Below are 72,089 nucleotides of genomic sequence, written 5' to 3'. Positions count from 1 at the left end.
TACATGTTTTACATAATGATTCAGTGATGATGTGTGTTTAATCATAATGTAAATCGATGAATTTGGTGTTCATATAATCGGCTCATATGTGTAGCATGTGTGGATCAATATAGGGTTTGATGATGTTATGATTTGTATGATGATCTAGAATTGAATGTGTGTAAATCGGCTACCATGAAAGTGTATTCGGATGTTGCTAGCCTAGGGTGCATTTTAGTAATCACAGCTTTAAATCTTTTAAATTATTATTCATGGTTGATATGATGATTTAGTTAGGGTTCATGTGAATTCGGTGATAGATGGTTGATTTGATCGATTAAATCAAACTTGGAAACTGTTAGTGTGCCTTGATCGAATGGATGTATGTTTGGTAACTCTTTGGAGAATTAATTGTGTGCATGTAACTGATTCCCTAAATCATGGCCATCTATAACTAATCACACAAGCTTCCTATCGCACAAGACAGTCGCACAAGCCTGGTGCAACTGTTTAGAGCACACAGTACAACTATGATATGCATGATCGCACAAGACTTGTGGATCGCACAAGACAGTGCCGATCGCACAAGCCTTGGGCCACACACACCCCACTTGGACTTCTATACAGATGGGCCTCAAAGCTCGAACGTCAATCGCACAAGATATCGGTAGTCGCACAAGGTTATTGGATCGCACAAGTTAATTTCTACTAACTGCTTGGGCCGGGTATATATGTTGGATTACTTATGATTGTGGGCCGGGTGTTAATTGGACCGCACAACATGCTGTGGATCGCACAAGATTGTGCTGATCGCACAACATGTTGGGCTGGGTAGTGCTTGGGTTTCAACTGCCCACTCGCATAAGATGATTACTGGGCTTACATTGTTACCTCAGCCCAATACATCCTGATCGCACAAGTTTGGTTATGTTAGGACTGTTAACTTGCATTGCGTGATTGCCATGAACAATACATGTTTATAACTTGGTAGACTATGTGTAAACATACGTGCATTATTTGAAACCAAAACCTGACTTGTATGGTAACCATGCTAGGACGTGGTTGACCACTTATAACTCAAGTACCCTATTTGTGTATCTGCCGAGCAAACCAAGGTGAGTTCACACTCTTACCAAGGCATGGGATTCCCGGGGTAGGGAATGGGATTGGTTAATTTCTTGTACTTACATGGTTATGGGAATTACGTACTACTGACCTCATTAGGGGAAGGTCACTTATGGATACCGCTAGACTAGTGATACTGATACTACTCTTCGCACACATGCCTGTAATGGCCGCGATACTGATACTGATCTTCGCACACATGCCTGGAATGGCCGCAATACTGATACTAAACTTCGCACACATGCCTGTAAGGGCCAGGATACAAACATAACTAGTCTACAATACATGGGAAACTCCCACTAATCTTCGCAAACATGCCTGGAGGGCCGCGATGTAATTACAAACGATACATGGGTTACTAAACAAACAAACAGTTTATGAATGGAACATTATCACTAAACAACCCACTGTGAACTCGCTCAACTAGTTGTTGACTCTATGTTACATGCCTTGCAGGACCATAGGTACTCATGGAGCTTGCACGGGAGGCGCGGTCGTTGTGGGCACAGATTGTGGATATTTTGATAAACACTTTTATGACATTTCAACTTAATACTTATGTTGGGTTTTTACATTATTGCTTCCGCTACACATGTGACTATGTTTGGTTTTGAAAACACCTTTCGTATTGATGAATGACTTTTTACCATTTACTTATATGTTCAATATGATTGGTGGCTTAATCCTGGTCATGTCACGCCCCCATGCGGTGATACTCCGCGTGTGGATTTTAGGGGTGTGACAGATTGGTATCAGAGCCATTGGTTATAGCGAACTTGGTTTTAATAAGGGGAAAATGTTTTTGTTAAAACCAGACTATAACCTGTACAGTGCTCCACGATCCACAACGACGCCTCGCTCCACGTGCAAGACTCAACATTCAAGGTAATATGGTATTTGTTTTATTGCCTACTTGCTAGATTACATAGAACTTTGCTCATGCTATGCCTAGATACACATAACCACTATTGCTTGAGAACACTTGTGTGCTTACTCTCTTCTGTCATCGCACTTCTCGCGAACCTCTCTCACTTATGTTCCCTTTGATATGAAGATCGTGAGTGGACGCGTTAACATGACTCAAGCCCAGTTGACGGCTCTGATTAACGAACAAGTTGCTGCGGCACTTGCAGCCGCTCAGGCAGGAGGTCAACACGCTCAGCCACCTGTCTGCATTTTCAAGAACTTTATGGACTATCGTCAAGCACGTTCAGTGGCACTGAAGGAGCAGTTGGACTCCTCCATTGGTTCGAAAAGCTCGAGTCGGTATTTGAGATGTGTGAATGCCCTGAGGCTCGTAGGGTGAAGTACGCCACTGGTACACTAGAAGGCATTGCGCTGACATGGTGGAATGCGCAAGTTCAGATTTTAGGGCTGGCAGCTGCTAACGCCACCCCTTGGAATGATTTCAAAGAACAGATCAAACGGGAATACTGCACATGTGACGACATCCACAAGCTAGAAGTGGAGTTCTTTCATCTGAAAATGATGGGATCGGAAATTGAAGCCTATACCAAAAGGTCAAACGAACTGGCCGTCCTGTGTCCAACTATGGTGGACCCACCTATCAGGCGTATTGAGTTGTATCTCAAGGGATTGGTACCTGAAATTCAAAGCCATGTGACATCGGCCAACCTTGGTAATATCCAGGACATTCAACGTCTTGCTCATCGCCTCACAGATCAGGCAGTGGAACAGAACAGGCTGCCTAAACGTATCAGTGCTACCGATGCTACTACTTCCGCTACTCCCAGTGATAACAAGCGGAAATGGGATGGGGAGTCCAGCAAAGGTTCAGCTACAGCTCAGTCTCAGGTTCAGCAGCGAAAGACTAATAACTACCAGAGCCCTGGTCAGCAACCTTCGGGTAATCAACGACAGGGTGGATATCGAGGAAACCTCCCAAGGTGCAATACTTGCAACAAGCACCATAACGCCCAGTGCAACAAGGGTCGTTGTCAGCGGTGCCTCAAAATTGGTCATGAGGCTAAAGATTGCAGGAGCTCACGGCCTGTGAATCAGAATCAGCAACAACAACCACCTGCTCCACGAAACCAGCAGCAACAACAGCAGCGGGGCAACAGGGGATGCTACCAATGTGGTGCTGAAGGCCACTTCAAGCGAGACTGCCACCAGCTAAACCAGAACCAGAACAACAACAATAATTAGGGCAATGGGAACAACAACGATGGAAACAATGATAACAACGGCGCTAGGGGTCGAGCATTTGTGTTGGGTCAGGGTGATGCAAGGAATGATCCTAACGTAGTGATGGGTAAGTTCCTTCTCGACGACTTTTATGTTACTGTATTATTTGATTCGGGTGCGGATACCAGTTATGTGTCTCAAAAAGTTAGTCAATTGTTAAAGCGCACACCAACACCCTTAAACACCAAGCATGTTGTAGAGTTAGCTAATGGTAAGAGTCTAGAGGCCACACACATAGTTCAGGGTTGTAATCTTATCCTCGCTGGTCAGACTTTCTCTATCGACCTCATTCCTATAACTCTGGGTAGTTTCGACATCGTCATTGGTATGGATTGGTTATCCCAACAGCAAGCAGAGATCCTATGCAAAGAGAAGATTGTTTGTATCCCTCGTTCCGGTCGGGAACCTCTCGTGATTCAAGGCGACAAGAGTGGTGCCGTGGTGGGCATCATCTCTTTCCTAAAGGCCCAGAAATGTTTGCGAAAGGGCCACACCGCTATTTTAGCGCTTGTTACTGATGCAGCAACGAAGGAGACGAGATTGGAGGACATTCCAGTAGTACGCGACTTCCCTCGGGTGTTTCCTGAAGATTTACCTGGGCTACCGCCTCATCGCCAGGTCAAATTTCAGATCGAGTTAGCTCCAGGAGCAGCACCAATAGCACGTGCACCGTATCACTTAGCTCCATCAAAATTAGAAGAACTGTCCAAACAACTACAAGAGCTCTTGGATAAGGGCTTTATTCGTCCTAGCTCTTCGCCTTGGGGAGCTCCAGTACTATTTGTGAAAAAGAAGGACGATACCTTCAGGATGTGCATCGACTACCGTGAACTCAACAAGGTGACCGTGAAGAATCGCTATCCTCTTCCACGCATCGACGACCTATTCGACCAATTGCAAGGGTCGAGCTATTATTCGAAGATAGATCTGAGGTCATGCTACCATCAGCTGAGAGTCTGGGATGAGCACGTCTCCAAAACAGCATTCAGAACTCGCTATGGCCACTACGAGTTTCTTGTCATGCCATTCGGGCTAACGAACGCACCGGCAGTCTTCATTGACGACATCCTGATCTACTCCAAGAATCAGGAGGAACACGAGCAGCATTTGCGACATATTTTGAAGCTCCTTCGAACAGAACAGTTGTACGCCAAGTTTTCAAAATGCGACTTCTGGCTTCGCGAAGTCCACTTTCTAGGCCACGTGGTAAACAAGGACGAGATTCATGTGGATCCATCCAAGGTAGACTCGATCAGGAACTGGCCTGCACCACGTACACCAACGGAAATACGCCAATTCTTGGGTTTGGCAGGTTACTACAGAAGGTTCATTAAAGACTTCTCAAAAATTGCGCAGCCGCTTACACTACTGACACAGAAGGGTGTCACCTACCGTTGGGGTAGTACACAGGAAACTGCTTTTCAGCACCTAAAAGACAGGCTCTGCAGCGCACCTATTCTTTCATTGCCAGAGGGCACGGACGATTTCATGGTTTATTGTGATGCATCCATTCAAGGTCTTGGATGTGTGTTAATGCAACGTGACAAGGTCTTTGCTTATGCGTCACGTCAACTTAAGGTTCATGAACGGAACTATACTACGCATGATTTAGAGCTGGGAGCTATTGTTTTTGCACTTAAGATATGGCGACACTACCTGTACGGTACCAAGTGCACTATCTACACCGATCACAGGAGTCTCGAGCATATCTTCAAGTAGAAGGAATTGAACATGCGTCAACGTCGATGGGTTGAGCTACTTAATGATTACGAATGTGCCATCAAGTACCATCCAAGCAAAGCCAATGTTGTGGCTGACGCCCTCAGTCGAAAGGATACTACGCCTAGGCGCGTACGAGCACTACAACTCACTATTCAGTCTAGTCTTCCTTTCCAGATACGAGATGCTCAGGTGGAAGCATTGAAACTAGAAAACATCGGGGCTGAAGCCTTACGCGGTTCAAGGCAACGATTAGAACAAAAGGAAGACGGCGCCTACTACGTAACAGGACGCATCTGGGTCCTACTTTATGGCAACTTACGCGAGCTTGTACTGGACGAAGCACATAAGTCTCGCTACTCGGTACATCCAGGTTCGGATAAAATGTACCACGATCTCAGAACTACGTATTGGTGGCCTAGCATGAAAGCTCACATAGCAACATACATTAGCAAGTGCTTGACTTGTGCGAGAGTCAAGTCGGAATACCAGAAACCATCAGGCCTACTCCAGCAACCAAAGATACCACAATGGAAATGGGAGGAAATTTCCATGGACTTTGTTACTAGCCTGCCTAGATCTCAGCGTGGAAATGATACTATTTGGGTGATCGTGGGTCGGCTCACAAAGTCTGCACACTTCCTGGCTATTAAGGAAACAGATAAGTTCTCCACTCTAGCAGACGTATATCTTAAGGAAGTTGTCTCAAGGCACGGAGTGCTGACCTCTATTATCTCTGATCGAGATGCACGATTTACTTCAGAACTGTGGCAAGCAATGCACAAATCTTTTGGCTCTCGATTAGACATGAGCACAACTTACCACCCTCAGACAGATGGGCAGTCTGAGCGCACTATTCAAAGTCTAGAAGACATGCTTCGGGCGTGTGTTATTGATTTCGGCAGCAGCTGGGAAAAGCATCTCCCGTTAGTGGAGTTCTCGTACAATAACAGTTACCATACCAGCATCCAAGCCGCTCCATTCGAGGCATTGTACGGATGTAAATGCCGGTCACCTCTCTGTTGGGCAGAGGTGGGGGATAGTTAGATCACAGGTCCAGAACTTGTAGTTGATGCTACTGAACGGATTGCGCAGATACGGCAACGCATGGCGGCGACTCGTGACCGTCAGAAAAGCTACGCTGATAAGCACAGGAAACCACTCAAGTTCCAAGTTAGGGATCGAGTGCTACTTAAAGTCTCACCCTGGAAGGGTGTGGTTCGTTTTGGCAAACGGGGTAAACTCAATCCGCGGTATGTCGGACCGTTCGAAATCATAGAAAGAATAGGCAAAGTGTCCTACAAACTAAACCTACCAGCAGAACTCGGTGCAGTTCACAACGTCTTTCACGTGTCGAATCAGAAGAAGTGTCTGTCAGATGAGACCCTCATAGTTCCTTTGAAGGAGCTCACTATCGACGAACAGTTGCGATTCGTCGAGGAACCTGTTGAAATCACGGACCGGGATGCTAAGGTCCTCAAGCACACCAGGATACCTCTTGTTCGAGTTCGTTGGAACTACCGTCGTGGCCCAGAGTTCACCTGGGAACGCGAAGACCAAATGAAGCAAAAGTATCCCCAATTGTTCGCAAACAGTACAACCACTACTGAGGCTGAAGCTACCACAGAATTTCGGGATGAAATTCCAGATCAACGGGGGGAGGATGTGACACCCCAGGAAAACCATGCAACTTAACTAGCTGCCTTAGTGAGTACGTACCAAATTTCGGGACGAAATTTCTTTCAACTTGGGGATAATGTGACAACTCATGTTTCAAACCTCTCATTGTACTTTAATTATGTGAATATGTGAACTTGTTGATTAACTGAATGATATGTGATGTTATGTATTAATGTGTGACGAATGTATGTATTTTAAACAAACCGATCACACAACACTTGGCCAATCGCACAAGCCTTTGGGCTTCGGCTCTTTACCACTCTCGGCCCACACTCTCTCGTATTCGAACCAAGGGCAACCCAAGTGAAGGGTTCGACCCACTCCTTTTATACGCATACAAACACACATCATTGGGGTTTTGCTCTCTCATTAGTTGCACACACACAAACCCCAGCTCTCTTTCTCTCTCTAAGCCGACGGAAACACACCTCTCTCTCTCTCTCTCGAAGCTTTTGTGTTCGGGTCAATCCTTGCTCTCTCTCCTTTAATCGGTTAGTGTATTACCTTGATTTTATGATTGTTGAGATGTTGGCTTACATGTTTTACATAATGATTCAGTGATGATGTGTGTTTAATCATAATGTAAATCGATGAATTTGGTGTTCATATAATCGGCTCATATGTGTAGCATGTATGGATCAATATAGGGTTTGATGATGTTATGATTTGTATGATGATCTAGAATTGAATGTGTGTAAATCGGCTACCATGAAAGTGTATTCGGATGTTGCTAGCCTAGGGTGCATTTTAGTAATCACGGCTTTGAATCTGTTAAATTATTATGCATGGTTGATATGATGATTTAGATAGGGTTCATGTGAATTCAGTGATAGGTGGTTGATTTGATCGATTAAATCAAACTTGGAAACTGTTAGTGTGCCTTGATCGAATGGATGTATGTTTGGTAACTATTTGGAGAATTAATTGTGTGCATGTAACTGATTCCCTAAATCATGGCCATCTATAACTAATCGCACAAGCTTCCTATCGCACAAGACAGTCGCACAAGCCTGGTGCAACTGTTTAGAGCACACGGTACAACTATGATATGCATGATCGCACAAGACTTGTGGATCGCACAAGACAGTGCCGATCGCACAAGCCTTGGGCCACACACAACCCACTTGGACTTCTATACAGATGGGCCTCAAAGCCCGAACGTCAATCGCACAAGATATCGATAGTCGCACAAGGTTATTGGATCGCACAAGTTAATGTCTACTAACTGCTTGGGCCGGGTATATATGTTGGATTACTTATGATTGTGGGCCGGGTGTTAATTGGACCGCACAACATGCTGTGGATCGCACAAGATTGTGCTGATCGCACAACATGTTGGGCTGGGTAGTGCTTGGGTTTCAACTGCCCACTCTCGCAAGATGATTATTGGGCTTACATTGTTACCTCAGCCCAATACATCCTGATCGCACAAGTTGGGTTATGTTAGGACTGTTAACTTGCATTGCGTGATTGCCATGATCAATACATGTTCATAACTTGGTAGACTATGTGTAAACATACGTGCATTACTTGAAACCAAAACTTGACTTGTATGGTAACCATGCTAGGACGTGGTTGACCACTTATAACTCAAGTACCCTATTCGTGTATCTGCCGAGCAAACCAAGGTGAATTCACACTCTTACCAAGGCATGGGATTCCCGGGGTAGGGAATGGGATTGGTTAATTTCTTGTACTTCGATGGTTATGGGATTTACGTACTACTGACCTCATTAGGGGAAGGTCACTTATGAATACCGCCAGACTAGTGATACTGATACTACTCTTCACACACATGCCTGTAATGGCCGCGATACTGATACTGATCTTCGCACACATGCCTGGAATGGCCGCGATACTGATACTAAACTTCGCACACATGCCTGTAAGGGCTGCGATACAAACATAACTAGTCTACAATACATGGGAAACTCCCACTAATCTTCGCAAACATGCCTGGAGGGCCGCGATGTAATTACAAACGATACATGGGTTACTAAACAAACAAACAGTTTACGAAAGGAACATTATCACTAAACAACCCACTGTGAACTCGCTCAACTAGTTGTTGACTCTCTGTTACATGCCTTGCAGGACCATAGGTACTCATGGAGCTTGCACGGGAGGCGCGGTCGTTGTGGGCACAGATTGTGGATATTATGATAAACACTTTTATGACATTTCAACTTAATACTTATGTTGGGTTTTTACATTATTGCTTCCGCTACACATGTGACTATGTTTGGTTTTGAAAACACCTTTCGTATTGATGAATGACTTTTTACCATTTACTTATATGTTCAATATGATTGGTGGCTTGATCCTGGTCATGTCACGCCCCCATGCGGTGATACTCCGCGTGTGGATTTTGGGGTTGTGACAAAATCCAAATTCAGAAAGAGTCAAAAAGGCAACAAATTTACAGTGGGAGTTTGAGTCTTCAGAAAATTTGCCAGACAACATTGATGTTACGTTCACATCATCCGACACTGATCATGAGTCTGAGTTAATAAAGAAAGTAGTCGATCAGGTGTTAGATAACGATGAAATCGAGGAGTCAAAGTCGGAGTCAAATTCAGAGTCAAAGTCTGAAACATCAAGTCAAACAGCAAAAAAGGGCAAACGGGTTTACAACAAAGAATTTCTGTTATCAAAATCTAATTTGAATGATGAAATGTTCAAAGTGGCGTATACTTTGAATGATTTTGACAAATTATATTCTGATGAAGAATTTCCAATAAGAGGTGTCAAAACTGAAATGATCAAAAAGGTTTTCAAATTAACAGAAATTAACATTTCTGAAATAAAAGATGTAAATCTTTCTGATAAACCTAAAAAATACACCTCAAGAGTTCAACAAAGAGAAAACAAGAAAAAGGGTTACAGTTCTGGTTCAGGTTAATGAAAGAAACCAAACCATAACGGTAATTTCAAAAAGAAAGGTCTTGGATTTATTCCACCAGAAAATCATAAAAATGAAAAAAACATATAAACCAAAAACTGTTTTTGTTTCAAGAGCAAGCTCAGAAGAAGAGGACAAGAGTTCATTCTGGAAGCAGACAAACAGAGAATTCCTTGCGAAGAAGCAAGAAGAAATAAAAAATGGAGATGTTCAAAAGAAAGAGACAAGAACTTGTTTTCAATGCAAATCAATTGGTCATATTGCCAAGAATTGTCCTAAGGCAATCCAATCAAAACAGAGAGTGTCTCTTAAAATGAAAGAAAAGATGATCGAAAATGAACCACCAACTAAACCGTTTATAGTCTTCAAAAACTCAAAGTTTGAAGTTGGTGAATGTTCAAAAAGGTTTTATAAAAGAAAAGCAAACCTTGACAACCAAAAATGGATTGTTAAGAAATCAGATTATAGTTCTAGCGATGATTCTGATTCATCAAAATCAGATGAGCTATTTTCGGACGATGAATCTGATTCCACAAAGTCAGAGGAGCCACAAGTTGAATCAAAAGGTGAAAAATCAGTTTCGCCAATGGATGATGCAAATTTTCCACCATTAAGGGCTGAAAATTTTAAACAAAAGGTTGGTAAAGTTGAGATTTCAAATCAATTCTTTTCTGAAAAGAAAGAATTTGATGTTGAAAAAAGTCTTTAGCCCCAAAGTGAAACATATTTTTGGAAAAATGATTGATGGGAAAGTCAAAGGGGTAAAGGAATATTATGAGAAGAAGATGAAAGGAAAAAAAATCGAGTGTTGATAACTCGGAATCTCCCAAGGACTATCAGGCTTGGGAGAATCTCTTTAACTGAAAAACCTGACTTGCCGGAGCTCCCAAGTTGGTAATCGTAGAGCAGGAATCGACATCATTCTTAAATATGTTTGTTTGATTAAACCTACAAGTGGTAGAAAAGTGGGTTTTCATTTACAAATAGTTATTCAAGGTCATTAAATTGAACTTGATTTAACTTTTACTCAAAGAGTTATGAATGGGGATAAACTCATGATCTGAAAATAAAACAAAATGATGAAGAAGACCCCTAACCTACAAGTGGTTTATTAGGTTCAACAAAACTTATTTTCCGGAAAAACCATTTTGATTAAAACAAACTTAAGTGTTTTGAAATCATAATGGGAAAATAGTTTGTTGTCAGGGGGAGTTCTGATTGTTTATTCCAAGTGAATGCAGAAATGAAGCAATTCGCATCGATTAGTCAAATTTTCTCTAAATGGTTTTGAATTTTAGGGGGGATAAGAAATTTCAGAAAATCCAAAAACATTAGAAAATTTGAAAGTAACAAAAACATAAGAAAATGAAAAAGAGTTTTGTAGTGAAAAAGAGGAAATGATTGTACATCAGTGGGCTATCACAACACGCTAAAGAATTGTAAAGTCAAAAATGTGATAAACGATCTCACTAAGGATATGTCAGTAGGATTTTACACATTTAGTAGAATGTTTTCGAGATATAATCCTAAATTCAAAAAGCTTACTTATCTCGTGGGGAACATCTCTCGGATATATGGGTAACCCCTGAAATCTTGTTTGAAAGATTTTCTATTTCTGACATACTAGGTCTTTGTGCATGGTGATATCTGGGGTATTATACCAGGACTTTTGATTTTGCGGGAACAATAGCCTAGTCTTCGTATAATACTTTGCATAAAGCTTTAATCTTTAAAGCCAGCCCTCAGTACAAAAAAAAATGATGAAACATTGAAAAATGCTAATCATGTGCTGTTGAAGAAAAGATTCCCAAACGGCACACACCTAAAGACGAGCCATCATCTCTTTGTCTGAACGGAAGTTCTAACCTGAGCTCTCATGGTCTCGCATTACCCGTTTATAGATATCATTAGTGTACATTCACCTGTAAGACTGAATATAGAAGTCTGGATACGGGAGTATATTTTGAGATGGGACACGCAAATAAGTTTAAGTGCTTAAAACACTAATCTCGTATCTTGAAACAGTTGAACTTTGTGTGAAAATTTAAGTGGATCAGTATACTGACAATCTAAGAGAATTGTTTAGAACTTAAAATGTTTAAAGCTTAACGGTGTTAGTGATTTGTCTCATAAACTGATATGATCCTCTTACGCAAACTCACAAAAATATTGTATGTAAATATTTCTTTGCTTTGTTCTTTATAAACAAAAATCCAAAAAGATTTTAGTGTGTTTTAGCATAAAGTTTTGAAAATCCAAAAAGATTTTATTTCATTTTATTTTTGACAACTGATGTTGAAAAGCTGATTTTCAAAATTCCTAGTGCTAAACATGATGAACAAAAGGTTTGGGAGAATTTGTTTGAGATGAAAAATTGTTTGAAAAGAAAAATGTTATTTCTACAAGTAGTTCATCAGAGATTAACATTGTAAAATCATTGATTGATTGATTAACATTTGCGTATGATATATAAGTCAGATTTTAAAGTTGTGAAAGTTTATTGTGAGGTAGAGGTTGTGTAGGTATGAGTAAGAGTCAGATTTCAATCTTGAACCTGTGAAAGCCTGACTATGATCCCAAGCACAACTTAAGGGGGAGTCTGCTAGCAAAGGAGAGTCTATAGATGTAAAGAGCCAGGTTCTGATCATGAATCTGTGGTGCTGATGAACTTAAGGAATTAAAAGATATGATCAAGAGAATTAGAATGCTTGAGAGCCAAATTGCGATTTTGTTTCTTTGAAGATCAACAACTAAGGGGAGGTTATTTGTTGGTGCTGATTAAAAGAGAAGGGAGAGATTGAGGATGCTTTACATTGTCAGATACTTAAGGAGAGATCGAGATGACTGATAAAGACTGAAGATTGAAGACTTGACACTGAAGACTTCGTCAACATCCAAGGGGGAGTCTATTGGTGCATATGTTTGTCGACTTCGTCTTGTATCGAGTCTTGTATTGTATTAGATAGATTAGGGCACGTAGTACGAGAAAAATGTCAAATATGTGTTGTAGGGGTATTTCGCACGAAATGACTAACTGTCATTTCGCACGAAATCAACTGGTCATTTCGCACGACATAGCCATTTCGTGTGAAACTGATTTCGTATGAGTCTTTTCGTACGAAATAGCCAGCCCTATAAATATCTGTCATGCCTTGTCATTTGTATCTTTCCGGTTTCAGTGCCGAGCTGCTTCCGAAGTGTCTACTCGCTGTGAAACGTTGTTAAATCAATCAAAAGACAGTTTAAAGTGAATTGCAAGCTGAATCACCTTAACACGTTTGTTTCCGCCTCTCGTATTGAGCAAAAAAATCTTTTGATCGACTCATTTGGGTCTGAAAACGATCCTACATACGCATGTATTGTTTAAAGGCTTCAAGGCTTGAAGGGTTCGTTGCAGTTGAGATTTTTGAAATTTGAATTTTGACAAGACAGTTGATGTGACTGACGGTTGTTTCAGAGAGCAGGTTTATTAACTGCCGTGTAATCATAACTCCTATTTCTTATTTTTCATTTATTATTCAAGGCAATCAACAATATTTCTCCATTTTCTCTCAAGTTTCTTCCATATTCCCCCTTCCGTTTTCCAGGTTAGTTCCGATTTCTTTGTGTGCTTTACTTGTTCTTTATTTTGATCATGGGTGCACGGAAGGATCTTTCCTTTAGTTTTTCACGCCTCACCCAAGAGGAAGTGGAGAATTTTTGTATGGATTGGGGCATTGGCCTTATGTTTAATCCGGTTGCACCGGGCTGTGATAAATCTGTTGATCAATGTCCCCTTGGTTCGATTGCTTTGTACTGTCGGCACTTTGAATTTTCCAACCTTCGTCATCCTTTTTCACTTTATGTATTGAATGTTTTGGAGTATTGTCGGGTTTCCTTTGGTCAAATTCATCCGAAGGTCATGGCTAGGGTTTTACACTTCGAGGTTTTATGCCGTGCCTGTGGTTATGACCCTTCATTGTTGTTATTCCGTCGGTTTTTTCGTTTGGCAAAAAACGGTGATTGGTTCACCTTTGAGACATCCAAGGTTGATACTTGCTTAATCTCTTCCATGGTTACCACACTTGGTACTTGGAAGGATCATTTTTTCTGGGTCTCTGATTCTATTATCCCCCTCAAAATGGTGTGGAGGCACCCGGATGCCATTCTCAATGAACCGGAACCTTCTACATCTGATTTGAATGAAGTTTTTCTTAAAGCCATCCGAGAGTGCCCTTCAAGGGTTCACCCTTTTCCCGAACATTTGTTGGTTCTGTTAGGTGTTAGCAAATTGTGGGATAGGGCTAATCGGGATCCGGTTCTTATGAGGAATGGCCAGGGTATGCTTTTTCTTTGTTTTTCCTTTTTGAGGTTTCTTTATTTGGGGACTTATTTGTTTTTGTTTTAAAATATTTTGCAGTCGTGTCTGCTTTGGACTTTATCAAGAGCGATGATACATCTGACGTTGCTTTCTCGGATGTTCAAGCCGCTGAAGGAGACGATGCTGTTGCTAGGGGTGTAGAACAGAGGTTTAAAGATGCTGGTTATGTTAGTGTTTCCAACGTCAAGGGTTTTACTAAACATGCTGCTCCCACTGCTTCAACCCGCCGTTCTACTCGTCGTTTGTTAAGGAGTGCACCTCAATCTACCTCTTCTGATCCAGTGGAACTAAGTGATGATATTGAGGCTTCTGAGGGTCAAGATGTTGATGTAGATGTTGAGAAGGAGAAGAAGTTGGTTGTTCATGGCAAGAAGAAAGCTTCAGCCAAGAAGGTTATGACTACTCATGTTCAGGGTTCATTAAGCAGAGACGTTGAAGGGTTGAACGAAGATGATGTTTATGTTCCTGATTGGACTGTGAAGGTTGGTGATAGTTTTAAAGATCCTACTATTTGTGCTAGCTCACTTTGCTCCTCCTGGTGTTCGTGGTGCCATCTCTGAAATGGAAAGTGACCATTTCATATCAATATTGATGCTTAGCTCCGGCAACCTTTCTGCCTTGGTTGTTGAGGGTGTTACCCGTTTTCAGAAGGGCATGCAGGAGTATGAGGAGTTTTCTAAGAAGAAGGAGAAGATGAAGTCTTCAATGGCTGTAATGAAGAAAGAAATTGATGGGTTTTCAAAGAAAGAAGAAGCTTGGGTCAAAAAGGTTGGTGAATTGACTAGAAGGCATGAAATTGAGATAAATGATCTCAAGAAAAACTTCGAAGCTGATTGGTTGAAGCTAAAGGCTGATAGGGAGGCCTTGACTGTTCAACAGAGAACCTTTGGTGAAGAGAAAGAAGGTCTGAAGGCTTCAGTTGCTCAAGCCACCAGTGATAACCAATGGCTTATTGAGCAAGGTTTCCACCAAGTTGTCACTTACCTTCTTAACTCCAAGGAGTTTAATTCTGCTCTTGGAGAAGTTTATACCAAATTGCTCAACTTGAGGAAACATCAAGGTCTCATTGTCGGTTACAAGCTTGATGAATCTGGTCACCCTTTGGAAAAGTCTCCCTTATACCATCCTGAAGCTTCCGAGGTCTTCAAGGGTTCTGTTGAGCAGATGGAGAGGCTGACCTATCTGTATGTTAATCAGGTTTCCACTTGTTTTGGTAAGCCCCTTTCTATCTTGCAGGGACTAAAACCGGATGGTCTTAACGAAAAAGTTTGTGCTGAAGTCTTGGCTCCCTTTCAAGAAAGCGATCTTATTCAGGAGATAGTGAGGATACCCTTTCGGGAGAACCTGATGCTTCCAAGGATGCAAGTTTGGAGGGTTCAGCAATTGGTGGTGGGGGTGGCTCGAAAGCTAAGAAGTCAAAGAAAGCCAAGAAGGTTAAGGGGATGGTTCTGGGGCTTCCAAGCCTCCTGTTGATGCTTAAAAACATTCGTAGCTTTCTTAGCCAAAAACAATTTAATGGTCTATATGTTAACTTGAACAATTTTAGGTTTTGCAGGAACCCCTAAGGTTCCTGCCTTGTGGTTGTAGTTTGGCCTTGGTGGTCGTTTGAACAATTTCTTAGTCTTATAAGCCATTAAGGCTTATCTTAACTTGTTTGTATGTTTGGAAGCATGTTAGGGCTTCTTCTATTATGTTACTAAGTTTCTATTATTTGCCTTGTGTTGTATCTTTTGTGTTTGTGCCTGTTTTGATAAGGCAGCTTGGTTAGCTTCAAGCCTTCAAGGCTTCTGTCTGTTTGGATGTGTATAGCTTGAAGCCTTCAAGGCTTCCGGCTACTTCTTTAACTTGATGTCTTGGTTTGTATTTTTGAGTTTTAGGTTGTTTGCGACCTTTTTACTCATGTTGTTGCATTGTTCCTTGGATTACTCTTATCTTTATTGAATTGTCTTTGTTGGGTTTGTGTTGTCTTTATGTTTTTCATACCTTAAAGGGTTCAGTGCTGCAGTCACTTAGCCTTGGTATTTTTAACAAGAAGACACAACACCTATCCTATTCATTACTTTCCTTAGTTTGATTTCATTTCGTAAGCCTGTTTTTTGATAATCTTTCTAAGGCTTGAGGAACATTTGGTGTAGGCTGTTCGGACCCGTCTATGAGACAACTTTGTTTTTTTAATTATAAGTCTCATGGAGTTGTATTGATTTAGGAACCCACCCCTTATATAGGTCCATTCAACCCTTGAACCTATTGAACGATATGGCATGGGAGCTCATCCCCTTACATGGCCCCTGCCATGGAGTTTTTTGCTAGGTTCTTAACCTGATTTTAGGATAGAAAGACAAATTTGATAAAATGTTAGGCAGCTTTATTGTATTTGTTGTTAAAAATAGTTTTAAGTTACTTAGAAATAATTCCGTCAACACGAAGCGACCGACGAACCGTCACAGAAGCTCTAAATATGAAGACCGAGAAAGAAAAAAAATATTCAAGCTTCTAATTCTTTGATTAAAGATCTCGATAAGGTTAGAAGACTTCAAAATGTTAACGGGATATTATGGAGTTTACTAGATAAAAAGTCAAAGAATTGTGTTAATAAGATAATATATCTTATTAACACATAATATCTTTCTATGAAAAATGCTTCCATAAAAAAAAGGAATCTTTTTCCTTTTGAAAAGAAGTCAACAGAGAAGAATGAATCTTTCCTTTGGAAAAGAATTCACTAGAGAAAGAAAAAGGAATATTTCCTTTTAAAAAGCATTCACCAGAAAAGTGAAAAGAAATCTTTCCTTTTCTAAAAGCACTTCATCAGAAAGATATTTTATCTCAAGTGGAAGGTTTCAACAGAAATGAAAAAGAGGCAAGTTGGTGACAAAAGAAGATAAGTCATATTAAATAATGGATGGGCATACAAACCAATTTCCTATCAACCAATCATATTTGAGATAGGCCATGAGAAATCTCTATAAATACATAATTCCTTCGTAGGAATTGTGTGTGCTTTTGTATTGTAATATTTCTTATAGAGTTTTTCATGAGAGTTTACCCCCTGGTTTGGCCCAGGGGGTGACATTTAGATTCGAGTTAATTCTCGGATCGACCCCTTCTTCTCTAATTAATAAGAATTAATTATTGAAGATATATCGCTCTCACTGTCTATATTTTTTACTCTTTTGAATATTTATATACTTCACAAACACCCGTCTCAACGAGCGAAGAAAGTTGCACCGTTCTAAAAGGGCCGTCGTAGGGGACCAACAAGTGGTATCAGAGTAGATTGGATAAGTTATTTCCGAGATCCCTTGCTCCGGTAAGAGAGATGTATATTCTTGATCTGTTAAAGGTAAAAAGAAATTTTTTTTGCAGATCCAAAAAAAATAAACCATGAAGTAGAGCTATTATTTTTTTTCTGTTACTTTCATTACTATTGCTTTTATTATTATTATCATTTTATCTCTATTAGTATTTTTTTTTTTTTTGTATAAAAAGAGGTGTAGAAAAAGGATATAAAAAAACACAAAAAAGGAGTTAAACAAAGATAAATGAACTTTAGTTTATCAGAAAGAAAAATTTTGACATCTAAAAGGAGATTTTCTGATAAAAGAAAGTTTGTTCGTATCTTATTTAATGAAATAACTCCAAATTCTGGTTAGTTAATCTTCAAAAAAAAAGGAATGATAATGATAAAAAGATATTAAAAAAAACTGTGTGAAACTTTAGAAAATATAGTCATAATTATTATCTTTTAAAAAAAAAGTGTTCACAAAATATTCCTTGAAGAAAAGAACATGTACTTAGACTTGCACCAGAAAAATATGTGTAGGTAATATATTTTTTCTATTTATTCCCTCTCATCTTAAAAAAAAATTGTTTACTAAGATTTTCTAGTGAATTCTAATGAATTTATTAGAATTTCTGGTGGAAAAAAAAAGGGTTTCTGATTATGTCATCAGCATTTCTGATGATGTCACCAGAATCTATGATGATGTCATCAGAATCTGATGAGGTCATCAGAATTTCTGATCATGTCATCAGATTTCTGATGATGTCATCAGAATTCATGATGATGTCATCAGATTTTCTCTTAAAAAAAATTCAGATTTTCTTATTTTTTATCAGATTTTCATCAGAATTCATCAGATTTCATCAGAAAATTCTGTTAAAAAAAAGGAAAAAAACTTTTTTTTTTTCAGATTTTCTGATTATTTCATCAGAAATGTCATCAGAATTATCAGAAAACATCAGAAATTCTGTTAAAAAAAAAAACTTTTATCAGATTTTTTGATTATTTTATCAGAAATGTGATTAGATTAATCAGAAAATATCAGAAATTCTGGAAAAAAAAACGATTTTTTTTGCTCGGTTTTATCAGAAATTTCATCAGATTCATCAGAAATTCTAATCCAAAAAAAAAAAAAAAAAAAAAAAAAAAAAAAACCTCGATGGTTCAAGATCATTTTTTATAGCCTTGCATGATTCGTTATTGTTTGAAGTCTCATCAATCGACAGCCTAAACACTTATCCTATATTGGATAGAAGATACTTATATCCTAGCTGGTAGGGATACAAGATATAATGCTTACATTTAGGTGGGAGTATAAATCGAGGTGAAGAATTATAACGACAAATGAAATATAATCAGATGATCATCCATAAAAAGTCGGATGTTTGCCAAATAAACTTTCATGCCAATGAAGATACAGTCAACGAATATCACAAAAAAATGCCTACATGATAACATGCCAAGAGGAAAAGAAAGATACATCTTCAGAAAGTTTATTTGTTATTTCTAAGTATAAATGCATTGTTTGTATTTTTAACAACAAATAGGGGGTGACTGTTAGGCAACTTTATTGTATTTGTTGTTAAAAATAGTTTAAGTTACTTAGAAATAATTCCGTCAACACGAAGCGACCGACGAACCGTCACAGAAGCTCTAAATATGAAGACCGAGAAAGAAAAAAAAATATTCAAGCTTCTAATTCTTTGATTAAAGATCTCGATAAGGTTAGAAGACTTCAAAATGTTAGCGGGACATTATGGAGTTTACTAGATAAAAAGTCAAAGAATTGTGTTAATAAGATAATATATCTTATTAACACATAATATCTTTCTATGAAAAATGCTTCCATAAAAAAAAGGAATCTTTTTCCTTTTGAAAAGAAGTCAACAAAGAAGAATGAATCTTTCCTTTTCACTAGAGAAGGAAAAAGGAATATTTCCTTTTAAAAAGCATTCACCAGAAAAGTGAAAAGGAATCTTTCCTTTTATAAAAGCACTTCATCAGAAAGATATTTTATCTCAAGTGTAAGGTTTCAACAGAAATGAAAAAGAGGCAAGTTGGTGACAAAAGAAAATAAACCACATTAAATAATGGATGGGCACACAAACCAATTTCCTATCAACCAATCATATTTGAGATAGGCCATGAGAAATCTCTATAAATACATAATTCCTTCGTAGGAATTGTGTGTGCTTTTGTATTGTAATATTTCTTATAGAGTTTTTCATGAGAGTTTACCCCCTGGTTTGGCCCAGGGGGTGACATTTAGATTCGAGTTAATTCTCGGATCGACCCCTTCTTCTTTAATTGATAATAATTAATTATTGAAGATATATCGCTCTCACTGTCTATATTTTTTACTCTTTTGAATATTTATATACTTCACAAACACCCGTCTCAACGAGCGAAGAAAGTTGCACCGTTATAAAAGGGCCGTCGTAGGGGACCAACAAGTGGTATCAGAGCAGATTGGATAAGTTATTTCCGAGATCCCTTGCTCCTGTAAGAGAGATGTATATTCTTGATCTGTTAAAGGTAAAAAGAATTTTTTTTTTGCAGATCCAAAAAAATAAACCATGTAGTAGAGCTATTATTTTTTTTCTGTTACTTTCATTACTATTGCTTTTATTATTATTATCATTATTATCTCTATTAGTATTTTTTTTTTTGTATAAAAAGAGGTGTAGAAAAAGGATATAAAAAAAACACAAAAAAAAGAGTTAAACAAAGATAAATGAACTTTAGTTTATCAGAAAGAAAAATTTTGACATCTAAAAGGAGATTTTCTGATAAAAGAAAGTTTGTTCGTATCTTATTTAATGAAATAACTCCAAATTCTGGTTAGTTAATCTTCAAAAAAAAAAAGGAATGATAATGATAAAAAGAGATTAAAAAAAACTGTGTGAAACTTTAGAAAATATACTCATAATTATTATCTTTTAAAAAAAAAGTGTTCACAAAATATTCTTTGAAGAAAAGAACATGTACTTAGACTTGCACCAGAAAAATATGTGTAGCTAATATATTTTTTCTATTTATTCCCTCTCATCTTAAAAAAAGAAAAAAAATTGTTTACTAAGATTTTCTAGTGAATTCTAATGAATTTATTATAATTTCTGGTGAAAAAAAGGGGTTTCTGATTATGTCATCAGCATTTCTGATGATGTCACCTGATATGATGTCACCAAAATCTATGATGATGTCTTCAGAATCTGATGAGGTCATCAGAATTTCTGATCATGTCATCAGATTTCTGATGATGTCATCAGAATTCATGATGATGTCATCAGATTTTCTCTTAAAAAAAATTCAGATTTTCTTATTTTTTATCATATTTTCATCAGAATCCATCAGATTTCATCAGAAAATTCTGTTAAAAAAATAGAAAAAACAACTTTTTTTTCCAGATTTTCTGATTATTTCATCAGAAATGTCATCAGAATTATCAGAAAACATCAGAAATTCTGTTAAAAAAAAACTTTTATCAGACTTTCTGATTATTTTATCAGAAATGTGATCAGATTAATCAGAAAATATCAGAAATTCTGGCAAAAAAAACGATTTTTTTGCTCGGTTTTATCAGAAATTTCATCAGATTCATCAGAAATTCTGATCCGAAAAAAAAAAAAAAAAAAAAAAAAACCTCGACGGTTCAAGATCATTTTTTATAGCCTTGCATGATTCGTTATTATTTGAAGTCTCATCAATCGACAGCCTAAACACTTATCCTATATTGGATAGAAGATACTTATATCCTAGCTGGTAGGGATACAAGATATAATGCTTACATTTAGGTGGGAGTATAAATCGAGGTGAAGAATTATAACGACAAATGAAATATAATCAGATGATCATCCATAAAAAGTCGAATGTTTGCCAAATAAACTTTCATGCCAATGAAGATACAGTCAACGAATATCACAAAAAAATGCCTACATGATAACATGCCAAGAGGAAAAGAAAGATACATCTTCAGAAAGTTTATTTGTTATTTCTAAGTATAAATGCATTGTTTGTATTTTTAACAACAAATAGGGGGTGACTGTTAGGCAACTTTATTGTATTTGTTGTTAAAAATAGTTTAAGTTACTTAGAAATAATTCCGTCAACACGAAGCGACCGACGAACCGTCACAGAAGCTCTAAATATGAAGACCGAGAAAGAAAAAAAATATTCAAGCTTCTAATTCTTTGATTAAAGATCTCGATAAGGTTAGAAGACTTCAAAATGTTAGCGGGAAATTATGGAGTTTACTAGATAAAAAGTCAAAGAATTGTGTTAATAAGATAATATATCTTATTAACACATAATATCTTTCTATGAAAAATGCTTCCATAAAAAAAAGAATCTTTTTCCTTTTGAAAAGAAGTCAACAGAGAAGAATGAATCTTTCCTTTTCACTAGAGAAGGAAAAAGGAATATTTCCTTTTAAAAAGCATTCACCAGAAAAATGAAAAGGAATCTTTCCTTTTATAAAAGCACTTCATCAGAAAGATATTTTATCACAAGTGGAAGGTTTCAACAGAAATGAAAAAGAGGCAAGTTGGTGACAAAAGAAGATAAGCCACATTAAATAATGGATGGGCACACAAACCAATTTCCTATCAACCAATCATATTTGAGATAGGCCATGAGAAATCTCTATAAATACATAATTCCTTCATAGGAATTGTGTGTGCTTTTGTATTGTAATATTTCTTATAGAGTTTTTCATGAGAGTTTACCCCCTGGTTTGGCCCAGGGGGTGACATTTAGATTCGAGTTAATTCTCGGATTGACCCCTTCTTCTTTAATTAATAAGAATTAATTATTGAAGATATATCGCTCTCATTGTCTATATTTTTTACTCTTTTGAATATTTATATACTTCACAAACACCCGTCTCAACGAGCGAAGAAAGTTGCACCGTTCTAAAAGGGCCGTCGTAGGGGACCAACATAAAACATAATCATTCATTCAAGAGATATTGTGTTACAAAAGGTGATCATAGTACAACTCTTGAAATACAACTTGTGAAATACAAACCAATCTTTCTTGATTAGACATGGAACCTCTTGAGGGTCTTCCCATTCCAACGTCTTGGAAGCTTTTTACCTTCTGAGTCGGCTAGCTTATAGGATCCACCCTTATATACCTCAAGGATGGTATATGGCCCTTCCCATTTTGGGCCGAGCTTTCCTTGGTTCTCTTTTTTACTTGCCTCATTGTTTCTAAGCACCAGGTCTCCTGGCTTGAAGCGTTCGTGCTTGACTCTTTTGTTGTAATAGGCTTCCATCATTTGTTTGTACTTAGCTTCTTGGATTGCAGCTTGGTCCCGTGCTTCCTCTAAGAGTTGTAAGTTCAACATGGTCTCTTTTTGGTTTGCTTCGGGATCCATGTTGACCGTTCTTTGTGTTACAACTCCTACTTCAGCTGGAATCACGGCTTCAGATTCAAATACCAAGCTGTAAGGTGTTCTTTTGTGGTTTGTTTTTTCGGTTGTTCTTATGGCCCATAGAACACTTGGCAACTCTTCAAGCCAATTGCTTTCATACCTTCCCAATCTGGCTTTGATTCCTTCAACTATGCTTCGATTCATCCTTTCAACCTGACTGTTTGATTGTGGATATGCCACTGAACTGAAAACCTGAGCTATTCTGAATTCTTTGCACCAAACGCTAAAAGGCTTTTCAGTGAATTGCTTTCCATTATCGGTGACAAGCACTCCCGGCAATCCATAGCGACAAATGATGTTTTCCCAAACGAAGTCGATGACTTGCTTGCCCGTGATTTTTGCAAGTGGTTTAACCTCAGGCCACTTGGTAAAGTAGTCTATGGCTACTAACAAGAACTTTACTCCACCTTTGGCTGGTGGGAATGGGCCAACGATGTCCATTCCCCATTTATAAAATGGCCATGCTGAGGTTATTGGGACAAGGTCATGCTTGGTACTTTTCGGGACTGGTGTATGAATTTGGTAGGATTCACACTTTCTTAGTTGTTCAGTGGTGTCTTGGTGCATGGAGGGCCAAAAATACCCAAGGTTCATTAATTTAGCAACCACCATTCTAGCTCCAAAATGAGCTCCACATATACCTTCATGAACCTCTTTGATCAAGTACTGGCTTTGTTCGGGACCGACACATCTCAACAAGGGTGCAAGGTAACCCTTTTTGTAGAGTATTTCACCTTGCAACACGTATTGTCTTGACTTGACTTTAACCCTTTCAGCTTCTGCTTGATCAGTAGGTAACTCACCATTTTTAAGGAATTTTTTAAATGGAGTTATCCAATTGGTGCCTTCTTTGGTGATTACGACTTGAACTTCCAATTCTTCGATTGATGGAGTTTTCAACACTTCTACCAACACCTTTTAAGTGAGGTGGGCAAAGGTGAGAGAACCTAATTTGCTCAAAGCATCAGCTTTCTTATTTTGAGACCTGGGAATTTGTAGGATCGATATGCAACCTGAATGAGTCGATCAGAGTCAAATCAAAGTCACTAGAGAGGCGGAAATACTCTAGTAACTGAGAATCGGTGATAGAATGGAGTAGAAATAGAGATGTATACTTAAAACTGGTTTTACATTGATTTTCAACGTTAATACACGGAGAGAAACTAGTAGCACTTTGTTACAACTTCTCCAATTCGTACCAAATGAAAAACCCAAGACCCATATTTATAGGGCCACCATTTCGCACGGAACCAACATGTTCCATTCCGCACGAAATAGCCAACTTCCATTTCGTGCGAAATGGACAGCAATCCATTTCGTGCGAAATGGCTACCTACACAAATAACTTTACATTTTGACACTTTACACCCTATTACAAGCTATTTGATGTGACCTAACTGTTGACGTAGGCGATAGACATTATGTACCAACAAACTCCCCCTTCGATATTGCCGGAGTCTTCAGTCAGGTTGTCTTCAGCACTTTCTTCACAGGGACTTAAACTTTTCTTCCCTCTGCTTAGGCTTTTTCTTCAACAAACTCTTCAATCTTTCGTTCTCTTTAGCAGCTTGCAGCTTTTCTTCAGCTTGGATCTTCATCCATTTACCTCTAAGCTCTTCACGTGCCAAACTCTCTTCACTCATCACTTCACCGACATCCTCAGTTTCAACAACACATTCTGGCTCTTCAACAATCTCTGCCATCATAGCAAGACCCTCACCACTAGGAATATATTTATCCCAACTAAACCCTTCTGTAACCTTCTCATCATCCTGATTAACCAAAAGAGCCTTTTTCTGGTTTGTTTTCAATTTGAGGTCTTTGATTGAATGGTTGCTGACTGTTTTTGTGATAAATTGCTTGTCGGTAATAGTCATTTGTTAATGGATTCTGATGATTGTTTACTTCCCTGTTTGGACACTCGCGTTTGAAATGCCCTTTTTATTTGCATTTGAAACATGTAACTTTCGCTTTATCAAATCCAAGCTTTTGATCAGGTCCTGAGAGACTGTTTCGACCAGTTATTTCCATAAATCTTTGTGCTCTCCTCACTAAGCTTGCCATACCCCACTTGATATCTATGAGTTCCAGCTCCTCTGGATCGATCTAATCGTAGTCTTCTTTTGTCATGTCAGGATTTCCAATTTTCCCGGCAACAAGACTTTCATAGGACTCAATTACTGAAGTACGTAGTGATATATGCTGTTTTGCTGCTGATTCTGTAAACTCTTGACCATTCTTGATGTTCACATCTATATTGCACAGAATTCCTTGACCGTGACTTTGATTGTTTTGAACTTGATGAACTTTGAGGAGACACTTGTTCTTGAACCTTAGGATTTGGTTCATAACTTGCAAATGGTGAATGAGTGTTGCTTGGTGTGTTTTGAGAAACTCCAGATGTAGGTTTAGCACTAAATGTTGGCTTAATTTTTGGACTTAGGTTAGATGTTGCTGATGAGCTTCCTTTGTAGTACAATGAAACATCTTGTTGTACACTAGAAGCTTTCACTTTTCTAATCTTTTTAAGTTCAAGCTCATGTGATTCAATTTTCTATATGAAAGTGATTAGATTGAACCCAGCATTGTGACAACTCGAACCTTAGACTTACTTTGTGTAACGATACGTGTTTACGAGAACGCTATTAATTGAATGAATACATGATATGTTATATGAATGTTATGTGTTACGTGGTTATGTGATTGCGAGATATGTTTGCTTAAACCCAATAGTATTCGATTACACAAAAACCCACTCGGTCCATTTAGTGGACTCGAGACCATGAGATCGCCCAAGTGGGGTTTCGGCCCACTTCCCTGTTACGTATATATGCATACACATCCCTTTAGGGTTTAGTTTTTCACAACCTTGCAACCAAGAACACACACACCAAACGCTCTCTCTCTCTTGGCCGGAACCAAAACCGAGGCAGCCGGACATCCCACCTCCATTCTTTGAAGTTTCGGATTAACTCTTGCTCATCTTCTAATCCGGTTAGTGTATTATTGTCGGTTTGTATTATTTGGTTTTGAGCCATGCATGCTCTATATGATGAATATGATAGATAGTGCATAAACTGTTAATGTGATATTCTTGTATGATCTTGTAATCAGTTCATGTATGATTGGGTAGGGTTTATATAAATCAAATAGATTGAAAACATATAACTGATTTATGATGATGATCCGAATAGGTAGTTCACTATCTTGAACGATTTAATGTGCACAGGAACTAGGATGTTTGTTGAGGATCCGATTTCTTGTACTTGTTGATGATGATAATCGGCTGCATATATGAAGTGATAGATATTCGGTCCGAGTATAACCGGTTAGGTTGCATGCTAGTCTAATAATATGATTCATGATTCGGTTTAAGTTTGTCTAATGATATGTTCTTGATGCTGTTACGTATGTGTTTAATGATGATGATTTGAAGGTGTTATGAAATTGCTAAAAGTGTTGCTTGATCTGATTTCGAAACTGCCTAAACTGTTTGCAAGAATTACGGATTAATTGCTGCTAATGATTATGGAAATTAGGAAGTTGGTTACGTTTTGATCTGGACACGGGTTGCGAGTCGAGACCAGCCTTTGCGACTCGAAACCTCAACACTAGCACAAGCAGCACAAGTCGCAACCGAGGTTGCGAGTCCTGTTGCGACTCGTAACCAGACCATGACAAGCCGAAATCACTATTGCGACTCGTAATCCCTTGTTGCGACTCGAGATCGCTGGTTGCGACTCGAGACCGGCTATGCACGTACACTGTTTTACACCTACACTATCACGGGCCCAATTGATTGGGCCAAGTAATTGGATCTGTTTTCTTATCTGCTTATTGGACTGCTTGTGTTAATTGGGCCGAGACCTTTATGTTGAACCTCTTATAAGTTGGGTCGGGTATAGTTCGGGCTTAGGCATTTGAATCGTACAAGTGGTGTACTTAACGTGCTGACTGTTTACGTGCATACGTGTTTGTTTTGATGTATACGTGCATTACTTGAACCGAACCTGACTTATGTGATAACCCTGTTAGGACGTGGTTGACCACTGTTAGTTCAAGAACTCTCTCTCTCTTTGTGTATCTGCCGAGCAACCCAAGGTGAGTTCACACAGCCAAGGCATGGGGTTCCCAGGGTGGGAATGGGATTGAATGAAATATACGTACATACTTAGTTAACGGAACTTAATGATATGAGTCCTCAGGGTGAGGATGGTGAATGATAAGATACGGCTAGACTAGTATACCTACTTGAACAGATCTTCGCACACACGCCAAGGGTTGGCTGCGATAATTATGACTGATCTTCGCACACATGCCTCGGGAAGGCTGCGAACTAAACATATTAGGACTTCGCACACATGCCAGGGTGGCCAGCGATACAAATATACATAGTCTAGGATATTTGGGAATATTAACCCAAATCTTCGCATACATGCCGAAAGGGCCCGCGATGGAAACCAATACTATACATGAACAATGAACAAACTAATACGATGCATGATTAGGTGAACGAACGCAATGCTTGCTATATCTTTTCTATTACTGAACTTACTTTCTGTGAACTCGCTCAACTAGTTGTTGACTCTCTGCTGCATGCCTTGCAGGACCTTAGGTACTAATGGAGCTTGCACAAGGAGGAGCAGGTCGTTGTGGGCAAGTGGATCGTAATTACCTATTTAACACTTATGACGTTTCAAACATTAACATTTATGTTGGGTTTTACTTTAATGCTTCCGCTATACTTAATTATGTTGGTTTGATAAACACCTTTCGTATTGATGGATAATTATTACTATTTATTACGTGTTCAATATGATTGGTGGCTTGATCCTGGTCAGTCACGCTCCCAAGCGGTGATACTCCGCAGGTGGATTTTTGGGGGTGTGACAGATTGGTATCAGAGCCATTGGTTATAGAGAACTAGGTTTTAATATGAGAAAACGTTTTTATTAAAACCAGACTATAACCAGAACAGTGCTCTCAACGATCCACAACGACGCTTCGCTCCACGTGCAAGACTCGACATCCTAGGTAATAAGGTTTATGTTTATTGCCTGTTGCTAGAACTGCTTAGAACTTTGCTCGCATTACGTTTAGATACACATGATACTATAGCATGAGAATCCCTACATGCTTACACTTTTCTATCATCGCCCCACTCGCGAACCACTCTCATTTACGTTACTTTTACTATGAAGATCATGTCTGGAAGAATTAACATGACTCAAGCCCAGCTAGAGGCTCTCGTTCAAGCTCAAGTTGCTGCGGCACTTGCAGCCGCACAAGCAGGTAGTATACCCTGTAGTCATAACTTACGCTAGGATCTTTAGATCCTACATTCCTAAGCTAGCCATTGTATTTAAACTTTGCCCTATTCGTACACAATAGGTCAACCAGCGCAGCAAGTTTGCACCTTTAAGAACTTCATGGACTGTCGTCCAAGTACTTTCGGCGGCACAGAGGGGGCAGTGGGACTCCTCCACTGGTTTGAGAAGCTAGAGTCAGTCTTCGAAATGTGTGAATGCCCTGAGGCTCGCAGGGTGAAATACGCCACTGGCACGCTAGAAGGAATAGCGCTAACGTGGTGGAACGCCCAAGTTCAAATCTTAGGGTTGGCAGCTGCTAACGCCACACCCTGGAACGACTTCAAGGAACTCATTAAGAGGGAATATTGCACGCGTGAAGATATTCACAAGCTGGAAGACGAGTTGTATAATCTGAAGATGGTTGGATCTGAGATCGAAGCGTATACTAAACGGTCAAACGAGCTGGCCGTGCTGTGTCCAACTATGGTAGACCCTCCATACAAGCGCATCGAGATGTATCTCAAGGGATTGGCGCCAGAGATCCAGAGCCATGTTACCTCGGCTAATCTCGACAACATCCAGGATATACAGCTTCTCGCTCATTGCATCTCCGACCAGGAAGTGGATCAGAATAAACTGCCTAAGCGTGTCAACGCTACTGCTACAGTCACTCCAGCTGCTACTTCTGCTACACCCAACGACAACAAACGGAAATGGGATGGGGATTCCAGCAGGGGATCAGTTTCCGTTCAGTCTCAAGCACAGCAGCGCAGGACGAATGACTACCAGAATCCGAGTCAGCAATCATCTGGCAATCAGGAGCAGGGTGGATACAGAGGAGTACACCCACTATGTAACAAGTGTAACAGGCACCACAGTGGAAGGTGTCGCAAGGAACGTTGCCAGAGATGTCTCAAGCTAGGGCACGAAGCCAAAGATTGCAGAAGCTCACGGCCAACTAATCAGAACCAGCAACTTCCACCACCAGCTCCTCAAAACCCACAGCAGCAGCAGCCACAGCGTGGAAATCGGGGATGTTTCCAGTGTGGGGCAGAAGGTCATTACAAACGCGATTGCCCTCAGTTGAACCAGAATCAGAACCACAACAATAACCAGGGCAATGGGAACAACAACAACAACAATGGCAACGAGGCAAGAGGTCGAGCTTTCGTGTTAGGACGAGGAGACGCAATGAACGATATTTGAACTTATAACGTATTTTGGGTTTTCATTATTAAGTCTCTGTTACTCAAAAAAAGTTTGGTTTGAACATCAATCGTACTGGGTTTTATGAATTATTTTAACTACTATACTTTATGTTTGATATGATGGATGGTTTGATATATTTGAACGCACCTGCCGTATTTAAGGACCTTATGAACAGGGTGTGCAAACCCTACCTAGGCAAGTTCGTTGTAGTATTCGTGAAGTCCACTTCTTAGGCCACGTAGTGAACAAGGATGGGATCCATCCATCCAAGGTAGACTCGACCAGAAACTGGCCTGCACCACGTACTACAGACGGTTTACCCAGGGATTTCTCGGAGATTGCTCGGCCGCTTACGCTACTGACACAGAAGGGTGTCACCTACCGTTGGGGAGATCCCCAGGAGACTGCTTTTCAGCACCTAAAGGATAGACTTCGCAGTGCACCTATCCTCTCTCTGCCAGAGGGCACAGATGACTTCGTGGTTTATTGCGATGCATCCATTCGGGGACTTGGATGCGTGTTAATGCAGCGCGACAAGGTTATTGCTTACGCTTCACGTCAACTTAAGATTCATGAACGGAACTACACGACGCACGATTTAGAGCTGGGAGCTGTTGTTTTCGCGCTTAAGATATGGCGACACTACCTGTACGGTACCAGGTGCACGATTTACACCGATCACAAGAGTCTCGAGCATATCCTTAAGCAGAAGGATTTGAACATGCATCAACGGCGATGGGTTGAACTACTTAGCGACTATGAATGCGCCATCAAGTACCATCCAGGCAAAGCCAATGTTGTGGCTGATGCCCTCAGTCGAAAAGACACACTACCTAAGCGCGTGCGAGCGCTACAGCTTACGGTTCAGTCTAGCCTTCCTACACAGATACGAGATGCTCAGGCAGAAGCATTGAAACCAGAACACGTCAGGGCTGAAGCCCTACGCGGCTCACGACAACGATTAGGACAGAAGGCAGACGGCGCCTACTATGTGATGGGGCGTATTTGGGTCCCACTTTACGACGGTCTACGCGAACTTGTGATGGACGAAGCACACAAGTCTCGCTACTCGGTACACCCAGGGTCGGATAAAATGTACCACGACATCAGAACTACATACTGGTGGCCTAGCATGAAGGCTCACATCGCTACTTATGTTGGCAAGTGCTTGACCTGTGCGAGAATCAAGGTTGAATACCAGAAACCAGCGGGCCTGCTTCAGCAGCCCAAGATACCTCAATGGAAATGGGAAGAAATTTCCATGGATTTCGTTACAGGCCTACCTAGATCCCAGCGTGGGAATGATACCATATGGGTGATCGTGGATCGACTCACCAAGTCTGCACACTTCCTACCCATAAAGGAAACGGATAAGTTCTCCACTCCCGCAGACGTCTATCTTAAGGAAGTTGTTTCGAGGCACGGGGTGCCCACATCCATCATTTCGGATCGCGATGCACGATTCACGTCAGAACTATGGCAAGCGATGCATAAATCATTCGGCTCAAGGCTAGATATGAGCACAGCTTATCACCCTCAGACGGATGGACAGTCTGAGCGTACGATCCAAACTCTCGAAGACATGCTTCGGGCATGCGTTATCGATTTCGGCAACGGCTGGGAAAAGCACCTCCCTTTGGTGGAGTTTTCGTACAATAACAGTTATCACACCAGCATTCAAGCCGCTCCATTCGAGGCATTGTACGGACGTAAATGCCGGTCACCTCTCTGTTGGGCAGAGGTGGGGGATAGTCAGATTACGGGTCCAGAGATTGTAATGGACGCCACGGAAAAGATTGCACAGATACGACAACGCATGGCGGCAGCACGCGACCGTCAGAAAGCCTACGCGGACAAGCGTAGAAAGCCTTTGGGATTTCAGGCCAGGGACCGGGTTTTATTAAAAGTCTCACCCTGGAAGGGTGGTACGTTTTGGCAAACGGGGCAAACTAAATCCACGGTATGTCGGACCATTCGAGATCATAGAACGAATAGGCAGGGTAGCCTATAGATTGAACGTACCAGTTGAACTCGGGGCAGTTCACAAGGTCTTTCATGTGTCGAACCTAAAGGAGTGCCTATCAGATGAAAACCTCATTATTCCTTTCAAAGAACTCACTATCGACGAGCGGTTGCAGTTCGTCGAGGAACCAGTTGAAATCACGGACCGGGATGTGAAGGTCCTCAAAAACAAGAGAATCCCTCTTGTTCGAGTACGTTGGAACTCCAAACGTGGCCCAGAGTACACCTGGGAACGCGAAGACAGGATGACAGAAAAGTACCCCCAGTTATTCAGAACCAATGTAACCACCACTGAGGCTAAAGCTACTACTTCGGAATTTCGGGACGAAATTCCAGATCAACGGGGGGAGGATGTGACACCCCAGGGAAAACCAGTGAACGATTGAACTTACCTAGCTTCCTCAGTGAGTGCATACCAAATTTCGGGACGAAATTTCCAATTAGTTGGGGATAATGTGACAACTCGAACCTTAGACTTACTTTGTGTAACGATACGTGTTTACGAGAACGCTATTAATTGAATGAATACATGATATGTTATATGAATGTTATGTGTTACGTAGTTATGTGATTGCGAGATATGTTTGCTTAAACCCAATAGTATTCGATTACACAAAAACCCACTCGGCCCATTTAGTGGACTCGAGACCATGAGATCGCCCAAGTGGGGTTTCGGCCCACTTCCCTGTTACGTATATATGCATACACATCCCTTTAGGGTTTAGTTTTTCACAACCTTGGAACCAAGAACACACACACCAAACGCTCTCTCTCTTGGCCGGAACCAAAACCGAGGCAGCCGGACATCCCACCTCCATTCTTTGAAGTTTCGGATTAACTCTTGCTCATCTTCTAATCCGGTTAGTGTATTATTGTCGGTTTGTATTATTTGGTTTTGAGCCATGCATGCTCTATATGATGAATATGATAGATAGTGCATAAACTGTTAATGTGATATTCTTGTATGATCTTGTAATCAGTTCATGTATGATTGGGTAGGGTTTATATAAATCAAATAGATTGAAAACATATAACTGATTTATGATGATGATCCGAATAGGTAGTTCACTATCTTGAACGATTTAATGTGCACAGGAACTAGGATGTTTGTTGAGGATCCGATTTCTTGTACTTGTTGATGATGATAATCGGCTGCATATATGAAGTGATAGATATTCGGTCCGAGTATAACCGGTTAGGTTGCATGCTAGTCTAATAATATGATTCATGATTCGGTTTAAGTTTGTCTAATGATATGTTCTTGATGCTGTTACGTATGTGTTTAATGATGATGATTTGAAGGTGTTATGAAATTGCTAAAAGTGTTGCTTGATCTGATTTCGAAACTGCCTAAACTGTTTGCAAGAATTACGGATTAATTGCTGCTAATGATTATGGAAATTAGGAAGTTGGTTACGTTTTGATCTGGACACGGGTTGCGAGTCGAGACCAGCCTTTGCGACTCGAAACCTCAACACTAGCACAAGCAGCACAAGTCGCAACCGAGGTTGCGAGTCCTGTTGCGACTCGTAACCAGACCATGACAAGCCGAAATCACTATTGCGACTCGTAATCCCTTGTTGCGACTCGAGATCGCTGGTTGCGACTCGAGACCGGCTATGCACGTACACTGTTTTACACCTACACTATCACGGGCCCAATTGATTGGGCCAAGTAATTGGATCTGTTTTCTTATCTGCTTATTGGACTGCTTGTGTTAATTGGGCCGAGACCTTTATGTTGAACCTCTTATAAGTTGGGCCGGGTATAGTTCGGGCTTAGGCATTTGAATCGTACAAGTGGTGTACTTAACGTGCTGACTGTTTACGTGCATACGTGTTTGTTTTGATGTATACGTGCATTACTTGAACCGAACCTGACTTATGTGATAACCCTGTTAGGACGTGGTTGACCACTGTTAGTTCAAGAACTCTCTCTCTCTCTTTGTGTATCTGCCGAGCAACCCAAGGTGAGTTCACACAGCCAAGGCATGGGGTTCCCAGGGTGGGAATGGGATTGAATGAAATATACGTACATACTTAGTTAACGGAACTTAATGATATGAGTCCTCAGGGTGAGGATGGTGAATGATAAGATACGGCTAGACTAGTATACCTACTTGAACAGATCTTCGCACACACGCCAAGGGTTGGCTGCGATAATTATGACTGATCTTCGCACACATGCCTCGGGAAGGCTGCGAACTAAACATATTAGGACTTCGCACACATGCCAGGGTGGCCAGCGATACAAATATACATAGTCTAGGATATTTGGGAATATTAACCCAAATCTTCGCATACATGCCGAAAGGGCCCGCGATGGAAACCAATACTATACATGAACAATGAACGAACTAATACGATGCATGATTAGGTGAACGAACGCAATGCTTGCTATATCTTTTCTATTACTGAACTTACTTTCTGTGAACTCGCTCAACTAGTTGTTGACTCTCTGCTGCATGCCTTGCAGGACCTTAGGTACTAATGGAGCTTGCACAAGGAGGAGCAGGTCGTTGTAGGCAAGTGGATCGTAATTACCTATTTAACACTTATGACGTTTCAAACATTAACATTTATGTTGGGTTTTACTTTAATGCTTCCGCTATACTTAATTATGTTGGTTTGATAAACACCTTTCGTATTGATGGATAATTATTACTATTTATTACGTGTTCAATATGATTGGTGGCTTGATCCTGGTCAGTCACGCTCCCAAGCGGTGATACTCCGCAGGTGGATTTTTGGGGGTGCGACAAGCATACTCCAAGTTATTTTTCAAAACCAACAAATATGTTCCCCACTCATCAAATGGTAAAGCATCTGCCAGCTTGTCAACCCATACTTCATTTGTTTTTTCAATGCTCAAACGCTTCATCTCTACAACCAGATGACAATATCTCTCGATCAACTCTTTTGTTGACTCACCTTTGATTCCGGTAAAAATATCAAATTCCTTTTTCAGCAATGTCGTTTTGCTCTTTATCATCGAAACACTTCCAAGAAACTTCACTTTCAATGCATTCCAGACAGATTGCGAGTTATCCTGATGTTGTAGCAGAACTAAAATATCTTCTTTGATTGATTGCTGCAAGATACTCATCATTTTCTTTTCAACTTTGAAGTTGTCCTGTTCAAGCGGAGTTAACTGATGGAGTGCTTTCTCAATACCCGATCCATTCGTCGGAGGTACATACTTTGACTCAATTTTCATCCAACACTCAAAATGATTTGCTTGTACCCAGGTTTTAAACCTCTCTGACCACCCTGAATATTCGTCAATGTTCATCAACTTTGGTGGCTTTTGCATTGTACCAAGCTCATTTTCCATGTTCACGTTCTGCACAATACTCGCTGGAGATTGAACTGCTGTCATTCCCCCTCCGGAATGACATGTTATAAAACTCTTGGTTATCCATTTTAAAATGAAATCAGTTTCGAAAAATTTTCCAAGTTTTCGAAAATATGACTTTTTCAAACGAAATCACTTCTACACGAAATAGACTTTCAAACGGAATGGACACACACACGAAATGGACATTCAAGCGAAATCAAGTTTCAAGCGAATTGAAATGTCATTTCGTGCGAAATGAATAAACAATCCCTTTTCGTGCGAAATGATCAGACAGAATGGTTTTTCAAACGAAATGGTCCATTTCGTGCGAAATGAACAAAATTTTCAAGCGAAATGGTAACCTTTCACATGAAATAGTTCATTTCGTACGGAATAAACACAATTTTTCAAAAGAAATGCTGCTCGTTCACACGAAATGAAGTTTTTGGCCCATTGATCAATTTTAGTCCGAATTAAGGTCTGAAACTTTCAAGGATTGATTAAAATGATGTTTTACACGTTACATTCAAAGATCAGTCCATTTTGTCCGTGAAATCGTTTAAAAATCCAAGAATGAGTAGAAGTAGAAAGTTCTAAGCACTGATTCAGCCGATTTGACTCATCCTGAGCTCTGATACCACTTGTAGGATCGATATACGACCTGAATGAGTCGATCAGAGTCAAATCATAGTCACTAGAGAGGCGGAAACACTCTAGTAACTGAGAATCGGTGATAGAATGGAGTAGAAACAGAGATGTATACTTAAAACTGGTTTTTCATTGATTTTCAACGTTAATACACAGAGAGAAACTAGCAGCACTTCGTTACAACTTCTCCAATTGGTACCAAATGAAAAACCCAAGACCCATATTTATAGGGCCACCATTTCGCACGAAACCAACATGTTCCATTCCGCATGAAATAGCCAACTTCCATTTCGTGAAAAATGGACAACAATCCATTTCGTGCGAAATGGCTACATACACAAATAACTTTACATTTTGACACTTTACACCCTATTGCAAGCTATTTGACACGACCTAGACTGTTGACGTGGGCGATAGACATTATGTACCAACAGAATTTGCTTGATGGTACATGTTTGGAATGTGTTCATCAGCTCTTTAGATTTTTCTTTATATCTCTTCATATTGGGCTCCTTTGCAACATAACTATCGTTCACTTGACTTGACACCAGTAACGAGTCTGTGAAGACTTCAAGCTTTTTAACCTTCATTTCCTTTGCCAATATTAAGCCAGCTATCAACGCTTCATATTCAGCTTCGTTGTTGGTGGTCTGGAATTCAAATCGAAGAGCATACGTGAATTTTAACCCTTCTGGGTTGATCAGAATGAGCCCAGCCCCTGACCCTTCAACGCTTGAAGCCCCATCGGTAAAAAGCTTCCAGGCTTCAAGGTCTGAGGGTTCAGTGGCAGTTGTGTTTACTTCAGTGATTGTTTGCTTTGGGACTTCTACAATGAAATCAGTCAAGACTTGGGCTTTCATGGCCTTTCTTGGAACATAGGTGATGCTTTGTTCACCTAGTTCCACTGCCCGTTTGGCTAATCGTCCTGAATTTTTTGGTTTCTCAAGCACACTCTTGATGGGTTGGTCGGTGACCACTTGTGTAGGGTGTGCTTGGAAATACCTTCTAAGCCTTCTAGTCGTTTGGACTAGGGCTAGAGCAAGTTTCTCCAAGGGAGGATACTTGATCTCGGCCAGTTTTAGAGTTTTACTGAAGAAATAGACGGATACCTGAACCTTTTCTTGTTCAATGGTGAGGACCGCACTTATTGCTTCTTCAGCAACCGAAATGTATACAGAGATCAATTCTCCCGTTTCTGGGGCTGCAATGTTTGGGAGTGAAGCTAGGTGTTGCTTCTTCTGGTTGAAGGCTTCCTCAGCTTCTTCAGTCCATTTGAAATCCTTCTTGTCAGAGCATCCCTTGAGCGTTTTGAAAAAAGGCAACGATCTTTCAGCCAATTTTAAGGTGAAACGCTTTAAGGCTGCAAGCTTCCCGTTTAAGCTTTCAACCTCTTTCTTGCTTCGTGGTGGCTTGGTTTCGAGAACAGCCTTGATTTTGTTTGGATTGGTCTTTATACTTTGTTTTCCCACAATATGCCCCAGGAACTTTCCTTCTTCAAACCCAAACGAACATTTCTCGGGGTTGAGTTTCATGTTGACCTTCCTTAGGTTCTTGAAGGTCTCTTGGATGTCATCAAGCATTTGGTATTCTATTTTGCTTTTGATTACCAAATCGTCGACATATGCTTCCATGTTTCTACCAATTTGACTGGCAAAAGCCTTGTCAACTAGGCGTTGGTAGGTTGCACCCGCATTTTTGAGGCCAAAAGGCATCTTTTGGTAGCAAAAGATTCCGTTGTCCGTGTGAAAGGAGGTTTTTTCTTCATCTTCTACCTTCATGAGAATTTGATGGTAACCCTTGTAAGCATCGAGAAAACACTTGAAAGGGTAACCAATGAGGGAGTCAACCTTGAGATCAATTTCTGGCAACGGGTAACAATCTTTAGGACAAGCCTTGTTCAGGTCCTTGAAGTCTATGCACATTCTCCAAGAGTTGTCGGGCTTTCGAACCATGACTGGGTTTGCAACCCAGGATTGATACTTGACTTCCCAGAGAATTCCAGCTGATACAAGCTTTTCAACCTCTTGGCATGCAGCCAAGCTTCTTTCGGGTGCTAAACTCTGTTTCTTTTGGACAATAGGCTTGACATCTGGTGGTATTTTCAACTCGTGTTCAGTAATGCTTCGAGGGATGCCCGTCATATCTTCCAGGCACCAAGTAAAAACATCGCTGTAATGTACCAACATCTTTTCAAGATATGAGAGAGTTTCTTGTGAAAGGCTTGGATTAACCCTTACCCTCTCAGGATACTTAGGGTTTATGATTAGCCTTTGCTTGTCTTCTTCACTTTTGAAACTTTCACCTTCAACCATGTAGGCCTCTTGAGTAGGTTGAAGGGATGCAATCCCTCTCTCTTTAGGAAACTTGGCCGTTCCATGACCAACAGAAACAACCATGTAGAATGCACACAGCCCCGGCCTTTCTATGATCACGTCATAGTTTGAAGGTATATTGATGACTACAAATGTGAGAGGTTGAACTCTCTCCTTCTGGCCTTCACTGAAACGGACATCAAGGGTCAGTTGCCCTAAAGGCTTGAGAGGTATGTCGGCAATACCTTTTATGGAGGTCTCGGAGGGTTGAAGCTTTGAACGTTCTTCATTGCTTGAACGGTTGAAGAACTTCTCAAACATGATTTCAGTGGCTGCACTAGTGTCTATGTATGCTCTGCTTGTTCGTAGTGTACCCACAGATGCTTCAACCACAAGGGGGTTTGAGAGTGGGTCCTTTTCTGTTGGAGGAAAACAAACATACTGAAGCTCCCAAGTTTCAAACCGCTGCCGTTTGTAAGGAACCCTTCCATCAAAATCCACCATGTTAACTTCCTTGCCATTTTCTTCGGCCATCTTGTCCCTTACTCCCTTCACTAAGTGAGCAAGTTCTCCAGACTTGACGGCCTCTTCGATCCTCTTTTTGAGTTGGAAGCAGTCATTAATGGTGGCCCTTCTCTTCATGAAATTCACAGAATTGGGTGGAATTTTCGTTCTTCTTACTTTTAGGGATAGGCCTGGGAGGTCGGAAGCTTTGCTTCACTTCCTCTGCGGCAAGAATCTCTTGAGGGGTCAAGAGGTGTGAAGTTTGTGGCCTTCTCCCTGCTTGGAGGGTTTTGGCTTTCAGACCTTCACTGCTCTGAACCCCTTTGGCGTCTGTCATAGGAGTTAAAGTTTTCCCTTTTCCTGGCTGGGCTGTTACCACGCCAACTAGATCCCCTTTTTCTTTGTTCTTTTATGTCTACAGCCTCCTCTCCTCTGATGTGGGCTTTAGCCCTTTCGAGAGCTTCTTCTAAGGTTTTTGGCAGGGACTTGTTGAAATCCCTGGAAAGGTACTTGGAGGTTATCGCATTCATGAAACTGGCGACTCTCATCTTTTCGTCTTCCCCCACATACGTTAGACCTTCCTTTTTGTACCTTTCTATGAATTCTTGAAGGCTCTCGTCATCCCTTTGTTTTATCTGGAAGATTACTGTAGCATCCTTAACGTATCGCCTTTGCTGGGAGAAGTTGGCTAGGAACCCCTTGTTAAGGTTATCGAAGTTCGAACGCTTCGGGTAGGTAAATCATTGAACCAGATTCTGACCGAGCCGACAAGGGTTTGCATGAACATTAGACAACATTCAGCATTTGACCATTTCTCAATCCTAGCAGCACCAGTAAAGATCTGAAGATGGTCTTCATGATCTTCAGTCCCATCATATGTTTTGATATGGGACGGCATTTTGATCTTTGTTTGGAAATCATAGTCAGCGATTTGCTGAGAGAAACATGACAAGTTGCTTGGTTTATATGGCTTGGCCAGATCTTCTTCCACTCTTGCTCCTGTGTTGCTATTGTTATTGTTGTTCCCTTGGGTGGCTAACACTTGGTTAATAAAGTGTTGCCACGGAAAGCTTGCCATCATCTGGGGCATTAGGTTGAAGCCTTGAAGGCTTCCAGGTGCAACTGAGCAGTTTATCCCCAAGGGAGTACTCATAACGGCACTCCGTGCCAAGAGAAGCACAGACAAAGCTTGTTCCCATGCAGTAGTTGTTGAGGGTGGAAGGCTTGCTACCGGAGATTGTCGGAGCTGATCCAAAGTCAACTCGTGCCCCAAGGGAGCACCGGTTGCAATTAGTTGGGAAGAAAAGAGAGGAAAAGACGTTGGATCTGACCTCGTGTACAAATATGGGTTATGATTTGGAGGAAGATTGCTGGGACCAGCCTCATTCCTAGACGTGGTTGGTTGTGAGCTTGCAAAAGGAAGAGGGGGAGGCCCCGGAGATAGTGATGGTTCTGGTTCGTCATAATCCAGATGGATCCTCACTCCCTTGTCTCGTTCCCTACTCACGTGTTGGTTAAGGAGAGACCTTAACTCGAGAAAGTTATTAGCAACTCCTTCAGGTGTAAGATCGATACGTGAGGGAGTGTTAAAGGCACCAACGTTGGAAAATGGTACTCCGGAACGAGACGGTGTTGGCGTTTGGAAAGTGAGAAACTCGGGGTATGTTGCTCTGGTTGGAGTGCTTCCCGGTGTTGAGATAGAGGTTGTTATAGCCACAGGAGTTTGGCTAGTGTTCGGGGTAGAGGTACGAGGGACTTGGTTAACCTCTCCCGGAGACTCACCCTCCGACATGCTGATTCTTGAACAGAAATGGAGCTACACTACTAGGTCTTTTGAAGAAAATTGGTGGCATAGCCCCACGGTGGGCGCCAACTTGTTGATGCAACAAATATTAGACCAATGATAGTAGCTGGGCTGGTTAGGCAAAAGGGTTGAAGGGTTTAATTTTACCTAACGCAGGTCGTGGGGTCCCCCCACGTTTGCAAGACGTGGAGAGAGGTTCACTAATTGGATTTTGTTATTTGCTTAAGATCCTTCACTGAAACGTGTTCAGCTTCGGATGTGGGAGCAAAGAGAATGTGTGTGTTGAATGTGAGGAAAAGTGACTTGCATGGAACAAGTACTCAAGAACAATGACCAGAAATCCCAAGGGAATCAGGGCTGATCGGAGAATGTCCTGAGCACTAAATGAAGTGTCACATTTATAGAGGAAGTTATCGTTCAAAGAGGAAACTATTGACTAGTGAACATGCTTGCAGTGGAGGACTTGCCCTTTTGGGGGTTAAAGCCTTTTGACCTGCGGATAAAAGACTGTATTCTGTGGACTTGTCTCACTTTTGCGGCTAGGAAAGTTGGTAAAGCAATCAGAGATGTGACCATTTACTGTTCATGTATTGCTTTGTCCTAGCTCCCGGGTTTTTAACCTTTGAACCCTTTAAGCTTTAATGTGACTAAGTCATTTTATTTGGTCTTGGGCTACCTCCGTCATCAAACTCTATTTTATATAGATCTAATGGTTCACAATACGATGAAGCACTGATATGCATACATCACTCGCATAGCATACATCATACAGTAACTCAAATGTACAATATTATACAAACAAACTAATGGGTAACTGCCGCGCTTTGGGATAGGTTTGAAAAGTAGATATGGCGGAAGGTTTAAATTTGTAACGTTCGATTCGATGACTTTTACATTAGCATTAACCTTGTAAACAAATAATCATGTCGAAATGTTAACAAAAATAAGCATATAATGACGGTCGATTTTAAACAAGGTTTACATTAATATATTAACCCCACGAAAAAAGTTCGAATTGAAACTTCGATAAAAATAAACACGCAGTGGGTCAATTTAGGACAATGTTATAGTGAAACGTATTTGAAAATAAGATAAAACTAATGATGAAAATTAGAAAGATTTTGAAAACTTTAATATCTTATTAAAATGATAATAAAAAACCATCTAAATATTATTATTTTTTTTTTAAAGAAGAAAACAACACCTATAAAAGAACATCAAAAAACAAAAAAAAAATGATGACTTGTTCGTCTGTGTTCGATGACTTGTACATTATCACACACAACTCCATTTTAAACAAAATTCAGAGTAATCGATTGGTTTGAGTTCTCACTTCTTCTTTTAAATTATAGTCATTCGTCTCCTTTAAACATATTGTAATACTCTATTAAATGTTTCACATTAATCTAGACATATCTAGTGTGTTGTAATGTGAGTAATATCTGAACGAGTATAGACTTGAACTTACATGAGACTTCTTATTAATGAAGTATAAGAAATAAACTCATTGATCATGTTATCCTCTAAAGGAGCGTATTATTGTTTGTTACATGTGTAAGGGCCCATTTATCCTCTAAAAATCGCTACTTTTTTTATTTAAAAAAAATTTCAAAAAAAAATTGTAGTTACACATGTGTACTATTACACATATGCACTACCAAAAAAAATGAGAAAAAGTTTTTTTTTATATACCTAAAATAGTGAAAATTGGTATGCAGAAAAAAAAAAATTTGTATGTTTTTTTTGGCTTTTTTAGTTAGTTTTCAAGTTTTCACGATAACTATTGGTTTTCATTTGAACCTTCCCCTTAATTACTATACATAGATTATACAATATGTTTAAATTACACTTTCCACTAAGTTTATTTTTATGAAATTAACAATGATATGGTTGATATGATAAGAGAGTAATGAAGGACGGACGTGTAAGATTTGTTGCCGAGAGAAGTTGTCGGTATTCCCCTACAAGTGCAGAAGTTCCACATGCCCACAAAGTCAAAAAGAAGCAACCAACCACCCAACCAACCAACCCCCATTTCCATTATCCAAAATCTTTATAAGTTTTATTATTTTTTCGATATCGTCAAGGGCCAATGCTAAACGACAAAGTAGAATCTAACTTTTCATTCACAAGGTGTATACAATGTTACTTCTTTAATTCACAAGATGTATACAATGTTAGTTCTTTAATTCACAAGATCTATACAATGTTAGTTCTTTGATAGAGGCAGTAAAAATCATGTCACGTGAAGAGTCAAAACTAACATCCTTGAATGAAATTTATATTTTTGTTTTGTCTGAGTGAGATATCTTTAAATCTAACTAAATGGATCAAATGAGCTAGCGGGGTGTAAACGGATTGAATTCTTAGAAAAGAGTTACAGTCCCTAGTCACTGTAGCATTAGGTTGGTGAGTTGTACTTAAAAAATGAATGGGTTTTTTTATTAATTTAAATTTAAGTGGGAGGGGGTCGCCCTCTTTATATTTAGTACAATCAAAGAAGATCATTTAGTTAAATATGTCAACTAGAACCTGTCATGACAGAGTTTTCACCTCAACTATTGTTTGAGTTAGATATCTTTAAATTGATCAAATGAGTTAGCGGGGTATAAATGGATTGACTGCTTAGAAAAGAGTTACAATCAAACTGTAGCATTAGGTTAGTGAGTTGTACTTAAAGAAATGAATGGTTTTTTTTTTTTTATTAATTTAAATTTAAGTGGGCAGGGATCACCCTCTTTAAATTTAGTACAACCAAAGAAGATCATTTAGTTAAATATGTCAACCGAAACCTGTCGTGACAGAGTTTTCACCTCAACTAAAGGTGGTAATAGGATTTTGTGTTAGATAAGCAGGGCCGGCTTTGGGCCCGGCAAACCCGTGCCGACGCTCGAGGCCCAAAATTTCAAAGGGCCCGAAAAATATTTATAAGCTTATATATATTTATTAAATTATATATTTAGTATATTCATCTGTTTAATATGCAAAGAAATATTGGTGATATAGTGGCAAAAACCATTTTAAAATAATGCAAAGGTCTCAAGTTCGAATCTTTGCTTCATCACTAAGTTTTTATTTTTGTAATTCATTTACCCTTAACCATAATTTTGGGCCCAATTCTTTACGTCGTCCGAGGCCTAAATTTTTTCAAGAGTTTTCGAGGACGGCTCTGTAGATAAGGAGTTAAAATATAGGGATATTAGATTTAAATAACCTTAACTTTCACTAGTTGGTCGATAACACTCCCAACATTCTATTTGCACCACACCACTTCCAATTTTCAACTTATTTTCCTATAACACTCCCAAACTAACCCAACACTAACCCAGTTTGCTAACATAACCTGCCACGTCACCAAACCAGTGCCACATCAGCTGCCACGCCATTAAAAAAAGCCACGTCGAACGCCACATCATCAAAACAGCCAACTCAAATGCCACGTCATCAAGAAATGCCACGTCACCACATATGTGCCACATCAGCAAAAAAAACTAACTGGGTTAATGTTTAATTAGTTTGGGAGTGCTAGAGAAAAATAAGTTGAAAGTTGGAAGTGGCGTGATACAAATCGAAAGTTGAGAGTGTTATTGGCCAATTGGTGAAAGTTAAGATTATTTAAACCCAATATTCCTAAAATATACGACTTTTAATCGAATTGAATTTTTATTTGTGCTCCTAATTATTACCTTATCTCTTAAAAACAAAGGTCCGCAAACCTTTGTCTTTAAGCCCTTAACCTTTACAAACTTACAAATCTAACCCCTGCAGTTCTAACTCCTCAACTTTTCACAAATAGAAATTCTGAACCCTAAGCTTTTACTTTCTAACTCAAAGACTTCTAATTTTTTCATTTCACATCCTCAAACTAAATAAGTTACAAATTCATTTCAAACTTTTGGTAATTGACAACTTTAACCTGCCAACCTTTTCTACTTAATAACGTGATGACTCATTTTATATGAATTGCTTTTACGACTTTAGACCATAGCGTGTCACACATTAATATACTTTTTAATCTATTTCTAACCATGTTAATGCCTACGTTACTATTACGACTTTACTCGATTGTCTAAATTATTGTTACAACGTTACACTAAGTTAGATCGAATAAGTTGAAACACGTGTTTTCATATGATTAATGTATCAAATAACGTACCGCCAACCATAAACAACTAAGGTGTTGCTGTCGTAATACGTGGCGTCTGACAGTTTTGACGTACATGTCGGTTTAAATTCACGTTCCAACGTAAACGAATCACATTTTGACATAAACTTTTTTCTGAAACGATTCTCGTCAAATATAATACGTTTTTATACTTGTTTTATGTACATTTGTAAATTGTGTTCAAAAGCGAGTCGGGTCAAATATAATATATTTTCATTCGATGGTGACATAATTTTTTTAGAAAGGAGTCGGGTCAAACATACGGTATAAATTCAAGTTACTTTAACTTTCGACGCCATCACATTTCATAAATAATGAACTTTTTACATATAACTATTAAAAACTATTGTGTTAAAAATCATAGACTTTTGGTTTTAAGCACTTACATATAATATAATAATAATAATAATAATAATAATAATAATAATAATAATAATAATAATAATAATAATAATAATAATAATAATAATAATAATCTATACTATATAATAAAAAAACCAATTGAGAGACACTTGTCATTATTTTAGTGCATCGTTAATTATTGATAATTATTATTTAATTTAAATTATTAAATTTAATATATGTTTCATACATTTAAGAAATTACAGATAAAGTTCCATAAAATATCTTATTATTTATTTATATTAATTACCAGGTTAGAAATTATATCTTAATTCCTTAATTGTAGATAATTATTATGTAATTTAAATTATTAAATTTAATATATGTTTCTCATATTTAATTATAGATATATTTAATTATAAATAATTATATCATAAACAAAATAAATATAATATAACACTTTTCAAAAATTATTATTAAACGTTGCAAAAAAAAATATAATAAAAATAAACTTATCAAAGGAAGATAAGATATTTGATTTTGATAAACTAGGTTATACGCCCATCATCAAATGATATAACCGAAAATAAAAAAATGTACAACAATATATAATTAAATATTCTATTATAATTGTCACTAATTAATTAGTAGACGTCATAACAACATCATACTAATAAATTTATCCAAAAACAATCATACTAATAACTTTATCCAAAAACAACCATGCTTTTTAACTCACATCAAGATATTTAAATTTTAAAGTTATATTACTTAATAATTACCGATAATTTATACTTATCTAATTAATTTAAATATTATTTTGTAGCTATAAGTGTATCTAATTGGCTAATTGATATATGCCTAATCTGGACATTTCAACATTTTCTTAGAATTAATAAATTAAGACCACTATTATTTAAATAAAACTTGGGTTATTAAATGTATATTCACATAAGTGTTAAAACTCGTAAGAAAGTTGATAATACAGTTTGCCTTCTAATCGATGGTTCAAATGCTTTCATATTTATAAAGTTGACAAACATCACAAGTTTTGATCATAAATGACACAAAATTTTGTTTGAATATAAGAAAAACGTCTTAAAATATCGTTTTATAATTGTTAAATCTTCGTTATTAACTATTTGATTTTTTTATTTACTTAACTCGTGTAATACACGGGGTTATAACCTAGTAATAATAATATGAATTTTGATATGTTGATCTATTTAAACTTTTGACGTATTTAGTTTATTCAATTTCTAATATTTACATGTTTAAAAAAGAACTTAAATCTGGATATTAGAAGTAAATGTGTTAAAGTTACTATTTTACTATAATAAATATATTTAAATGTGTAAATAAAAACTACAAAATCTATTAGAGGATTTATCATGAATCATCATCTATCATCCAAATCGATAGTTCTGGCATTACCTAACTACAAGCATATACTCGCATACATTATTGGTTCCATGACCCTTTATCCGACAATGAAAGGTAGCGGTGGATGGATGTAGGGTTTCAACCTAGAATATGCACTTATCATAAGATTTTTTTTAGCTTTAAATCTACAAATATATACAGGTATATTAGGTTTTCTCACATGACCTTCAAGTTCTGCGATATATTGTTTCTAGAGAATGTTTGTTTTCTCGCATGACCTTCATTTGCTTTTGACTTGTATTTTAAAATCGTGTCACATTCCAACTCTCAATGTAATAAATATTTTTCGTTCTAATTTCTCACTACTTTGCAACCAGAAGTTTATGGCTTTGTTTTTAGTAGGGGTATTCCTAAACTGTATTACCAGCAACTACCTAAATTGAAGCAAATCGACATGTTTGTGATTTATACGGGTCGTTTAATGCTTTGAAAAACCATTAAACCTTTACTTAATTATATTTTGTTCATATTTAGAACTAGCCTAAGATCCCGCGAGCTTCGCGGGTGGCTTAACACAAACATATAATATATACTGGCAATGAGATGAACTTTGTAATGAAAGAACTTTTCAATATAAACGTATAAAAATATGATTTTTCTAACTTAGGTAAATATGTTTTGATTCATTTTTTATAGGTATTGAGATGTTATTGTACAAATGATTTTGTAGCAATTTTTAGAACCCGGATAGATTTCATTTTTTTAATTATTTTTTTATAACTTTGGTTATTTGATATATATTTTCTTAAATAAAGCATTTTTAACCAGTTTTGACCTTAACGTATATTGAGCAGGACACATATTGACATGAACCTATTTTGAGCAAAACCCGTTTTGACTGACCCGAACCTATTTTGACCTTAACATATATTGAGCAGAACACATATAATCAATGAAATAAATCATAGTAAAGCTATTTATGATTAACACATAACTAAATCTAAATCGTTAATTTAATATATTTTTAAACAAATACCTCTTTTCCTATTTATCTTATATTAAATATATAAATAATCTATCTAAAAGAAACCGACTTTTGGACACGTGTCATTCATTGAAAGAATCCTCAAATATATATTTATCTTATAGTAACTAAATAAATAATAAATTAATATTAAATCTTATCATACTTAAATAAAATATTATCCTCAAATCTAAATTGTTTATTTAATATATTTTTTAAACAAATACCTCTCTTTCCTACTTATCTTATATTAAATATATATAAATAATAAATCAATATTAATTCTATCCTAATTTATTAAAAATGTAATTTTTTTTATTATTTGGTAACAAAATTATATTTATTCAACTCGACTAAAAAGCGGGGTTTTTAAAAATTTAACTTTTTTTATTATTTACTATACAATGTTACATTTATATAACCCGTGTAATACATGAAGTTTTTAAAGATATAACTTTTTATCATTTGCTATGTAAAGGGAGTTATTCAACACATGTAATACACGAGGTTTTTAAGGATATCATTTTTTTATTATTTGGTAGATTTTTCAACCCGGCTATACATGGGTTTTTTAAAGATACGACGTTTTTAGTATTTAATATACAAAATTACATTTATTTAATCTGTGTAATACACATGGTTTTTAAAAATATAACACTTTTTTAGGTCTATTCAACACGTGTAATATACGGGGTTTTTAAGGATGTAATTTTTTTTATCATTTGGTAGATTTATTCAACCCGATTATACACAGGTTTTTTAAAGATACGATGTTTTTAGTATTTAGTATACAAAATTACATTTATTTAATCTTTGTAATACACATGGTTTTTAAAGATATAATTTTTTTATTATTTGATATATAAAATTACATTTATTTAATCCGTACAATATACGACTTTCATAAAAATATAACTTTTTATTTTCTAGTATATAAAATTATATTTATTCAACACATGTAATACACGGGGTTCTAAAATAGTAATTTACCAATAGAAATGTAAATAAACAGTAAACTACAAAGGATGATAGATTGCACCGGTGGCCCATTCGGTGTGGTTGGGCCAACCCACTACATTTTTCTCTCTTAGCACAAAACTATTTAGAGATATCCACATATAACATTTTGACTATATATTTGACCCAAACGAAATTCAAATCTTTTGTTAAACTGGGTTATAAAAAAATCATATGAAAATAAATATATATAGTTGTGTGTTTATACAGTTCAACTGAACTGAATTTAAACTGGTCCTCTGAATTAAATATGATAAAATTTATGTTTGATTTTGTAAGTTTAATCAAGATAATTACTTAAAACTCTTTGTAATTTTGTAACGTTACAACTGTATAGTTTGAAACAACTTAACCATGATTATTGATTAGTTGCTTAGATAATTATAGAATAACTTGGACAACATCATTTTTGGCAAAAAATTGGTAGGGGCCGGGAATTTTTAGGCAAAATAATTTGTGGGGGCCGACCTCTGTATTTATAAAAAATTCGGATGAAAATCGGAAATTAACACTACTAACCGAAACATCGGCGTTCCTATAGGCCGAAAAATTCGGACGGAATCGGAAATTAACACTACTAACCGAAACATCGGCGAGGACCGGGGCACCCCTGGGCCCCTTGTAAGTTGCGCCCTTGCGCATGGAGGCGTTCCTATAGGCTGAATTACGGTGCTGAGGTCGAAGACTGATAAACTATTTGTTAAATGGAGGCACATTCTGCACTGATGACACAAGAGTCATGCAGACTACTTCAATATTACAAGTATAGGTATGTTTCATATTTCTCTTTCAAACGACATATAAACAAACATATTCTAGTTTTCAACCATTGAAGTCGAAACATATCTAAATTCTGAAACAGTACCAACAAAAAAAACCACAAGCAGTAAACCAGACCATTTTCTCGAGGCCATGATCCATGCCTCACATCCGGCTCAACCTTCTATAGTAAATACCCCCGGTACTGGGTGTAAAAACTGGTATATACAGGTAACGAATCAGTACCACAAACTTCAAAAGTGGCTACCAAATCGGTACCGATAATATTTTGGTTCGGAAAATTCAAACACGGTACCCGGTACCATTTACTCATCCATGTATCCAGGTTATAGTTATACTCCTTAAAAAGTGTAAATAAAATTATTTAGGCATACCTCTATGGTGTAGCTTGAGCGTACAAGTATAAGTTGTGGAGGCTTTGATGATATCATGCGTACCAACCTCTTTTGCAATAGATAAACTTCTATCATTTGCATTAACAGTCACAATTGTTAGAGCATCAATAACCCAGGCAGCGAGCATTCTCACATACCCTAAAACTGTACTTTTGATTTGCAATTGTCCATCTGCATACACAAATGAAAACATTAATAAACAATATAACATAAAGTCCTTAAAAAGTTGCTTATTGGATAAAGTATCACCTAGTGGAGGAACCTGATACTGACCCGTATCTAGGGGTGTTCACGGTCCGGTTTTGACGGTTTTAGGGTTAAACCATGAGCCGAACCGTTAGTAACGGTTTTTGCTATAAAAAACCGAAGCCTAACCGTTGAAAATAAAAACCGAACCGAACCATACCAAACCGTTACAAACGGTTTGGCTCTGGTTTGGTTTCACGGTTTGGGCTCTATTGGGCTTTTATACAAGTTCAAAAATGCTAATATAAGATGTCAAAATACAATAATGCTAAATGAACATGCTGGCAAGAATTTAGTCAAGCTGTCTAGTACAATATTAGTGATTGTCAAAAGATTAAACTGTTAAACTACCAGCTATTACATAATTTAGTTAGCTGTCCAAAACATAAGCTTAGAATAAGCTGCCAAAATACACAGATAATTTGTTCATATCAACCTGTTCAAAACGTGCCACCTAATCACCTTATCACCTACTGCCAAAATACACAAATAAGTTGTTTAGGGCTAGATGAGGGTTGAAGGTGGGAATTGAGGGGAATTGTGATCTTCTGGCGGGATTTTGATATCTATATGATAATCAATTTGGGCTTCAATTATCTAATGGCACTCCCCTAAAATGTTCCACCTCACCTTATCTAAACATCAGTATATTATATTGCTATTTTGGCTTAGGCTATGTTATAACTAAAACAAAATCCAATTAGCTTAATATAATATGAAAAATTAATAATAATTATATATAGTTCTAATATAAAAAATAAATTTCATATATAGTTAAATCCTACGGTCCGGTCCGATTTTATTTGACAGGTTTTTGGTAAAAAGCGTTAGCCAAACCGCTCATTACGGTTTGAAATACTTGAAGCCGACCGACCGCAAGCTATAAAAAACGACCATGAAGCCAAACCGTTGACTGGTTTGGCCGGTTTCACAGTTTTAAGCCGAGTCGTGAACACCCCTACCCGTATCCATATGTTGTCTACTCACTACTGCTGTGGAATCTCGAAATCATGAGCACAAGGTTCAAGGTACACAATATACATACGCATATTGAAAAGATAAAAGGTAAAATCCATATATATATATTTAGTTGACAAACCTGGATGAAAATATGCTCATATGAGCAAAGAACGCCAACCGGCGCAGGGTATAAGGCTTCTAATGCTAGTACCGCAAATCTACAAAAATGGGTACCGGTGTTGGTACCGAAAAACCTATGCTAGTACCAAAAAATGTCAACAGTCAGTATTGATTCAGATGTTATATTTTATGAATATACAATAATAACCGTCTTCCTCAATATTTTCACAAGGGATTCATTGTCATGAATTTTTACGGTTTCGTCAACCTGGGTGATAGCTAATCCAGTTGCTAAAGAGCAAGGTAAAGATAAAGAAAGCAAAGTGAGAATCTGTGGATTGTTTGAAGGTTCGAGTGAACTGATTGAATAGAGGTGGTTTTAGTTGTGGGAACATTGTGGTTAATCAAAGCAAGAAAGTATCTATCCTCTCATTAGCCAAAAAGACTAAAACACGCTGGTATTTAGGGTTAAAATGTGGTATTCGCCGAGGGTTTCTAGATGAGGTTTGCCAACTATCTTGAATGACACATAGATGTGTTATTCACCTAATGTGTTACAAACACTCATTTGGGTACTTATTGTCCTCAATGAGGTTCTCACACAATCAAGAACGGTTAAGATTAGCAAAAAACATTACATCAGTATTGTTCCTTATCTGTGAATTAGACATATCACATTACTGAATATCATTATGCAATCCAACAAAAGTACATTATCACATAAAAAGCCATTTTGAACCACCAAAAAGCAAGCCAATAAGACTCTGTGACATTTTGGTAATGGTTGGACTTCAAATTATCAGACTTTTTTCGCTATTAAGAGAATTGGTTTTCTTAACACCAAATGCAATTATGGTAATCGTTGGACATGGTACCTTGATGATAGCTGGATGGTCTGGCTGGTTAACATCATAGAAATCAACAAAATCCGGATTACGATCACATGTGAACAACCTCTGATCTCCATATTCGTTCTGTAATCATAAACAGAAAAAAAAAACATTTGAATATGTAGAGTGCCAGGTAACAATCCATATTCACATACTTTAAGATTATTCACATACCGCCACCATTTGAGAAATTCCTCACAAAGCAGGGTTACCAGATCGACCATTAACAAAATAGTTTGTTATTTATGAATAAACCCACCAAAAGCATGAGCATGTTAGGTTCACCAGTGAATCATTTATAGTGTAATTTTTATTAATTATATAAAGTATAAGTAATATAGTTACAAAAAAAACTATAACTTTATAGAAAAAAAAGCTCTTACAAGACCAACAATAGCAAATTCATCAATCATCACACCACCATCATAAAAAAAGGCCTTACATGACCAGCATAGATATGGATAATTTATCTACTGACCCATTTGAAAATAATCAGAGCTCTGAAAATGCTCAAATCATGCACAAGAAGAACATAACTGGAACACTTACCCTTCCATGGAGGCCTCTTCTCTTACCTATGACCACAAACGTAAGCCAAGCCGCATCTGCAACCATTTCAATTTATATATATATATATATATATATATATATATATATATATATATATATCACATTTTAAGCAACTCAAATCTTCTTCTTGAAGTTTATAACAAATATCAAAAAGGAGACACAAATCACCATTTTAAGTGCTTCTAGAAGTTTAAGGCTTTGTTTTTAGTAGGGGTATTCCTAAACTGTATTACCGGCAACTACCCAAGTTGAAGCAAATCGACATGTTTGTGATTTATACGGGTCATTTAATGCTTTGAAAAACCATTAAACCTTTACTTAATTATATTTTGTTCATATTTAGAATATGTGGAGTTAGCATTTGTACAATATTCACTAACAATTTATATTATTTACAAACAAAAAAGAGATTCAAACAGCTCAAACCAAATCCTTTTGGTTGGTTACCTCGACCTAGCTGATCCAACCCATCTGATCGGTAATTATAGCTAACTATTCATCCCATATATTTTGTCAAAATTGGTTGCACCCGACATTGAACACCCTAGTTTTAGCCCAAAAAAAATACTTGGGATGAAAACTCTTCATGAGTCATACATCATAAAATTTCTCCTATTTAAGTGCACTTAATTGTTAAGTAATCCTCTCATCCAAACCTATAAGGCACCAAAATGTCAAGGTCGTTTCAAGCTTCTTAGGGGGCCAAAGCGTATAATAAATTTAGGGGCCTTTAGGTTCAAGAAAATTGCTTTTAATCTTATGAAAACATATATCATCTATGTGTATGCATAATTATATATCATAAATCTCACTGTCAACAATCCAAAAGCTTAAATTATCTACATATAGTATATTTTTTTTTTAATTTGAAAGTCCTAAGGAAGTGAGAATACGAAGCTCTTGTTTTATTTCACTCCAGCTTAAGCCACCTTGCAAAATACGGTGCTAATGTTAAAGACTATAATTATTTATTGAATCCATCTCTGGTAGATTGGTATGTCTGGATCCTTCTTTTATCACTTTCTTTTTCTCTTTGCCAAATGTAATAACTAACAACAACAATTTTCTAAATTTATGAATAACTAGTTTAAGTTACGTGCATTACACGGATGCTCTTACAATAAATTATATTATTTAACAGTGTTGTAAGAATTATTACATAAAATTTTAAATAAAAGAAATGTTCCAATACTAATTACATAAAATTTTAAATGAAAGAAGTGTTCCATTACTAATTTGATTTTAATGTTAATGAGATGATTATGCTTATTAAATCAAAATTGGTTTAAACTTATTTAATTAAATCAAATTTGGTTTAAGCTTATTATTAGTTACTGAATTTAAAATTTAAATTAAACTCGAAAATGATTTCCTACTATATACAATTTGATAAAGAAAATTTTAATTATTTGATAATTTAGGAAAGATATAAATTGTTATCAAAAATATAATTATTACTAGTGCTAATACCAACGAATTTCGCGGTGTTGAAAAATGATATGTTTCTTAGTTTTAGAAAAGAAATTACGTTACTGATCATAAAGAAACTATACGCGTAAACTTATTATGGAAATTTAATTAAAACAAAACGAAACATCGAACTCTGTATGTAACAAAATCGAAAAGATAAACAAAATGAAATTTGTTATTCGGGTTAGTTAGGAGAAGTTCATATGGTATTATGTCAATAATGAAAGTTGTAATGAAAAAAAAAAACGTTTTTCAGGTTTGACATATAAATTGAAAGCCTATTACTGTAATATTTCTTCTAGCAGGAGTTTCGTACAATGAGAGGAAAAAGTATAGAATATGTATTTATAAAAGAAGATTGTAAAATCATACGTATAAAAAGAATTATATATCAAATGTTGAGAAAGTTGAGAAATATTTTACAAATACTATGTAAAAAATTGGTTATTTTTTTTCCATATATAAACCAATATTGCCAACTTTATATACATATTATATACATAAATATATAAGAACTAGGGTTAAGACCCGCCCGCGTTGCGGCGCGGGTACATCGTAAACATTGAATAGATTAGTCTAAACATTATATGATGCATTAACCATATGAAAACACACATTTCGACGTATCCAGTTGAACTCAATGTAACATGTATAAGCATTGTGATTGGATCAAATGTAAAGTAAAACAAATTCATATCGAACAATCACAACATATTATATGTGACCCAACTCATACATAGAAAACGTAACGGGTATGAAGGAAAATATGCACATGTAATCGAAAGGGCTTAATTAGAGCTTTCGGAAAAAGGGAAGAGAAAGAAACCATAATTTGACTCCACTCGGTTCGAAACAAACTTTACGAAACATACATAAAATAAGCACGAAAACATATTATATATGCGTGAACCATTTCCCAAAAAAGTTTACGTCGAAACGTATAACTTGAATTTATACAAAAACGTACATAAAAATATGCACATAAAATGGTCTCTTTAAACGAAAACGTATTATATTTGACCTGACTCGTCTATAAAAAAAAAGTTTACGTCGGAATGCGACCCGCCGCAATGCGGCGGGGATTCTTTAGTTATAACTAAGTCGATCTAGGACCCACACGTTATGTTAAACCTGTCAAACGGAAAAAATAGACGATGTAAAGACGTTCACCCACACACGCACGCACGTTGCGTCGTATTAACTCGCAAAATTTAGAACGAAACGTAAAAATGTTAAACCAAAGACGCACGTTGTGATGTATTAAGTCACAAAATTTAGAACCAAGCATAAAGCGAAAAATTAGAGGAAAATGAAAACTATAAAGGACAAAAGTTGAAAGTAAAAAAAGTTGTGAGAATAGATTGCAAAAGATAAAAAGTTTTGGGTTAAAAGTAAAAAAAAAAAACAAATAGTTTTGGGTTAAAAGTAATTTATGAAATACGTTTGGGTAAAAGTAAAGAAAAATCCATTTTTTTTGGAAAACCCCCAAAGCAAAGGTTACGACAACCATATGCATAACCATTTTTTCTTTGAAAACCCCCCAAAGCACACCTCGCGTTGCGGCGGAGCGTAAAACGGTGTCAAATAGTACTAATGTCACACAAACGTCATCGACCACCAACACTGACTCGACCTAGGATCTGCGTGTTACGACGAACCTGTCAAACATGAAAAATAGAGGTAAAAACGTTGAACCACACATGCACGTTGCGCCATGTTAACTTGCAAAATTTGAAACAAAACATAAAAAAGTTGAAGCACACTCGTAAGTTGCGTCGCATTTACTCGAAAAATTTAGAACTATACGTAAAACGAAAATTTGCGAGAAAACTATAAGTGACAAAATTGTGATGTTGAATTGAAAATAATGAAAAGTTTTGGGTTAAAGTTAAAAACAAATTATGTAGGGTTAAAATTGTAAAAAAGTAAAAGCTTTTGGTTTGAAAGTAAAAAATTAAGGTTTTTTTTTTGAAAAATGCCCAAAGCACAAGTTACAAGTTATTATGCAGAAAAAACTTGCTAAGTTATATATGGAATAACAAGAATAAGAAATATAAAGATACAAATCTATGATGGAATTATGATTAATAAGTAAATGTAAATAAATACTATAATTAAAAAACAATAAAAATAAAAAAAACCGGGAAACGTAATGTATTATAAAATTATAAAATAAAGATATATATATGATAACTTTATAGGTTATAGATATTCATCATTATTACAATATCCATTTACCAACACATCCATCAAACTATCAAATCTTTATTGTCTCCATTCAAGAAATCAAGCTTTCTTCTTCGCCGGTTAGATTTCTTCAAAAAGTTAAACTTCCGTCCTAAATCCGATCAGTTAACACTTGATTTTTTGTGAAATTCAGTAAGTACATATGTTTTACTTAGTAGATAGAGAACATACAGTGTTTTAAAGGCAACTAAATTGGTTCTAGACATGAAATCCGGTTTTAGGGTTTAATCATCTTCAAGCTTTGATAAATTTGGTATATTTGACAGCTATTGTACCAATATCATGTGATTGACATTGTGGATTAAATGTTTATAGTGTAATGAATATGATATGTGTAGATATTGTAATGAATCATAAAAGGAAGAAAAACAAATAATGTTGTTATAAATTTTTTGATTACAACAAATCTTTGTTTAGTTGTATTCAAATAAGATGATGTGATAACAGTTCCTTTAGTATTGTATATATGTATATTGTATTATTGAAAGTCTGTATAGAAGATATTTGATGTAAATTATGAATTAGGATTACCAATAATGGAAATAATATTGACATTATCTCAGTATACATTTTCAAAATATAAGAATGATAACAACATATCTATAAAAATTTGTTTGTCTAATGGTCCTTAACACATATTTTTTTATTGCTATGAGAATATATGTATGCATTCAAGTTCAATAGTAAATGTTAATAACAAATCTTGGTATATTACAGGTATACAAAAATGATTCCGTCATGTGTGTCTGTGTTAGAAGAGCCAGTCTCATTAAAACCGGTATGCTATAATGCTTAGAATAAGTAGATATATCTTGTATTAGAAAACTTGAAACACGTAAATATAATTGCAGGTGCTGCCAGTTGAGTTTGTTAAGAATGTATATGGAGATTATTGGCAAAGGACAAAAATAATGATCTGTCATCAAAGTGGAAGAAGTTGGCCAGTATGGTTGAGAAGTGTAAGTGGAGAATCCGTTATCACTGACGGATGGATAAATATCATAAGGGATCTTGGGTTGACAAAGAAAACGTTATTGCTGTTAAGGATAATCGAAGAAAAAAGTATAGAAATCGATTGTTTCGTAGAAAACGTATGTGGTGAATCATTCTTGACAATTAACCGTTACGGAGTTTTAAAAATTATAATAAGTATAGTAATATGTTTGAATCAATATTTATTTTGTTATACTTGTCAAACTAAATGGTATAAATCTATATCTAACAATAAAATGTTGTTGTTGCATATTTCGTATGTCCGCAACCGTGCGAATAGGCTACATAGAGCGTGTGTTTAATATTGTATAGAATAGTGTGAAAACAGACAAGGTTTTGTATGTAACAAAGTCCATTCGCACGGATGGAGTCCATCCGTATGAATGGACATCAGGTCTGTCCGTTAAACGCCCATTCGTCCCTATAGGTTCATTTATTGTTATAAGTCCATCCACACGGATGGACTTGTGGTAGTCTCGGGCGGATGGACAATGTTTATATATAGGGATGAAGGGTTCCTCATTTGGATAAGCTTTTGGTTCCCAGAGGGGAGATGTTGTCCAATTTGTTTCACGGGTATGTAACTTCAAATCATTGAATAGAAACCAGTTTAAATTAACTTGTTCGGTGTCGATTCTACTTCTACTAATTTCTTATCAATAATACTCCACCGAACGGGTTATCTCGGGACCAAAACTCCGTCAAATATGTCGGATTCTGGAATCTCAATTGGTATCAGAGCTACGGTACCGATTCAATCGATCTAACAGTTGATTGAATCACCTACGCTCATTATTTTTGGATTATTTAGAGATTTTGACGTTAAACATCGAATAAACAACAAATTGAAGGTTAATTCACGGATAGATTTTGAAATTGAACACATCATTGTGTTCGTGATTGATTTTCGCACAATCCTGTGAAGTTTCATCATGAAATTCGTAGAAATAAATATTTTGGATCGAAAAATGTGATTGGGAATGTTCTTGAGATGATTAGACATTTTCGAGCGGATGAATAGATTCGCATGGATGGACATCTCGGTTCGCACGGATCAACATATTGATTCGCACGAATGGACATTCAGGATTTAAAAGTTGATTTGTTCCAAAATCAATCCATTCGTACGGATGGACCTACTCCATTCACACGGATGAACAAATTCCTAAAAAAAGGGGCATTTTTTGATCGCAATGACGAGTTGAGTCTCCAGAAAAAATTTGGTGATTGAAATTTTTTTTCAAGTTTTTTAACGACCATGCTGGGTTGTTCGGGGACACCGTCCGGGGCTTCAGCGAACAGATTTGATGATGCGATCACAGATTGTGGAAATTAGTGGGGTAGTCATGATACTGGTGCAGAATGATTATCTTCTGGGTTATCTGACTACTAATGAGCCGTAAAGAAAAATCCGCAATGATGAAAAACTAACGTTTAGGAGAAAATTGTCAGATTCTCAGTATAGTCGAGTTTTTTAGAGATAAAAGAAGAACCGGATTGCCTAATTTGAGGGGGAATTTAGTGACAAGACGTCAGAATTTTAAAAAATGAGTGGGAATAAAAATTTCATATTGAAATTCCAGCATTTTTGAAATTCGTGACGATGCAACAGCATTCGGGTGGTTACGACTTCAGATTGTCCGGGAATGTGAATCTGATCGTGGATGAAAGCTTCTGAGATCTGAAATATCCGGGAGGGTGAATCTGATCGTGGATGAAAGCTTTTGTGATCTGAATGCATTACCAGATGATTTGTTATCCGATGAAGATTTACTGATTGTGGAGAATACCATTTATACGGATCCATCATTCAGGAAGGTGCTTAAAGGTGATCACGGAAAATGGGATTTCAGATTTTCATGGGTAATCACAGATTTGATGTTAACCAGTGTGGTATTTAAAGTTTCTATCAATTGCCGGCTGGGTTTTTTTTAACATTAAAAGATCAAGCAGGCGGAATGCGCGATCGATGGTGCTGAAATGGTATATAAAAAAACAAACGCGGATGTGGCTAAAGCTGAAACAGAGAAGCCGCATTGATTAGTTTCAAGTTGGTGATTATTTGTGAAGATTGCAGTTTGGCAAATCAGAGGAGGGGTCGTGAACTATACAAACAAAGACCTGAAGGTTCATATCAGGGGGAACTGGTGCATAACGAAGATAATGCAAACTCGAATCATCAATCAAGTGGGAATCTAATGAAGATTTCAAGAAGCCTGATTGAAGTTGCAGAATATTCAAAACACGGCTCTTGGTTTTCAAAGATACGATTCGACAGTGACGGCCAAGGGGGAATGTGTTGGTGCATATTTCGTATGTCCGCCACTATGCAAATAGGATAGATAGAGCGTGTGTTGAATATTGTATAGAATAGTGTGAAAACGGACAAGGTTTTGTATGTAACAAAGTCCATTTGCAAGGATGGAGTCCATCCGTACGAATGGACATCAGGTCTGTCCGTTAAAAGCCCATTCGTCCCTATAGGTCCATTTATTGTTATAAGTGTGGTAGTTTCGGACGGATGGACAATGTCTATATATAGGGATGAGGGGTTCCTCATTTGGACAAGCTTTTAGTTCCCAGAGGGGAGATGCTGTCCAATTGGTTTCACGAGTATGTAACTTCAAATCATTGAATAGAAACCAATTATAATTAACTTGTTCGGTGTCGATTCTACTTCTACTCCTTTCTTATCAATAATACTCCACCGAACCGGTTATCTCGGGACCCAAACTCCGTCAAACCTTCCGGATACTGGACTCTCATTCACGCGCCACTTGCTTCCCTTTTTTCCATTTCGAGGATTGAGGTTGCATCTCCGGAACACATTCTTCAATGTCATCTTCTAAAGGTTGTGGTTGGGGAGACGATTCTACTGGTGTTGGTGAAGGTTGTGGTTGCGATTGAAATTGCGAGTTGAACGGGTTTCGCGTCATCATTTATTGCAACGATTGCATTTGCTGCATGGATTGGATTTGGCTCATTTGAGAGAAAGCGTTGGGGGTTTATTGGAAACCCGAGAAAGCGTTGAGAGAAAATCGCGAGGATGACCAACTCGGATCGTAGGATAGTAGCCGGGTATCGAGAAAACGTTTTGGTTTGGGTTTGGGTTCAGGTTGTTTGGATTGTATGGATCCATGCAAAAAGTATAAAAAGTTGAAGAATTTTATAAAGTTGAGAGAGAGTATTGGTTGTAGTGTTTAAAAAATTGGGTGAAAGATGTGTATTCATAGGTAAAATAATTATTATTTTTTTTTATAAAAATAGTCGTTGGGGTGAAGAATTGAATTTTGTTTTAAATTTCTAGCCGTTTACAACGACATTATTTTTGTCCTCACATGCCCCATCCTCAACGTCTCCATCCTGCCGCTCCAAACTACGCCGCCTCTATGGAAATGGTGTTGGGGGCGTCGCTGGGCCAGGGGGGGTCTGAACGACCCTACACCGAGTAGCCTAAAATTTTCAAGGGTTTCAGTCTGTGTGGGCTTTTTTTTTAATTTTATTTTTTGGCTGTATTTGAGGTTTCGAGGGTAATAATTTGGATATTGATCGATAGAAATTCTTATAATTTTAGTCATAAATTGGTAATTTGTGAATCTATTATATATTAAAATTAAAAACCAAGTTCATTGATGATTTCATATGCTTTTATAAACCGGATATGAGAAACTCAACCAGTCAAATAAGGACCCTACTTTCGTAAATGTGACAAAGGTTTAGATAAGATGGTTGTTCGCAACACAATTACGAGGTTTGTAATTTGTTTGATTGTTTGAATTATGTAAAGATATTGTTTGACATGAAGATATTCTTTTAGTTATAGCAAGTCAATTAAAAAAAATTATGGTTCATGTGGGCATATAGGATTTTTATTTGTGTTTTGTATGGTAGGTACAATCGTCAAAAGAAGTTGAGGTACTTAGTTTTGGGTAATTCTAGTGGGTTCAAAAATCGTGAAACCGAGTGGTCCAAACCGAGCTAAATTGTTCAGCTCAGTCTCCTTTACAAGTGAGTGGTTCAGTTTACGGTTGATGGTTTTAAAAACCGTTTTTTCACATACCAGTTTACGTTATGGAATGGAGCGCCAAAACTGAACCGAGCAATTTTTGTTTTGTATAAGAATCAAGTAATTATAAATATTTTTAAGTATTATATATATTATATATGTATTATTAATTTACTGATTTAACTAATTTTATTGTATTAATTTTCTTTCGTAAACACTTTAATACTCAAAAGGTAAAGGTTTTATCTTTTATTTTTAAGATGCCATTTTACTAAACTTTTGAAAATCTAATAACATAAATCGGTGCGAATCGGAAAAAAAAGCGGCCCAAACCAGTAGTCAACTTAAACCGAACTGTTTTGATAGGTTTGGCCGGTCCGGCCAACCAACCAACCGATCCGGCCAGTCCGGTTCTAGTTTTTTAAAACCGTACTTATCAGTTCGGCCCAAAAATTTCGTCAAAACCGATCAATAAGATCCTAGACGCCCCAAGCTAATTCTAGTTTTTATGGCATATTGGGTTACTTCACTTTACTTTTGGGCTTAGAGAAATCCATCAGTGGGTCAATGACGTCACATCTTCGGCAGGTGATCGAAATCTCAAATTACTCAGGTTACAATCCAGGCCAGCAGCGATTTCTGTGACTTCGAGAGGCGCTATCATCTGCTGGTATGTTCCATCTTCGGTTTATTTGCAAATTCTTAGCATGTATATATTTTCTGTGAATGGGGTTGCAAGCAATTGTTTTGGTTTATTTTCTGATCACCAAGTGTTCGACAAAATGCCACAGTGAAAACATTTGTAGTGTGAGAGAGCCCTTTTAGTTGAATTGGAATTTGATACTTGTGCTGAAAGAAACCCCATGAAATTATATGTTTCTATGACCATTTAAAAGTAAAAAAAGGTTCTATTTTTTACTTGCCTTTTCATTGTATGACTGTATTTTTGTAGGTTCTTCTAAGTTAGCAGGAACTGAAATAAAGGGTGGGTTGAATATGACTACAACATTCAAAAGCAAGATGTAAAAGAGTTTACAATTTATATTAAAAGTCATGTATAACATAGTTGGCGAAGGCGCAAAGAGTGAGCCTTGGGCTTCAGTGCAAGGTGCGTAAAAAGCATGGGGTTTTTAGGCGAGGTGTATAGTATTAAAATACAATTTTTAGGGGTTTTAGACATGTTTTAGACTTCTTTAGGGCTAGTTTAGGTTTGTTTTTAAGTTGATTCCTGGTTTGTTTAGGGTTGGTATAACTGTTTTTGACCTGGTTAAACCTGCCCATACGGGAATTTCGTCGGAGGCATGAAAAATGCAGCTGTAGGCCTGAAAGTGGGGCTTTTGAAAGGAAGCGAGAAGGCTGCGCTGGGCCTGAAAAGTGGGCGTGTGAGCCTTGACAACAGAGCTGTATAAAGATATAAGTTGGAAGAATCATGGTATATGAAAATCTAAGGGCTGCTAATTGATTTTAGAACATTGTATAAGTGTTTCCAGTTTCCAATTGTTGCACACTGTGCTTATAAGATGAGAAATATATAGTCCTAGATGGAAAGCCTCTAGCTTCTTTTTCAAAATAACCGTTTTTTGAATTGGCTCGTTTGACCCGGACCCATTCTGACTCACATACCATCCGACTCGTCCGTTTCGCCAGGTCTAATGTTGGGCAAGTTACCCGAGTAGTGTATATGGCTATTGGCTATATCAACAAGCACACATACCAGGATATACAAGTGCCAAATTCAACCCATCTGTATGCAAATGGGTCGATTTAGGTTGTGTTTTATGTCTTGTCGGGTCAAATGATACTTGTCTAGAGGAGCTTAGCTAACATAAAAAATTAGAAGGAACTGTGAAAGTTATTTATATGCAAATAGATGGATATTATATTATATCTACTACATTAAAAACTAACTATGATGAACAGTAGTTTATTTACAATAAAATATAATTATAACTATTTTAATATTAACCCTTCTTCAGCCTTTACCCCAGATTTCCATGTGGTAAACCCTTAGACGTGTGTTCGCTCTTCTACTGTTGGTAACTAAAGAACTTTATCAAACGATTGAAGCAAAAACAGACTCAGTTAAACACCGCTGCCATCAACAACGGTTTCTAAACGCTAAGTTAGGTTTATTGCTGGTAACACAATTTCCAACCCTAAGTTAGAACGAGTAGAGGCTAAAAATCGATGATTCCCCAAGAAGTTGAAGTGGAAAAAAAATTCGAACTTTGAATGTGTTGACTAATTTCTTAAGAGTTTCACTCTTTCTTTACACCTCTGATCTTCAATTTTTAATACTATAAATGTTTACTTTTATTGTGCAGTTCATCCTCACAGTCACATCTCTCTTCGTTTTGTAAATTAGGCTCTTCATTTACATCAGAAGCATCGACTACAAGCAGCCATGGAAGCGAGAACCAACCTTGGGAGTTTGTTGAAAATTTTACCACCAGTAGATTTTTGCTGCGTATACGGTTCAAGTATCCATCCCAACAATAATGACAAGGTTGTTTTTCTTAGTTTGAGTGAATTATTTTGTTACAATGAAGTTGCTAAATTATATTTTTATATATGTTTCTTTTGACATTATAGTCATCCATGGAAGATTATATTCTCGGCGTATCAAATCCTCAGCAATGGCATTCCGAGGTAATTTACTACCAATCCTGCAAACATTATCTTACAAGACCATAGCTCTCAATTGTGACGAGTCTTTTTTTTTTCTATATGTTTAAAATTTTTTTCTGTTTTTTTTAACAATCAAGAATCTGAAAATGAACCGGGTTCACTATGCCTCATGGATGGCATCTGTTGGTGGAGCAGAGCTGGTTCTTTCTCTTACTCATTTTCAAAGTTGTTAATAGCAGTCGCTACACTCGCTATAGCGAATAGCGTAGTGAAGCGGGAGCATCCCGCTATAAGGTGTCTAGCACCTAAAAAGAGATGAAATAGCGATAAAATAGGTTTTTTTTTTCTTTTTTTTAATATATACAAGCATATACTGAAAAATAACCGTATTTTAGGGGTTTTTTTTGTTATAGGATTGAAATAAGAAGCGTATATTCAAGATTTTTTATAAAATATACATATAAAGTATTTTAAAATTTTTTTAGTGTATCGCTATTTATAAAATAGCGCTCGCTATTTCGTCACTCTCGCTACATAATGTATAGGTAGCTTGTCGCTATTTACCGCTATTCGCAATTAACAACTATGCTCCGTTTCAATTTTGATTTTATTTACTACATATATAAATCAATTTGGTTGATATTTTAGATAACTAAAGCTGCAGATCGAATTGGTGTTGGTGTACACTTTAATCCATTTGTTTCTTGGAACAACAAGGTAGTTTTCTGTAAGGGGTTAAGTTTTAGTTATTTTTTAATTCTTATTACAAATTCCATTAATAACCAAATTGGTTTTGTATTATCTTAAAGTACTTCAACTTTAGAACACGTGACAGATGTACAAGTACGGGGTTGTTAGTATCGATGACTTAGTAGAAGATATGTTGAGCTGGAAAAGGTTTTATCTTAGCGGTCGCTTGCAAAAACCTGTATGTTTGATTGTTTTCTCATATAATTGTTAAAAGCCAGTTGTCTGTTATTATTATTTTTGATTTTATCTTTTTTACGTTTTTGTATTTCAGGTGCGTATAATTGTAGATAATAAAGATATAACAAATACCAATTTAATAAATTTGAGGGCTGCTTCTTCTGCTGCACTTCTGCTTTTGCCGTCAAAGTTCACTGAGGTTTACTTCCTCTATCATTATTGAAATTGGCTAATATAGTTAAACTAAAGGGTTACTTGTTACCACCTGCGCAAAACGTAGATAAAAATAAGCAAATCGTGAGAGTTAAAGTTGTTTGATGTTTTAGTTAAGGGGCTAAACATGTCATTATTAAAGTTGAGGGGCTAAAGGTGTTTAGTATTAAAGTTGAGGGGCTAAAGTTGTTTTAGTTAAAAGGGGCTAAACATGTCATTGTTAAAGTTGAGGGGCAAAAGTTGTTTATTGCAAAGTTGAGGGGCTAAAGTTGAGGGGCTAAAGTTGAGGGGCTAAAGTTGAGGGGCTAAACATGTCATTACCAAAGTTGAGGGGCTAAAGTTGTTTTAATTAAGGGGCTAAACATGTCATTACCAAAGTTGAGGGACTAAACATGTCATTACTAAAGTTGAGGGGCTAAAGTTGGTTAATGCCAAAGTTGAGGGGCCAAAGTTAGTTGATGTGACAAAATATCATATTTATAGCATATATAATTACATTAAATTTATAATATTGTTCTTTATGCAGAGAGAGCTCTATGCGAAAATATGTAGCCTCTCATATATGGGCGATTTGCGCATGCTTTTTGCAGAGGATAAAAATAAGGTAAGGTTCAGACCCGCCAATCGCTCTCTTTGAAAACATTAAGTTATGAATTTCTATTTTTTTATTATTTATTTTTTTTTAATTTCTGCTTCAGATAAAAAAGATAGTAGAGGGGCAGTTTGAATTATTCAGAAATATGTACAAGCCTCTGGTTGAAGAGTATGCAGCAAAGCAACTCCTGAGACTCTCCTCATGTGGCGATAATCAAATGAACATATCCCAGGTTTGTTTAGTGAGTCGATTTGTGTCAAATTTGGTCAAAGTTAGGGTTGGTAGGAAGTCGATATGTAAAAACAACGAAAGGGATGAAGAAAATATGTCACTTGATAAAAAGCCTGATATACATAAGAGACGAGAGATGCAGCTTCTGGTTGTACATAAAGCTTATCTGGTTGTACATAAGACTAGGGATGGGATTGGTACCGTTCCCGTACCCGTATTAGTACCGAAAATACAGGTATCAAATACCGTACCGAATATATTGGTACGGTACGGGTATTTCGGTACGGTACCCGCTTTGGTACCATTTTGTTTTTATTTTATTTTTTATCACTCGTACAAGTACTAAATTGGTAAAATCGGCACGAGTAGTCGAGTACCATACAATACGAGTACCAAATAGGTAAAACCAGTACGAGTACCAACATAGTTATCAACAGCGTTTATGGCGGCCGCTATAGCGAATAGCGTGGCGTGGCGGCCATATGCCGCTACAAGGTACAGATCGACCTTATATCGACGATATAGCGACTTCCGACGTGAAATCCGGCGACAAAATCCGGCGACGGTGTTGCTTTCAGCCGGAAACCAGGAAGAGGGGGGAAGAAGAAGACCAGCGGCTGCGTATCTACGTCTTTTAGGCTTTCAGGGTTTTTATAAGTTTAGGTTTTTAAACATTTAACCCCTCTATCTTTCATTAGTTTACATTCAGTCCCTATAACTTGTAATTTTTTACTTAAAAAGTGTAAAGATAGTTTGTCTATTTAAACATTTAACCCCCTCTATCTTCAGAAGTTTACATTTGGTCCTTAAACTTTTTAATTTATACATAAAAAGTACAAAATTAACATTATAAAATACATATATATAATATGGATAGCTATTTTTTATTTTTTAATTTATCTACTACCTTATCGCTAAACACGAAATAGCGGGCGCTATTTCATCGCTATCGCTACATAGCATATAGGTTATCTATCGCTATTGACCGCTATTCGCTATCGATAACTATGAGTACCAATATGATATGAGTACCAAATAGGTAAAATCGATATGAGTACCATAAATACTATAATACGAAATAAATGTAATATAAAAAAACTTTTAAAGTTCTATATAAAAATCGGTACCGGTACCCGTTTTTACCCGTACTTGTACCGATACCGAAAGTACCGAATACCAAAACCAATAAAATTAGGTGCCGATACATGTACCGAATACCTAAAATCGGTGCGGGTACGGATATTTGCGAAAAAAAGCTCATCCCTACATAAGACCACGTGTTTGACCATTAGTTATCGAAAACTTATAACTCTTCATTTAATGCCAGGATTATAGCTTATCGGCAACTTCTTCCGTTGTATCGTCTCTACCCGAGTCTGTGAGAAGCCAAATGGGAATGGGGACGGTTGAAACGAAAGCAGGTAAGCAGAGCGGATTAAGTTTGTAAATAAAAAAAGTATAATCTAATGAGGAGTCCTGAAATATGAAAGTTGTAACTTCTGGTTATTAATGTCCTTGAAGGTCAAATTAGTAAATTGACAATTGGATCGCGGGAAGAGGCTGCAGCGCTCATGCAAAAGGTTTTGAGGCGTAGAGTTATGATTTCAAGCGCAAGACAAGCGGTGGCTGGTTTTATCGCTGTCGGAGCTGTTCATGGAGTCAAATATCTTGGTAAAAAGATGATGAAAGCCTGGAAATCTTCATCCAAGTAAGTTGGTTTTTAGCTACAAATAGAGTTTTTAAAGTTAGGCTTTAGAGGTTTTTTTTTTAATATTTTATTTAACTAGAAAAAACCAATGTAGAGTTGATTTCTTTTGATTTAGTTTTCTATATGGATTATGTGAAAAGTGTAATAATGTAAACTATTTAATCATCTTTTATACATTGGTGAAGTAGGAACGGATTGCCATTAACGTATTATGTATTAGAATAATATTGTTCTTCAAATAAATTAACAGAAGCTATTATATAATATTATCTACATCTTATCATTCTCAGATCCTACCGTATCTTTGCTATTGGTGAAATTTACTGAGTATGATGAGTTCTAAAAAAAGTAAAGATTAAATGTTACTCTAAAACTTGGAATTTTTAAAGTTCTAAATTGGATCAGAAATCTGGATGAAAGTTGTTTCAATCGGTATTGTGAAAGCTTATATTGCGGAGAAGATCAATAACTATGTAGGGGGAGGTTCATTTGAGAAGAAATTTAATGTGAGAAGAAAAAGAAGAAAAGGTATAATGGCAAAACATTAAATAGTTTATAACTCCTCCATTAATTATGTTATCTCTCATTAATAAAGCAAAAAACATTTTATCCTACACATTTCAAAATTTATCCTACATATATGTTACACTTATCGAAGTTTACCCTACGCATATCTAAATTTATCATACACATTTAAGAATTTATTCTACACATACTAAAATTTATCATACACATATTTAAAGTTGTCCTTCATCCCAAATTATTTTATCTTGAAATAGTATCTTTAAAAGTGAGTTACAATTTTAATTAGTTACCTAATTATATATCTATACAAAAAGTAACTAACAGCCACCACCGGGCTAATGAATAGTCGTGTCTCCACCAAACAACCCGTTTCAACAATATAATCATTTCAACCAATAGATATTATAAAATATAATCCGTTGCCATGGTAGTTATGCATATTCAAAACACAATTGATGCCGGTTCAATACCCATACACACCGTTCCTTTTACCAATTTTCATATCATTTTTTTTTTATCAATCCCACTTTCCTACACCCAACAGAAAATTGCCACTCAAATATATATTATGATTTATGAACCATTCAACTTTCAATTTCTTATATCCAAATCCATTTTAGGGGGTGTTTGGGATTGCGTTTTCAACCTGATTATTTGATTATTGTGTTTTGAAATCGCAAAAAATCTATTTTGAGTGTTTGGTAAAAAATTAATAAAAAGTGATTTTCTACGTTTTGTAGAGTTCAAAACGTGATAATCCATAAGTAGGTCACCCCTTGCTGCAGGAAAACGTGATAATCCAAAAACTGATTTTTTACGTTTTCACTTATTTATTTTTTTAAAATATATATACTTGCCAAACACTCAAATAGTTGATTATCTGATTATTGTGATATCAAACAACATAATCAAATCCAAACAATGTTGATTATCTGATTATTGTGATATCAAACAACATAATCAAATCCAAACACTATCTTTCTGCAGCACGTTTTGTTACAGCAAATTATCTGATTCTGATTATTCAAAACGCATAATCTATTTTCAAAACTCAACCCCAAACACCCCCTTAGTCACCCGCTCCAACATTTATTCCACGCACAGTCGCACACTGTATTCATTCTCATCAACGCAATTCATGGTTTTCTGTAACCGTTTTTCAAAATTCGTAAGCATTCTTTATCGTTCCATCTAATTAGTTGATTCATACCTATGTAAACTTAAATTTCTTTACTAATCTTCCATTTAATCTTCATTTTCAAATCTGTCTTCCATGGTTGTTCCTGTCATCGCCAGTTCGTTTTGGCAAACAATTTGACTTTCTTCACGTTCGTTCCTGGCTGGTAACCGCTTATCTGAGCGTAGAATCCGGCGATGCATTTTCAAACAGGTCGAAGATTTGACGGTTATCGTGATTGAGAACAAGTAATGAACCAGAAGGAATGTCGATATTTTCATCATCATATCCAAGGAAGTAAAAAATGGTATAAGAATCTGAATGACTTACAAAAATGAATTCTACTTCATTGATTTTAGTCGGCTTATCTAAAACTGATGTATACATACCATTGTTGAACTGCCTATTAATATTCATCTTCCACTCTATTAATGTACCAATTCACTCAATCATTTGATATATTTTATATAATTGTGATTACGCATTGAATCGATAATCGACAGTTGCGTATATTCAACACGTAAATTATGATTAAGTTCACGTACATTAATTTTTTGTTCCCGCAATTAGGTTTGCATAAATTGCGATTCGGTTTACACGATGTGCCGATTTCCTTCCTTGAATCCTTTATCTTTAGATCATTATTTTACAAACTGTGATGTTTTGTGTTGTCTTTGAACAAACCAAAGGTACATAATAAGCGAAGGAGTATAATAAGTATTTTTGTGATTGTTAACTATGATATTAACGGCATATAAATTATATAAAAATGAATCTGTGCTCTAATGACTTCATTTGACATTTATATTCACTTAAAAGATTATCATCCTCAATGAATAATTAACTTTTATCATTTATCCATGACGTTGAATTAATCTATGAATTATATTTATGACAACCAAACAAAATCGTTATTTTACATTGAATTAAATTACCACTATTCTTTCATGCAAATATTGGAAAGATCAATTAACTTTTATCATATGTCTTTATAGTATTTTAATTTGATAAACTATATACCTAAATGGTCGCAATACTTGATGTATAATTACGTGTCACATGCTTACAAACTTTTATGTAGTAGCGTATGTCTTATGTCAACTATTATATAAAATAACATTGGTTAATTCGGATATTCAAATGAACAAATTGTTAGTTTGGATTATAATAAATTCAAATCCAGCTTACACTAGAGGCTAAATGGTTTTAGGTTAGCAAATGAAAATTTTAGTTTGGATTATAACGTTGGTTAATTAACAACCCGTCGCAACGCGCGGGTTAGCGTAAACTCGTTAATTACAATTAGAAAATTTACCTATATGTCCTTATTAATAACATTAAATACACATATTAAATGAAGTAAAATGAAACATTTCTATTGGTTTAAAACTTATTATTTTTATTCTTACAAAATTTTTCTTCTCATTTGAACCCTCCACTAACTATGTGTTAAATAATAATAAAAACGGAATACATCAGTGTTTATTGCACATGGAGAACTGAAGCAAGCGCCTAGTAACTAGAAGCGCAATCAATGGGCTTAGGCACATGAAGCGAGGGCTTTTAATAACTATGATCTAAAGAAGCCGGGCCACTATGTCAATGGCGTAAGAGGCGCTTTTCTCGGCGCTCAGATGAGGCTAGGGCGCCTCAACGACACACAGGGCGACCATCTTGTGAAAGTGCATGTGTGGCTTGTCCGCCGAATTTCCAAAACGAGACTAACTTTATCAAAGTTGAAAAAAAGTTAGAAAGAGAAAATGAGAGCAACCTTTAGAAGACTAGGAGATTGGTTTTTTTAGTTGTGACTTGGGTTGGGCCAATAACTTTTTTTTTATTACACAAAAGAAAGGAAAACTGTGTGAATATATTAAATGGCACCCAATTATTTATTTTGGAATTATTATTCACTTTTCTTATTTTAGTTTGTTACAAAAAATAATCTATATAAAAAAACTTTATTGATTATCATTGTTGTAATATTTAGAATTATATACTATTATTTGTAAAATAGTATTAAATTATTAATTTTCACCGACTATTATGTGTTTTTTTTTTAATAATGTTTTGGTAGGAGATTGTTATAGAACTAGAGATACACTTTAGAAATCTTAATTTGCCTTTTCTGTTGTGACTTGGGTCGGGCCAATATATGTTTTCCTTACAAAAAAATGTGTAAACATAATAAGATGGCACCCAATTATTTATTTTGGAATTATTATTCACTTTTATTATTTCGCTTTGTTATAAATAATCCATATATAAAAATGATATTGATTATTATTGTTGTAAAATTAGAAAATGTAGTATTATACTAGGTTATAATTTCATGTATTACACAACTTGAAGAATGATCCTTTGACAGAAGGTTGTAAAGTGTAGAAATTTAAAAATAATGTGGATGTAGATGTCCAAAGGTTTTTTAAAGTGGCCAACAATAATTTTAAGGTCTTACCATAGGGTTGTAAAATGATGTTTACTCTTATGTTTTTAAATGGTTAACAAGCGAAAGAAACCTATTAGTTGCAAAAGCTCTAAAACCTGTAGTATTAAATTAAAGTTGTCTTAATTAAACTTATGCTTCCATTGCTTTATTCCCTTATTAGCAGTATCGGTTTTTTTTTTTTTTTTTTTTTTTTTTTTTTTTTTATCATTTGTATTTTTGAGCTTCTTTACCTGTGTTTAATAAATTAAGTAATTTTTTCTATTGTCTTATTACTTATAAGAAATATAGTACAAAGTAAATTATACATATATAAATCAATCATGCATTACGTCAATTTGTTTGTGTTATTTTATTTATGTATTAATAATTAATCTAAATAACATTTTTAAGCCTATGAGGTTCACGGATTATATCATAGTTAAAATTATATATAAAGATTTAGTATAGAAGAAACTAGGTTATAACCCCGTGTATTACACGGGTTGAGTAAATAAATTTATATATTAAATAATAAAACATTATATCTTTAAAAACTTTCTTTATCGCACGTGTTGAATAAATATAATTTTATATATTAAATAATAAAAAGTTATATATATATAAGAACCATATTGTACGGGTTGATTTAATGTAATTTTATATACCAAATAAAAAAAATTATATCTTTAAAACCACATGTATTACACGGATTGAATAAATGTAATATTGTTTACCAAATAATAAAATAATACATCTTTAAAAAAACCTCATTTATTACACGAGTTAAATAAATGTAGTTTTATATACCCAATAATAAAAAAGTTAGTAAATGTAATTTTGTATAGTGAAAATAAAAATATTTAATATATTAATAGAAAGTTTGGTTTTCGTGATATATAATTTGTTTTATTTAAAATATTTTAAATTAACATTTTACAATTTCGGTTATTAGAAAAATAGAAGAATGGTATTCGAAATTTAAAGTAGGATAAAATTTAATATTAGCTCATCATTCATTTATTTATTGAATTAATATAAGATAAGTTTGAAAGTGAGACGAGAAAATTATAAAACCTACAATTAACGACACGTGTCACACATTAATGTTTTATTATATAGTATAGTATAGTATAGATAAAAAGTTAGATTGATATAAATAGATTATTTTGTTGTAGCAAAATTTGTTAACAAATTCTCAATAAATTTAACCCATTATTT

The 72,089-nt window shown here is 36.7% G+C and overlaps 1 protein-coding gene across 16 annotated transcripts; it reads left to right on the top strand.

The window, feature by feature from the left end:
• The first annotated feature begins 60,752 nt into the window (after positions 1-60,752).
• LOC110894869 (phosphatidate cytidylyltransferase, mitochondrial) lies at positions 60,753-66,949 on the top strand. Of its 16 annotated transcripts, none has more exons than XM_022142106.2 (13): positions 60,753-61,112; positions 61,395-61,550; positions 62,431-62,564; positions 62,808-62,948; positions 63,035-63,091; positions 63,208-63,270; positions 63,719-63,787; positions 63,906-63,998; positions 64,092-64,196; positions 64,737-64,814; positions 64,909-65,037; positions 66,364-66,457; positions 66,558-66,949. In XM_022142106.2, the coding sequence occupies exons 4-13, from the start codon at positions 62,847-62,849 to the stop codon at positions 66,746-66,748; spliced, it is 981 nt and encodes a 326-aa protein (XP_021997798.1). In that variant the 5' UTR covers positions 60,753-61,112; positions 61,395-61,550; positions 62,431-62,564; positions 62,808-62,846; the 3' UTR covers positions 66,749-66,949. The 16 variants fall into 16 exon arrangements, with proteins under 16 accessions (XP_021997798.1, XP_021997791.1, XP_035839702.1 ...); XM_022142099.2 differs by having other exon boundaries at positions 62,767-62,948; XM_035983809.1 differs by having other exon boundaries at positions 62,431-62,580.
• Positions 66,950-72,089: the final 5,140 nt, after the last annotated feature.

Source organism: Helianthus annuus, chromosome 2 (genome assembly GCF_002127325.2).
Source record: "Helianthus annuus cultivar XRQ/B chromosome 2, HanXRQr2.0-SUNRISE, whole genome shotgun sequence".
NCBI lineage: Eukaryota > Viridiplantae > Streptophyta > Magnoliopsida > Asterales > Asteraceae > Helianthus > Helianthus annuus.
The sequence above is the reverse complement of the archived record's forward strand: the minus strand, read 5'-3'. Positions and strand labels throughout refer to the sequence as shown.

Excerpts from the sequence above, each read along its gene's own strand:
- LOC110894869 (XM_022142108.2), top strand. The coding sequence starts at position 62,847 with ATGGAAGCGAGAACCAACCTTGGGAGTTTGTTGAAAATTTTACCACCA. Across the intron at positions 63,788-63,905 it reads TTGTTTCTTGGAACAACAAG|ATGTACAAGTACGGGGTTGT; the intron begins GTAGTTTTCTGT and ends AACACGTGACAG. Across the intron at positions 64,815-64,908 it reads TTGCAGAGGATAAAAATAAG|ATAAAAAAGATAGTAGAGGG; the intron begins GTAAGGTTCAGA and ends TTTCTGCTTCAG.